Raw genomic sequence first — 60,948 nt, forward strand, 5'->3', positions numbered from 1 at the left:
AGTTTGTTTAATGTTCCAGTCTTTGATTTGCTGGGACAGTGCCTACTCACTTTCAGTGGCACATTGCCCATAAACTCAGGAGGCAGTGCGGTTGAACCTTTAGTAGACGATGATTCAGTAGGAACACCTGAGTAATCGTTAACAGTAGAATTCATTTTTGGTTGGTGGGATTGTGGCAAATAACCTCATTGCCACGGTGTTTCTGGTGAGATGTAATTTTTGTGCCACCATATTCAGTATATATATTTGGTGGAGTCCTATGTATCTCTATGTCAGTGGTGTCAAACTCAATCCTTCCCAAGGGCCACGCTTAAGTTCTGTTGATCGTCTGAGGAGCAAGTCTACCTAACCTTATTGAAATCAGCACATGTACACCCACGAACCAAAGTTTCGGTACCCCCTCGATGGAAGGAAGTGGAAGTCAGGGTTAGAGAGAGGGCAGGTGAACGGACAACCGTGATTGGTACTTTGGAACTGAGCTACGAGGCGAATAGTGAGAAACCTAGTGAGACTGGATTCGAAACATTTCCATGCTATTCACCTGCAAAACATTATGCGTTCGTAACATACATACTGTAACATATAACATAGACTACTGTGTTATCATGGTGTCCTGTGATACTGACCCATCTGTTTCGGATCCTCATCACACAAACAAAGCACCGAGCCAGTTGTATATAAGTTGCAACTTGTCATTATAACTGCAGTCATAATTTCTGTGAATGTTATCCCTGGATTGTCTAAGGCTATAATATAGAATGATTGTGAATTTAATGTTGATTCTCACAGTAGTTGTGCGGATGGTTATATATGTGGCAATTATTTTATGTGGACGACTAAACCACATTGTGATGGACAGCGGAGAGCATTCGCCAATAATTTACTATAACTAGATGAAATTAGATGCAAACAACACAAAATATTATGAGACAACGAAGACACAGCTGTGGTATCCTGCTCCGCCTTGTTATCAAGGCCTTAACTGGGGCTTCACCTCATACGTGCATTATTTTCCTTCCGTCTCTGCCTCTTTTATTACTCTTACTTCCCGGTATCCTCATAGTGCGAGTCGTCATAATCCTTGGAGGGTTTCTTGTCGTCCGGTCCTATAACCCGTACTGTATTACATTATTCCTCGCATCATCACTCCCAGACAAACAACGTTAGCCCAAGACTGCTGAATCTGTTAATACCATTATTGCCACTGCCACTACTACTGTAATCCCCCTTTTCCTATTGTGTCTAATTACCCTCACAGTACTACTACTGCTGCTCCTATTACTACTCCACTATAAATCTGTATAATAATAAATATGATTGTCCTTATGTCTGTCTATCTGTTAATCATAATTATTGTCCCTGTCCCACCGTCGACAACTCGTCAATGACCCGGCACCGCTACTCCAGTTCCCACCCACCATGGATTCTACTCCTCCCCCACTCCGACACCACATTACCCTTCACCTCATCCTTGGGCCAGAAGGCCTGTTGTTCACCCTTTACCGGTGAATATACGTGGCATGCATTAATAATAAAAAAGAAGGCATTTGAGAGCTAAACGGTAATCGCCCTTTAAAATATTCTGTTTGCCAAGTCCAACATTTAGGCCATATTGTGATACCATGAAGGTTTTATGTTGATAGCTCAAGCCATTCATGAGATTTAATGGTGCTAAAGGCAGGCAATAAAAACTAGTTGACCTTTACCAGTTAGTTTGGTGACCTTGACTTTGACCCCGAGTTGCCATTTTCGAACTCCTCCAAGATTTTGGCCATATCTTGATTCGCTGAAGGCTTCATGTTGATAGCTCAAGCCGTTCATGAGATATAATAGGAACACACACACACACACACACACACACACACACACACACACACAGATGCAGTTAAAAACATGATCGCTCCGCCTTCTAAAGGTAGGCGATAATAATATAATAATAACAACATCGTAGATGTGTACTGTAGTGTTCCTAACATTACACTTAATAACTGCAGACCCAAACGTGCTTATATTACGGAGCACTGATATATTAACCACAAACCGACCACAGACCGTTCTTATCATTACCACTGCATCTTCCCTATAGCACTTCACCATGGTAATACAACCCACTGTAGTCCTCTGTGAGATCGCTACACGTGTTTGGGAAAAATAACAGTGCACAACATGCCTACAAACCACTAAAATAAGCATATGATGTTTCACTGACATCCATCAAATAGCCTAGGAGAAGTTAGTGGACAAACAAACAAACGACTGGACACAGACAGACAGAAACGGAATGTCTCGCATCGGTATGTAACGACCTGACAAAACTCTTGTGATCCTGCATTGCAGGTGTCATCTCAGTAATAATAATAATAATAATAATAATAATAATAATTAATCACATGTTATTAGGCACGATACTGAGAAGGACACAGACTGGAATAGCATGTGTCGACGCAATGCAGAATCTGTTTGCCATGACAGAAAGTTAGGTTGCGGTCAAACATCAATTTAGTATTACTATAACCCTACCATTACAGGATATTATGGCACTGGTTGGTTTTATATATCACAGCTGTTTTCACTTGTTTTGTCAGGGAGATTATGGTGTTTGTCCTCCTCTGTATCATGGATATTAACATGTGATTACTACTACTACTACTACTACTACTACTACTACTACTGCTGCTACTACTACTACTACGATTATTATTATTATTATTATTATTATTATTATTACTATAACTATGATAACACCTACAAAGCAGGATCGTAATAGTTTTGGCAGGTTGTCATATACCGATGCGAGACATTCGGCCTCAGTCTATGTCCAGCCGTGTGTTTGTTTGTCCGCTAACTTCTAGGCAATTTACTGGATGTCAGTGAAACGTCACAGGTGTATTTTAATGGGTTGTAGGCATGTTGTGCACTGTTATTTTTCCCAAACATGTGTAGTGATCCCACAAAGGACTTCAGTGGGTTGTATTACTATGGTGAAGTGCTACAGGTAAGGTCCAGTGGCAATGATAGGAACGGTCTGTGGTCGGTTCTGTGGTTAATATATCAGAGCTCCGTAATATAGGCACGTTTGGGTCTGCGACTTTTATAATTATGTAATGTTCGGAATACTGCAGATGTATGTTGTTGCTGTCAATTTTATAATTATTCTTATTAATGCATGCCACGTATATTCACCGGTAAAAGGTGAACAACAGGCCTGGTGGCCCAAGAAGGAGGTGAGGGGTAAAATGGTTCGGAGTAGCTCATGGCGGGTGGGAGAGAGGGGGGTGGGGTGCAACTGGGGTAGCGGTGCGGGGTAAGTGACGAGTTGTCGACGGTGGGACAGGGACAATATGATTAACAGATACACAGACATAAGGACAATCATATGTATTATTATACAGATTTATAGTTGAGTAGTAATAGGAGTAGCAGTAGTAGTACTGTGAGGGGAATTGCAGTAGACACAATGGGGAAAGGGGGAATAGTAGCGGCAGTGGCAATAATGGTATTAACAGATTCAGCAGTCTTGTGCTAACGTTGTTTGTCTGGGAGTGATGATGCGAGGAATAATGTAATACAGTGCGAGTTATAGGACCGGACGACAAGAAACCCTCCAAGGATTATGACGACTCGCACTATGAGGATACCGGGAAGTAAGAGTAATAAAAGAGGCAGAGACGGAAGGAAAATAATGCACGTATGAGGTAAGCCCCAGTTAAGGCCTTGATAACAAGGCGGAGCAGGATACCACAGCTGTGTCTTCGTTGTCTCATAATATTTTGTGTTGTTTGCATCTAATTTCATCTAGTTATAGTAAATTATTGGCGAATGCTCTCCGCTGTCCATCACAATGTGGTTTAGTCGTCCACATGAAATAATTGCCACATATATAACCATCCGCACAACTACTGTGAGAATCAACATTAAATTCACAATCATTCTATATTATAGCCTTAGACAATCCAGGGATAACATTCACAGAAATTATGACTGCAGTTATAATGACAACTGGCTCGGTGCTTTGTTTGTGTGATGAGGATCCGAAACAGATGGGTCAGTATCACAGGACACCATGATAACACAGTAGTCTATGTTATATGTTACAGTATGTATGTTACAAACGCATAATGTTTTGCAGGTGAATAGCATGGAAATGTTTCGAATCCAGTGTCATTAGGTTTCTTACTATTCGCCTCGTAGCTCAGTTCCAAAGTACCAATCACGGTTGTCCGTTCACCTGCCCTCTCTCTAACCCTGACTTCCACTTCCTTCCATCGAGGGGTACCGAAACTTTGGTTCGCGGGTGTACATAAATAAACCACACAGTGAAGTGAGATATTATATATTATTTAAAAACAAACATGGTTTACACCTCAAGGTTTAATTTATAACATATTTTCTGTTTCCCTTCCAATCCACATTTTTTTTGATCAAGTAAAATTAATAGTTCCTAGTTAGATAATAACAGTTAAGCAAGCATCAACTCACCCAAAATTGTGGCACGTGTGTTCCTGGGAACCTAGACCAGTGTGTTTACATTTTGCACACCGTCCAAATTTATGAAAATAGTAAATACTGTTTCCAGATTTCCATCAGATTAATGAACAATATTTGCACACCGTACTATAAATTATTGCCTTAGCCCGTACCCGCTGGATGATGTGATATGCCGTTACAATACAGGTGGACAGATGCTGCCTCTTGTTGGCATATGCCGCAAATTCATTCCCACCATAGTTTGAACTGACTCATGTTTGATCTTGCAACCAAAGGGTTGGGAGAGACTCCCCCGTCCACGCACAAGCATTGTTCAGTCTGTCTCGTGACTTGGCCGGGCGAGGAGCAATGTCTTCTGATTCCTCCATGTCCAATTCCATTCCCACCTCAGGTGGGCCCCTTGCCTCATCCACCCATGCAAAACTCCTGTCGAAGGATACAACGAAAGGGTGTGCTTTGGACATGACTGCGTCCAGTTTAAGTGATAGCAAAACTTCCTTGGAAAAAAGGAGGAAGTTACCATGTTGAGGGTGAAGTTTCAAGTGCCACCTCCCCTGCCCGCTTTGAAAAGTCTGAAACGACTCTCACAGTGTTTCAGAAGGCTGAGAGTGCCTATGATAGCGATGCATTCACCTCCGACAATGTGACTTATAAGTCAGGAGCAGTTGAAAGTGGGGGATAATGATGAACATGGATGTCAGATTCAACATAAATGCTGCTGCCGTGGCTCATCATCACGTGACCATGAAGTGTGTCATTCTTTCTCTGTCCCAGCCCTCATCACCAAAGCCAAGCATTTCAAGGGCCATATCCCCAGAGCCTGGCCCCTCACATGTGGGGATTCGGCCATCCTTGGCCCCGAGTGTTCAGCCTGACCAGCCAGCATCGCGTCAGGAAGTCCCCGATTCAAATGAGTCATCATTCTTGCCCTCCCCCACCTCCACCTCCACCTCTCCTTCCCCTCCCCCCCTTTCCCGTTGCCATGACCATGGCCGTCCCTCTGCCTGTAGGCGTGGGAATGAATGTGGTGCTGCAAGACGGCCTGGTAGCACCATCACGGCCAAGCAGGCCCGGCATAGGCTGGCTGGACACTTTCGTGTGGAAGGAAGGGGAAGGTTTCCAGCCAGCCTTCTCGCCTTTGACGCAACAGGGGCAGGTGCACAGTGGGAGTACCTGCAGGCAGGAACATCCTGTCATTTTTCCAAGCCATTTTTACCACTTCCATAATGCAGTACCTGGTGCATGAGATCAACATCCACCAGACTATCTTAGTATGCTGGCTGGAGGTGTCTCAGTGAGAGTGCAAAAATGAAAAAGTTGCAGCCAGGGGAGGTGGGGAAATGTATGTGTGACTCGCTTTGACTATGGCAATGGCCCACATAAAAAAGCATGTGATCCACGATTTTTGGTCAGTGGACGTAATCAGTCACACACCTGTCTTTGAGAATAATATGGCCCATGACAGCTACATACCCATACTGAAGTTCCTCCACATCGGCCGTAATTATGGCCCTGCACTCAATGACAAGCTGTGGAAGATTAGGCCCGTCTCAACCAAGCTGAAGGGGTCATCCATTAGGCTTTTCTGGCCGTTTCAGAAAGTGACTATCGACGAGTCGCTTGCTCTGTTCAGGAAACATCTAGCGTTTATATAGTACTGTATATGCCTTCTAAGCGTCACCATTTTACTCTAAAGTTCTTTGTCCTGTGTGATTGCCAGCCTGGATATGCACTAGATATAATAGTATACTTGGTTATAGATGTGGATATACCCAGTGATGATCCCCATGTTATTTATTTATTTATTTATTTATTTTTTTCTGTAGTGGTGAAATGCTGATGGACAGAAACTTCAGCAAAAACCACATCCTGTATATGGATAATTATTACACCTCCCCGGCATTGACGACCTACTTACTTGAACATGGTACTTGAGCCTGTGGGACTGTCTGTGCCACTAGGAAAAATTTTCCAGCCTTCCCTGTGAAGACAGAAAGATGCATAGTTAACCCGGAAATGTGGTAACATGTTGGCCATTCACTGGCATGAAAAGCGAAAGGTGAACATGCTTTCCTCGGTTCACCAGAGGATTATGCAGGACACAGACAAGACCGACTTAAGGACTGGGCAACCCATGCTTAAGCCAGATTCCGTCAGTGACTACATCAACATGTGGGTCATTGATAAGTCCAACATGCAGATCGCTGAGACTGTCTCCATAATCATGCACGTGGTACAAGAAGGCATTCCTGCACTTTCTTGATATCACCATTGTGAACAGATTCATACTTTTCTGGAAGGCTGTGGGTAAGGGCTTCTCTCTATACGAGTTTAAGAGAGAATTTGCATGAGAGCTCTTTGCAAAATATGCGAATGTTCAGAACACAGTCCAGGGAGGACTGTGAATCAGACACCAATGGCAGACTGCTTGGTCGGCACACAGTACCTGGCACGTCACTGTCCTGTGCACAGGGAGCAATCACTTGTTGGATGTGTGGTCTACAGGTGATGCCACGTCTGTGCCACAACAAAACATCGGGCAAAGACAAGCAAGGTAATGCACTGTGAATACCAGGAGTGCAAGGTGCCACTTTGTCCAGATAGTGTTTCTTTGAGTATCACCTGGAGCACAAATTCTTAGCACAGGTGTGTGGGAGATGGTAAATAGCAGAGAATGAAGTGCAATTGATGTGTTTCTTTGAGAGTAGTTTCTAAGTGACAATGTAAGTGCAAACCTGAAATGTGAAGTTGTTGTAAGTATCTTGAGTCAGCATAACAATAATAAAAGAAAACCAGATTTGCACCTGAAGAAAATAACCTTTTTGGGTGGCATTGCTGTATTTTTCATTACCACAGATTTATTATGCAAAACTTGTAAAATGAACTGTAAATGTGATATTAAGTGCAAGTAGAATAAGTGATATAGAATGTATGTATTAAGGTATGTATTTTCACCATGCCCCACAACAGTGCCAAACTGCATAAACTTTAGTACAAGCATCTACCTTCAGGTATAGCATAAGTACTACTACTTTGCTCTCAAAGTGAATACAAACTGCAACGTTGTTGGACAGTCAGAGGAAAATTAGTACATATTTATTATTTTACCTGCTTATTGCATCTGTGTGAGTTCCTTCACACACCAGCTTTGCAAATTGTCACTCTGTTATGGCCGGAAAACAAAAGACGAGCCACTTGTATAGGGCGATGATTCAAACCAATAGCTTTGAAGATGGCAAGTGGAGTATATGTGTAACAAAATGGCAAAATCTTGAGGGAAGGAAGGCCAGTGTTACAAGCACACACCCTGCTGGGCCAGTGTTACAAACGCTGGCCATTCTGAGCATCAGCGAGCTTAAGTCATGGCCGTGCGCTGACCCACGGTGACAGCCTGCCTCAGATGCCAAAAATTACTCATCTTCGTCACGTTCTACTCATACTCATCTTCTTCACGTTCTCACTCATTGACGGGACCACCAGCCGACCTGGGGATGGTTTCATTCGCAAGAAGATTTGGTGAATTGTATGGTCTTTATTTTTTTCCCCTAATTGCTGTACTTTCCCTGATATGAAGGTTTGAAAACAGGCTCTTTAGGGAAAATTGCCTTTAGTGAGATGACGCTCATGCTATAAATCACCCATCATCTAGGGGTGGTGCATGCAAATTTAAATGTGCCATATAGAATTGGAAACCTGTCGAATGAAAATAATACTGGTATAATATACAAGGTGTTTGAAAACGACACCATAGAGCAATAAGAGTTAAGACAAAAATGCTATGTAATATATGTCCTATGTTGCTTCATTAGTAAAATACATGCCTGAATAGTTATGTAGCAGAAACAGGGGTGTCAGGAGAGCATAAAATAACAATCATAACATGTGATGAGTTACATAATGAGAATATATTGTATCACCAAATGAAATGCGTGATTTACAGCAGTGGTGAAATGCGTGATTTACAGCATAGTGCCCCCAGAAACTCACCGACACCCCCACTCGGACCCCACGGAGTAGCCGCAGCCGAACCACGGGATGCCGTGCGACAACGGCATAAGTCAGCCCGGGCCGTGCGCCCCTATAGCACCCAGCCACCGCACCGTCGCCCTAGCAGGAAGATGACACTACCTTCGGGGAGTGGGACCACCAGATCAGATCGGGGTGGAGCTGCCTATCCAACTCCAAACAGCGCCCCTCAGGAGTTGGCCTGTAGCCACTCCCTCCTTCAACATGAGTGTGCCTGTAGGCTCTCCAAAGGTGTCTTCCTCTTCGGGACAGCCGGTAGGCGCCTGCCCCTCGTAAGGGAATCGGTGTCTCACTGACCTGAGGGTAATCAGGAGACGGCTGGTAGCCACTCCTGCCTTCGTCAGAAGGAGTCAGGGATGGCCTGTAGTCGCCCTACACCCTCCTGAAGGAGTCGGCCTGTAGCCGCCCTACACCCCTTCCTGAAGGAGTCGGCCTGTAGCCGCTCCTCCCCCTGGCAGAAGGAGACGGCCTGTAGTCGCTCCCACCTTTGTCAGACAGCTGGTAGCCGCTCTGAAGGTGTTACCCCCGAGTTGGCCTGTAGCTGCTCCTCCCTCCGTCAGAAGAAGACGGCCTGTGGCCACTCCCGCCTTCGTCAGACAGCCGGTAGCCACTCCGAAGGTGTTGCCCCTGAGTCGGCGTGTAGCCGCTCCTCCCTCCGGCAGAAGGAGATGGCCTGTGGCTGCTCCCATCTTCGTCAGACGGATGGTAGCCATTCTGAAGGTGTTGCCCCCGAGTCGGCCTGTAGCCCCTCCTCCCTCTGGCAGAAGGAGATGGCCTGTAGTCACTCCCGCCTTCGTCAGATGGCTAATAGCCGCTCCGAAGGTGCTGCTCCCGAGTCGGCCTGCAGCCACTCCCCCTCCCTCCTGCAGGAGACAGCCTGTAGCCGCTCTCACCTTCATCGGATGGCCGATAGCCGCTCCGTATGTGTCCAGAGGTGCGCTGATTCCCCCACTCAGGCCACGGCCAGTGCCGGGCCTTGGTGCCTCATAGTTGCGCCCTTGGGCAGCCACGGCCGTTAGCCAGACCCCACGGCCAGAGAGAGGTGTCAGAAGTGTCATCGCCCCAGCGTGAGATGAGAGCCCTGACCTCCAGCACTGAAGGACCCCAGAGAGGCCCTACAGCTTCCCCTGGCCTCTGCTTCTTACGCCTGGCCCTGGAGAAGACCCATCTAACGGGACCCTAGCTCAGGTCGGTGCCGCAGCCCCTCCCTGATGGTGCCCCTTGACTCGGGGGCCGCAGCCCTCGGTTACTCCAGGCCCTCCCCAGGACGCCCGGGCGTTATCTCTCCACGCCCCCTAGACAGCGAAAGACCTCCACCTTTGGCCGAGACTTGAGCCAGAGATTCCTGGACCTGTTTGGCCCCTGAGGGCCACACTCCTGTACCTAGCCTGGAGATTACGGGCCCCTTCACCAACTGCAGCCCTGGAGGAGAGAGGACGCCCCTGCGAGTCGTCCCGTGCCCTCTCGGCACACCCTCCCTTGGCGGTGCCCCAATTCCTGCAGAATTGTCTCCGGCATGTCCCCCTGCTGCTCCCACTATATGAGTAAATTATGTTAAGTGTGGTGTTGCCCCAGAATTAGTTAAGTGACTTATGCTAAGTGTGATGTTGCCCCAGAATTAGTGTAACAGTGATACAGTGACTTGATGTATGCTGAATATCGGGGTGAGTGAAATCACGGGCGGATGAATAAGGACGAGTGCAGAAACTAAGTTCTGGTGAATCAGACTCACGAGTGACGCCCTGGTAGAAAATCAGTAAGACTACTACCCCGAGAGATTCTCTATAGTAAAATATACAAATGTCCTTTGTTACCAGGAAACAGTAGAGAAAAAGTGTTATTAATATTCTCCCGCTTGTATTACCATAAACACAGTGAATTTCCAGTGTTCGCCACCCTCCCGTTAAGAATCTCCTCCCAGCAGTTAGTGTGTACGTGAGAACCTGGATGAGGAATAGAATCAATTGTCAAAATCCTTTTGCTATCAGAAAATATTAAGTTCAAATTAATAATACTTATTCCCTCCCAATATTACTATAATTCTGTTCCGACCCTCCGCGTCTCCCGTCGTCCCCCCCCCCCGTGTGAGACTCACTCCTGCACTCCCACATGCGTCGCAGTCCTGTATTCCATGTATATCTGTGCACTAAAATTACAGTGCTGGCATCAGTATTTGTTAAGCCAGTATCCTGCGAGATACTAATATACTGGTTAAGGTTTTTATTTTCTGTCACATATTGTGTTGTGATATCTGCTGTTTTTGTCCTGTGTCTGACTGGTAATATACATGGAAAGGTTATTGCCTGGAGTTTTTGTGTCCTACCTCTCTTTATTGCACTAAGCCCCGGTCTCGAAAGAGGACCCTGCTACACGTTAGGTGTTCTAGGACCGAGGAGTCCGGCCTTTTTCACCTGGCATTACACTTGTGGCCAGCGGTGGTTCTTGACCCAGGCGTAGAAGAGAGGTAGTGAGGAAATATTTGGCAAAATGGCAACTAAACCACACTTACAGTTACCCAAGTTTGACCCTGACCAGTACGATATACACACGTATCTGTCAATAATCAAACTCTTACTGGATATTGGCTTTGATAATGACCAGCAGAAAATTACAGTCACACTTCCACTATTGGGCAAACCGGCAATGAACATAGCACCAAAAATCGTCCCGGAGCTCACCTGGCAGAACTTTACAAAGTTTGTTGTTCAAGCCATCACCCTGTCATTAGGGAGAGTGGTGGCTCTATCCCAATTGGATAGTTTTTCATTTGACGAGGATTTAGATAATACCCTGATGCAGGCAAGATGCCTAGTTACTGCTGCCTACCCGGAGGCCGATGAGGAAACCCGGGATCTGCATACATTTATCACTCTGCTCAGAGTACTTCCGAGTGTTGTTAACCCGCCACGTTCCGGAGACGTGAATTCACGTCCTCACATGATGTGCACTCATATCCCGGAGACATAAATTAACGCGGGAACATTGCAAGGTCCCTAATTTGCACAATTTTCAATTTTCGCGAGTGATTTCGGGAGTGATTTTTGGCACATATACACAGGACACCTTCCTCTATTCCTTAACAAGATGCCAAGCAGGGACAATGCCTTACACCGCATAACCTCTCCCTCCCCTCCTGCACGCCATTGTCTCGGCAATTCACCTGTTACCAGTGACCTGGCCAATAAAGACATTCAGGGCCAGAGTGATTCCCCAGTCGATGACAATGTGGAGGACAAAGTTTACTGAAAATTAGATGAAGAAACAGTCAGAAATGATGATCAGGTAATGTGGGAAATAAAGGTCATGAATGGTGATGAGCTAGTGAGTGAAACAATGCTTATAATGCCTATATTGCTGTTTGAAAACCAATATACTCTTGTACTACATATAAATTCATACCAAGTAAATAAATAAATACTGTTCATGAGTGGATAAAATAGTTACCCTCCCATAGAACTCGTTTTCTTTGGTGCCAGCCTGTTAGAAAACCCAGTCAGGTAAGGAGGAACTCATACCTGGATCGAGTATTTTAAACCTCAGGTGAGCGATTTCTCTATGAATTTTCGATGTTTCTCACCAAAAGCGGATGTTTGAGCCAAAAAAAAAAAAAGGTCCAAAAATGTCAGGACTGGGGCGTACCACTGCCCAGAAAACGTCGGGATGGGGAGGGTTAAACAACACTTTACTATCCATGACCCAACTGGAGACATTGATAGAGATGTCCAGCTCATACGGCGCCTCCTGACCACCTGCCCTACTCCCCAGCAAATTAATGTGGTAAAGAAATTTCCCACTCAACCCCCGGCTCCCCCGACCATGCCATGTCCACCCTTGCCTCACACCAGCCCTACCCCGGCGCCCAGCCTGCCTAGGGCATACCCCTCCCGCCGACGTCCTGCCCCTCGGGAAAATCCGAATCTGATCCTAGTGAATCTGTGGGAATTCACAGCCTGCAGCTCCCGCTGTCCCCTGTATGACATACGGGACCAGCTTAAAGCTGCCCACTGCAGAACCATGGCCCCGGGTTCATGTAAGGTGTCCTCTTTAGAAGGTGAGGCCTCAGAAGATGAACTGGCACTCATGGACGAGCCCCATCCAGGAGAACAGGAGCAGGAACAGGAGAATGAAAGCCCCAGACAACTGGATTTTTAGGCCTGTCCCCGCACCAACCCACGGTGGCGGGGGCCATTACCCCTAAGTATCGCCCCCCAGTGTACCACAAGATGAAATTGAACGGCGTGAAGGCCAGACTGCTAGTCAATACGGGAGCAGCCAGGTCCTGCCTTTACAGCCACTATTTCTTCCGCCACAAATCGACCTTTGGCTCACTCCGCCCCACTGCCACTCACCTTGTGGACGTGGGGGATGGCCCCCTACACATCCGTGGGGAGACTCGGGCCCTATGGGTCGACACCCACCAGCCGGTGTCCACCCGACATCAATTCATTGTTTTCGACTCCTCCTGCTGGAGCTACGACTGGTATTTAGGACTGGACCTACCCCAAAAACTCGGAGCTACAATTGACTGCCGCTACCAGCAGCTCCAGTTCCGTCCCCCACCCCATCCCACTCAGGCCGTTTGCACCTGTATGTCACGGCCTCGGCTGGAAGATTCGCCCCCTACCCCCTCCTGTGCTCCCCTCCTCCTCCCCTCCCTCCACCCTCCTCTCCTCCCCCCATGCCTCCCCTCACCACCCCCCTCCCTCCTTCCCTGCCACTGTCTCTGCCGCTGTTACCATTCCCTCCCACCATGAGGCCTGGTTGCCCCTTACTGGCCCTCCAGTCCCTCTGTCTTGTTCTTCCCCCCTCCTCCCACTGGGAGACCTTTCTGCCTTCCTTTTATCTCCCACTTTTCTCCCTCCACACCACACCGCCATCCACATCACTAACCTTCCCCCTTCCCCCCTTACCCTCCCAAAAGGGCTCGTCATCGGAGAGATGGAGGAAGCCGAGCCCCGTGCCCCATCCTCCTCCCACTTCCCGGCCGCCTACCCCCAATTCTCAACCATCTCTCCGCCCAGCAGTCAGACACCTTACGTCGCCTCCTCCTGGATTTCCAGGACCTGTTTGTGACAGGACCAGCAGACATAGGGCACACCACATACCTGTCACACGAAATCCACATGACAGGCTCACCCATTAGACAGCCTTCCCGATGAAAGAATCCCCGACAAAGGGAGGAAGAGGACCACCAGGTATGTGAAATGATGGAGGCTGGCATCATTTCCCCCTCCAGCAGCCTTTGGTCCTCCCCTGTCGTTCTAGTAGAGAAGAAAGACGGCATGATGCGATTTTGCATCAATTACCACCACCTGAACGACATCATCATCAAAGATGCCATTCCCCTCCCACGAATTGACGATTCCTTAGATTCTCTTTACGGGGCGTCTTGGTTTTCCACCCTTGACGTCCAGTCTGGATACTGGCAGGTCCCTGTACATCCAGAACACTGAGGCAAGACGGCATTTTCCACGAGCAACGGCAAACATTATGAATTCAATGTCCTGCCATTCGGCCTCTGCAACACCTCTGCCACCTTCTCCAGGCTAATGGAATCTGTCCTGAGTGGCCTCACCTGGGAGATATGTCTGGCCTATTTGGACGACGTCATCATCTTTAGCTAGACCTGGGCCAACCACCTGCAGCGCCTCCACCGAGTCTTCACTAGGATTCGCCAGACCAGGCCTCAAGCTCCATCCCTCTGAGTGTGTCCTGGCCACCAGGACTGTCTCGTTCCTGGGACATGTTATCTCCCAGGCAGAAATCTCCCCGGACCTCGACAAGCTCCGCGCAATAGCGGACATACCGCCACCCCAGGATGTCCGCGGCGTCCATGCCTTCCTAGGACTGACGTCCTACTATCGTCGCTTCATGAAGGGTTTTGCATGAATTGCAAAGCCTCTTCACGATCTGACCAGGAAGGGGGAGCCGTTCATCTGGACTGAAGAAAGGCGAGCTGCCTTCCAACAGCTAAAAGACAAGCTCGTCTCTGCCCCCATCGTGGCCTTTCCCGGTTATGCCCTCCCCTTTTGCCTCTACAGTGATGTTTCCCTCACCGCCATAGGCACCATACTAGCCCAGGTACAAGCCGGTCGGGAACACATCATCGCCTGTGCCAGTTGCACCTTGAATCCAGCTGAGAAAAATTATGCTACGACCAAGCGATAATGCCTCGGCATAATTTGGGCCCTCCAACATTTTAGAGCTTACCTTTCCGGGACCCAGGTCACGATCATCACAGACCACCAGTCGCTCCAGTGGCTATGCCAGTCTGACTCCCATAATGCCCAACTTATCAGGTGGCGCAATACCCTGGAGGAATTTCAGTATGAAATCTCTTATAGGCCCGGGAAACTCCACACCAATGCAGATGCCCTCTCCCACCTCACCATCCACACGGTACAGCCAGACCCGGACCTCCTACAACTATGGCACCACAAGGAGAGGCCCCCCTGGATTCCCGCCCACCTGCTCACCAAACTATGCCGACAGGGTGACCACCTCCTAACCCCGTCTGGGCATATCCTCCTGACCCCTGATGCGGCGCGTGACACCCTGTGCCACCTTCATGCCCATAATGGCATCCACCTGGGACCAAGAAATTATTACAAGTGTTTAATGACACCTACTGGGCACCAAATCCTTCCACCCTCGCCAAGGAAATCATTCGAAGTTGCTGTGCCTGTGCACTGGGAAAAGATACCACCCGGACCGCCATACCCTCGGGCCACATCACCGCCCACAAGCCCTGGCAACTCCTGGCGATAGATGTAGTAGGCCACCTCCCTCCCAGATTTGGATATAAATATGTGATCACCTTTGTGGACACATATTCAAAATTTGTAGTAGCCTGCCCAGCTAAAGGGCATCATGCCGTCGCTGTCGCCGATGCCCTTCTCCGACACGTATTCGTTTATTTTGGCATCCCTCAGGCCATCCATTCTGATAATGCCTTGGATTATCTGGGAAAATCTGGGAGGAACTCGCCAGAACATTTGGGTATAAAATCTCCCACTTCTCTCCCTACTGGCCACAAGGGAGCACAGTATGTGAACGTACCCATCGTACTCTCATGAATCAATTATGCACGCGCATCGAGGCTACGAAAGACGACGACTGGCCGGCTCATGTGAAGATCGTTCAGTGGGGTATGAATTCCTGCCCCGAGAAAACGGGGTTTCCCCACATGAAAGAATATTCAGTGAGGCCCCCCTTCTATTACCTCTACGCCAACATCTGCAACCACCTGCCTCCGCTCCCACTACAGACCTGTTGCACCTTCTGAAGGGCCGACTGCACCACCTACAAAAAAGTTTAGACCTCGGCCCCGACACAGCCTCCAACCCGTTCAGCCCGGGGGACACCGTCGTCATCGCCCAACTTCCCACCCCCCACAAACTCGCCCCCCGCTTCACGGGGCCTCACACAATCACCTGCGTCCCCAACCCTTACCAGGTTGTTGTGGATTATCACAGCGCCCGCGCACCCTCCGAAACCGCCATGTGTGCCCTTTCCGCACGCCTGCCTCTGCCACCCCGAACCCACACCCCCAACCTCCCCCTGTTCCCGCGCCATCCTCCACTTCCACGTACGAGTGCTACATTTCCTCCTCGCCCTCTCCCTCCACCCCCCCTACCGCCTCAGCCTCCCCAGCTGCCACACCTCACCAGACATCACACCCACCAAACCAACCTCCCTTGCTCTTCCTCACCCCTTCCCTCCGCCACCCCACCCTCACCGCCCAGCCCCACGTGTCCCGCTCATGCCGTCACACCCTCACCACAACCCACTACCACTGCCCTCTGCCCACCGCCCTTGCGTACGCCCACTCCGATGGCCTCACTCCCTACCGCACCCCCACTTGCACAGCAGCCCCTACTACCCAACCCCGCCCACCCCGCACATCCACTTTCCCACCCACTCCCACCCTCAGAACCACCACCACCCACTCAGGCCGCCTCCCATGCCCACTTGCCCAATACACCCATTCTCCTACACCACCCGCCTCCCCTCAACTTCACACTGTCATGATACACCAAGCACAAATCCCCCCCACCTACACTCCCCAGAGACTCTACGCCGCATTACCATGGCGCAAAACCCAACCCCTACCTCAGTGTCCAGCATACAGCACCACACCACACCAGCAGCAACACCGAGCAAGATGGAAGTGCGTCGGGCAGTATGGACGCCTACCCTCAGCAGGAACCGCCAGCTCCATGGACCACACCACCTGCTGAGCCTCCTCTGCTCCGCCCCCACCACCTCCACGCTCTCCCTCACCTGTGACACGGAGCAGGAAGGAAACCACTCCACTGCTGCCTGGTAGGCCCTTCTACAGTACCTCCAACCTGTCTACACCACCCGCGACACTCACGTATACCACCTCCAGCCACGGGGACGTGACTTTTTCCAGGGGGAGAGTAGTGAAATGCGTGATTTACAGCATAGTGGTGAAATGCGTGATTTACAGCATAGTGCCCCCAGAAACTCACCGACACCCCCATCCGGACCCCACGGAGTAGCCGCAGCCGAACCACGGGATGCCGTGTGACAACGGCATAAGTCAGCCAGGGCCGTGCGCCCCTATAGCACCCAGCCGCCACACCGTCGCCCTAGCAGGAAGATGACACTACCTTCGGGGAGTGAGACCGCCAGATCAGATCGGGATGGAGCTGCCTATCCAGCTCCAAACAGTGCCCCTCAGGAGTTGGCCTGTAGCCACTCCCGCCTTCAACAGGAGTGTGCCTGTAGCCTCTCCGAAGCTGTCTTCCTCTTTGGGATGGCCGGTAGCCGCCTGCCCCTCGTAAGGGAATCGGTGTCTTACCGACCTGAGGGTAATCAGGAGACAGCCGGTAGCCGCTCTCGCCTTCGTCAGAAGGTGTTCTTCCAGGGACAGCCTGTAGCCACCCTACACCCCCTCCTGCAGGAGTCGGCTTGTAGCCGCTCCTCCCCTGGCAGAAGGAGACGGCCTATAGTCGCTCCCACCTTCATCAGATGGCCAGTAGCCACTCTGAAGGTGTTGCCCCTGAGTTGGCCTGTAGCCGCTCCTCCCTCCAGCAGAAGGAGATGGCCTGTGGCCACTCCCACCTTCATCAGATAGCCGGTAGCCACTCCGTAGGTGTTGCCCCTGAGTTGGCCTGTAGCCACTCCTCCCTCCGGCAGAAGGAGACGGCCTGTAGTCACTCCCGCCTTTGTCAGATGGCCGATAGCCGCCTGAAGATGCGGCCCCCAAGTCGGCCTGCAGCTGCTCCCTCCTTCCTTCAGGAGACGGCCTGTAGCTGCCCCCACCTTCATCAGACGGCCGATAGCCGCTCCGTAGGTGTCCAGAGGTGCACTGATTCCTCCACTCAAGCCACAGCCAGTAGCCAGACCTTGGCGCCTCATAGTTGCGCCCTTGGGCAGCCACGGCCGATAGCCGGGCCCCACGGCCAGAAAGAGGTGTCAGAAGTGTCATCGCCCCAGCGTGAGACGAGAGGCCGGACCTCCAGCACCGAAGGACCCAAGAGAGGCCCTTCAGCTTCCCCTGGCCACTGCTCCCTATGCCTTACCCTGGAGAAGACCCATCTGACGGACCTTAGCTCAGGTCGGTGCAGCAGCCCCTCCCTGTTAGCGCCCCTTGACTCAGGGGGCCGCAGCCCTCAGTTACTCAAGGCCCTCCCCAGGATGCCCGGGCATGATCTCTCCACGCCCCCGAGACAGCGAATGACCTCCACCTTCGGCCGAGACTTGAGCCAGAGATTCCTGGACCTGTTTGGCCCCAGTCCAGAGGGCCACATTCCTGTACCTAGCCCGGAGATTACGGGCCCCTTCGCCACCTGCAGCCCTGGACGAGAGAGGACGCCCCTGCGAGTCGTCCCGTGCCCTCTCGGCATGCCCTCCCTTGGGAGTGCCCCTATTCCGGCAGAATTGTCGCCGGCGTGTCTCCCCGCCGCCCCCACTATATGAGTAAATTATGTTAAGTGTGGTGTTGCCCCAGAATTAGTTAAGTGACTTATGCTAAGTGTGATGTTCCCCCAGAATTAGTGTAACAGTGATACAGTGACTTGATGTATGTTGAATATCGGGGCGAGTGAAATCACGGGCAGATGAATAAGGACGAGTGCAGAAACTAAGGTCTGGTGAATCAGAGTCATGAGTGACGCCCTTGTAGAAAATAAGTAAGACTACTACCCCGAGAGATTCTCTATAGTAAAATATGCAAATGTCCTTTGTTACCAGGAAACAGTAGAGAAAAAGTGTTAACAATATTCTCCCGCTTGTATTATCATAAACACAGTGAATTCCCAGTATTCTCCACCCTCCCTTTAAGAATCTCCTCCCAGCAGTTAGTGTGTACGTGAGAACCTGGATGAGGAATAGAATCAATTGTCAAAATCCCTTTGCTATCAGAAAATACTAAGTTCGAATTAATAATACTTACTCCCTCCCAATATTACTATAACTCTGTTCTGACCCTCTGCACGTCCCCCCTCGTCCCCCCCCCCCCCGTGTGAGAATCACTCCCGTGCTCCCACGCGCGCCGCAGTCCTGTGTTCCCTGTATATATGTGCACTAAAATTACAGTGTTGGCATCAGTATTTGTTAAGCCAGTATCCTGCGAGATACTAATATCCTGGTTAAGGTTTTTATTTTCTGTTACGTATTGTGTTGTGATATCTGCTATTTTTGTCCTGTGTCTGACTGTGGTAATATACGTGTAAAGGTCATTGCCTGGAATTTTTGTGTCCTACCTCTCTTTGTTGCACTAAGCCCCGGTCTCGAAAGACGACTCCGCTACACAATAGATGTTCTAGGATCGAGGAGTCGGGCCTTTTTCACCTAGCATTACACCAAACATACTTCTTGAACCTTCATTACACAATATGAAACTCCATCAAAAAGAGAAAACATCTTAGAGTTACTGAAAATAGCAACACTATGGATAAACGTAGCAATCTCGTAGCAAGACATGTGCTACAAAATTGGCAACGCTTTTTACACAGCAGGAAAGGAAACTAAAGTCGGTGTCTAACGACCAGACATCACTCCATCACACCCTCATGGTGTTTTTCTTTCCTCTTTATTGTGTGTGAACCTTTGTTCTCTACATCATCAATTGACACCTCTTAATGATATGGGAGTGCCATTAGATCAATTTTCTAGATAAAATGCTACTGTTTCTTTATGTCAACGCACGTAAGCCATCGGTGTTGTAAGCATTTCTTTGAGACGTGAAGCAGAATGTGAGGTCTTTTACTTTGCTTTGCAAGGTGAAGGACGTGATGAAATTTTTTATAAATTTAATGTGTATCATACTTACCCGAGCTCTGTCTCATGTACCATGCTGGTCTCTCTCTGTCTCTCTGCTAAATCATATAATTAAATATAGCCTAAATCCATTTACATAATACCCTTTGAGTCCTATGAGCCTTATAAAACACAGTATAAATCTTAAATGAATATTTCTGGATGCTTTCTCCTTTCAATACGAGAAACGTCCTTTTCATTATATTTTGACCACTATTAGACGATTTACTCAATTTAGGAAAGACCCCTAGTAATTATAAGGCTGCAGAATATCTCAGTTAACCCTTTTAACTGACAGATCATTCCAGAGCTGAATAAAACCGTCTGAGTGTAGCCAGAATAAATACAACATGCATCACCGCACTGAGAGTCTAATTATATCAAGTTTTAACCCACCCCATCCCATCGACGTATGGGTACGTTGCAACGATTTGCATTTGCCAGTCCTGGCGACGTACCGGCACGTCGTGCAATTGCAAGGTCCCTAATTTGCACAATTTTCAATTTTCGCGCATGATTTTTCATATGTATAAATGGGACACCTTCCTCTATTCCTCTACAAGATGCCAAGCAGGGACAATGCCTTACACCGCATAACCTCCCCCCCTCACATCATTGTCTCAGCAATTCACCTGTTACCAGTGACCTGGCTAGTAAAGATATTCAGGGCCAGAGTGATTCCCCAATCGATAACAATGTGGAGGACAATGTTTACATAGCATTAGAAGAAGAAACAGCCAGAAATAATGATCAGGTAATGTGGCACAAAAAGGTCAGGTATGGTGATTAGTTAGTGAGTGAAACAATGCTTATAATGACTTTATTACTGCTTGAAAACCAATATACTCTCATACTACATATACATTCGTACCAAGTAAATAAATAAACACCGTTTATGAGTGGATAAAATAGTTACCCTCCCATAGAACTCGTTTTCTTTGGTGCTAGCATGTTAGAAAACCCAGTCAGGTAAGGAGGAACTCCTACCTGGAATGAGTATTTTAAACCTCAGGTGAGCGATTTCTCTATGAATTTTCGATGTTTCTCACCAAAAGCGAAGGTTTTAGCCAAAAAAATTTTTTTCGAAAATACCTCGGGACTGGGGGATGTCGGAGGTGTGGAAAACCTCGGGACATGACGGGTTAATGTTTTCTCTACACTGGCAGCTTGGCACCATGCAGAGGTACACATACCAGGAGATGACCGATAAGCACATGGCATACGGTGCTGCATACGGCAACAGCAGAGAAGCTAGGCGCCTCTACGAACAAATGTACCCTCATCGACATCACCCTTACTTCATATTTTATGCCATAGATAGGAGACTGAGAAAATCTGGTGACCTACGTGTATGATTGACTGATACATTACAGGGCCAGTCTGTTCGAACAGTGGATTTTGATGACCAAGTGCTGGAAGCTGTTGGAGAGAACCCTAGGACAACCACACGGAACATCGCTAGGACTTTAGGAGCAAACCATTCCACAGTGTGGCACGTTCTACATGAGCAACTCTTACATCCATTCCACATACAAAGGGTTCAGGCTCTAACCCCAGAAGACTGTCCAGTTCGTCAGCAGTTTTGTGAGTGGTTCTTAGGCAACGTAAGGCAGGATGATGATTTCCCACAGAAGGTTATGATACTGTACACTGGTGAGTCAAGCTTCACTAGGACGACTAGGACTGGGATATTCAACGCTCATAATATGCATGTCTGGAATGAAGTAAATCCACACATTACTGAGTCAAGGGGGCATGAGTGGAGTTTTTTTCTCAATGTGTGTTGTGGAATAATGGATTATGTAATAGGCCCCTGTGTTCTCTATGGTCATTTAACAGGTCAGGTATATCTATCTTTTTTGGAGAATGACCTGCCATTGCTTCTTGAGGACGTACCTTTGTCGGCAAGAAGAGGAATGTGGTACATGCACGATGGAGCACCTGCCCACACAAGCAACATCGTCTGCAATTTTTAAAACACAATTCACCATGATAGGTGGACTGGACGTCGCAGCCCAGTTTCGTGGCCGGCGCGGTCACCAGACCCAAACCCAATTGAATATTTTCTGTGGGATCATTTGAAACAGCTCGTGTATGAAACGCCAGTTGACAGACTCGACGACTTGCTCTACCGCATCCAAGGTGCCTGTGGGACTCTGTGGTCAGACTATTGTAATCTGCATTAAAGTTGGGGGAAGACATTTCGAACATTTATTGTAAATTACCCTGTATGTATCATGATTCTGTGCACCTTAGAAAATAATTACACATACTGTATAAGGGTGGAGAAAAATATAGGTTTTCTTAACCTAATATCATGTATGACTTTCAGCCAATTGTAGTTTCAGAGATGATATCCATTATAAAATTGATATCTCATAATAGTACCGGAATGATTATGCTGGTGATAATGATAATAAAAGGCTACGCTATTACTGCAACTAATAAAAAAACAACAACAGAAACAATAACAACAATAATAATATTAATAGCAATATTCACGCGCGCGCGTGCATACGTACGTGTATGTGTGTGTGTGTGTGTGTGTGTGTGTGTGTGTGTGTGTGTGTGTCGGGGGGGGAGAGGGGGGGTGAAGAAGGAGAGACGTGTATCTGTGTTCGGACAAGTGCCGCCTATATCCGTCCATGGTCTGGGCTTGGAATCATTTACATTTTAATACTGCCTTTATCTCCTTAGTGGTATGTTTATTTAGATGTTTTCACTTATAGTTCCCTACATATTGCGCCCTGAGGATTTGATGGTGTCGTTTTCAAACACGCTGTATAATATGGCAAAGGCACACCCTATTCAAATGTTCAGAGAAGTTTTGTATGTCTTCTAACCTTTCCAGTGGGACTGGCTTCTGCTTCAAGTTATTGGTATTTAAATAACATTTTTGTGACATATTTGTTCACCAATAAATTATTCAGATTATATATTTGTCAATCAAATTATTATAAATATTTCCTAACAGTGCTGTGATATTTGTTCACTTGATCATATGGCAGATTTGGGGGAATTTCCTTTTGTTATTTCTCATTTTTTCTTAAATCATCACAGGCCATTCTTTCTCTCTCTGAGGGCCAGATGTGGCTCGCGGGCCACCAGTTTGACGTCTCTGCTCTATAGAGTCCCATGGTTCATGCCATCTAAGATGGTACCTCATATATCTGCAAGGCCTCCCCTTTTCAATTCAGTTTTGTTCCTATACATGACAGCAGGACGATTGGAACATTAGCCAAGGCATGAAATTAAGCAAAGCTGCAAACCTTGGGTCCTTTCGATAATCGAACCAGCGCTCTGGAGGGGGAAGGAGTGTGACTCACCTGCCCTCTGTCGGCAGATTTTTGGCATTTACCCTCTCTCTGTTTTTTTTTTTTTTTTTTTTTTACCAATTTTGTAATAGTGTTCACGACGTGGCCTAACAGCACCCAGTACAAGGCATGGATGCTCAGCTTAATCACCTCACAGTGCACTACCAGACACTTGTTGCCACCAGTACACAATTTTGTTTGTAATTTATATTAAACAAAAAAAAAAAAATGTTGCTGATGATTACTCTACTGACAAATTTTTGTTTAAACAGATTCTAACACCGGTAATTTTTGGTCCTAACATTAAAAAAAAAAAAAAAATCATAAATAGTGGAGACTTCTGTGAACTACGCCATCTTCGCTTAGCAGGCGAGGCACTTGCGTGGTTACCATAGCAACCCCTGCACACATCCCTACTCACCGGGAGGATGTGGCTGTCCACTATACCCAGTAAACTGGATGTCATAATGTACAAGCTTTTCATTTCATTATTGAATACAAAGACGTTTGCTCTTCATGACTGCTGAGCAGTAGTTTGCTATGAATATGTCCTAAAATAACTGTTGGAGCAGTAAGTATAACATGCGTACAAAGATTATTTGTAAACTGCAGACATCTATGCACCGTAGGCAACTGAGTGCGTGGTTGGTTAATCCACACAGACACATTACCACTGTAATACAAACCCATCCATTGAAACAAATTTCTTCACAGAAAGATTTGAACTTCACACTAGCTAATTTACACAAAAAGATGGGATGAACATAGTGGAACCTTCTCCTTTCGGCTTTCCTCTTAGGGGTCGCCACAGCGGATCACCCGTCTCCATCTTACTCTGTCTTCTGCATCTTCTCTTACACCAACCACCCGCATGTCCTCCTTCACTACATCCATAAACCTTCTCTTTGACCTTCCTCTCTTTCTCCTGCTTGGTAACTCCATTTCCAGCATCCTCCTCCCGACATACTCCTCATCTCTTCTCTGCACATGTCCAAACCATCTCAGTCTCGCCTCTCTAGCTTTGTCCCTAAACTGACTTACGTGAGCTGTCCCTCCAGTATGTTCATTTCTAATTTTGTCCAACCTCGTCACTCCTAGTGAAAAACGCAACATCTTCAATTCTGCTACCTCCAACTGTGCCTCCTGTCTTTTTGTCAGTGGTACTGTCTCCATTCCATACAACATGGCTGGCCTTACTACAGTCTTATAAACTTTCCCTTTCATTTCTGCAGAGACCCTTCTGTCACAGATCACTCCTGTCACCTTTCTCCACCCACTCCATCCTGCCTGCACTCTTTTTTACCTCTCTACCACACTCTCCGTTACTTTGTGCCGTTGACCTCAAGTATTTGAATTCATCTACCTTTGCCACCTCTACACCTTGCAGCCTCACGGTTCCCCTGTCATCTGTCTCATTTACACACATGTACTGAGTCTTGCTTCTGCTCACTTTCATTCCCCTTCTCTCCAGTGCATATCTCCATCTCTCAAGCTCTGCCTCAGCTTCCTTCCGGCTCTCACTACATAGTGGAACATAAAGTGCATATTTAGCCAATTTTAAAAGCCTGCATGAACTTTATTCCATACATACCATAATTTATAATGTAGTTTCTTGCCTTGCCCTTACCTGTACATTACACAGTACAACACTACAAGATTTATTTGGTTATTTTAGTATCCTTTCATCTTTTACATTATGAAGGTATGTGGATATACCAGTAAATATAAGTACCCACCTACATAAATACGCACACACACAAACGCGTGTGTGTGTGTGTGTGTGTGTGTGTGTGTGTGTAAATGGCTTGATATTTGAATTTTTAACTTGCATCTGCAAATATAATTATTAAATTAAATTATTAAATATTTGTCATGTATTATAAGTCATATGTAGTCAGATCGCGTAAGTGAAATTCGATATATATATATATATATATATATATATATATATATATATATATATATATATATATATAAATAGAGAGAGAGAGAGAGAGAGAGATTGATACATACATAGAGATTGATAGATATATGTTTCGTACGCCACTAGCTGCTGCGGGTGTTCATAAAAGACCTCCGCTCTTGATATTTCTGAATCGCTCTGAAGATGTAATACACGAAAGTATTCACTGTCGCTTCTTTCATTTCGCCTGTGGTTATTTTCCATTCATGTCTTCACGAGGAAGTGAAGTTTCTACATATATATATATATATATATATATATATATATATATATATATATATATATATATATATATATATATATATATATATATCCCATTGGATCCCAGAGTTACTGGGCGAGGCACTGTACTGGGAGGGTACTAAGCGTAACGCCCTCCGCCTATCGGCTCATATTCGTGAAGCTCTCAGGTCCCTACCCGGGGGTTCCCTGCTTTTATTAAGATTTGAAAGTTCCCAGTTCTGTCCAATACTGGGGACACTGGGCTCCAATGGGATATATATATATATATATATATATATATATATATATATATATAATATGTCCGACTCTGGGCATACTCTTCACAGCCTGCTTCCAAGGCTAAGTGGTCCTCCTACATATCAAACATTTCTGCATATCACAACCTCGGTGCTAACACCCACCGTCCATACTGAATACATTCTAGGGCTGTCTCATACAGGACTGAAGTATTGGTATTAGCGGGGGTATTTTTATATATCGGCGGGTCTTCTGGGAGATCAGTAATGTCTGATTTTTATGAAATTCAAATCCTTAAACAGTTCTTGTACCTGGGTCCGTAGGACTGCAGGATATAAATGTATGCGGGCCATATATATATATATATATATATATATATATATATATATATATATATATATATATATATATATATATATATATATATATATATATATATAATCTTCCTGTCAGTACAGTATAGTAAACACCGGCTATATCTCTATGGCACAGAACAATATATGCAGTAAATTATTTACTGAAGGAGTCAATTAATAAGAAAGTATTGCCATTTAACTGAATGTATTTGGTCATTAGTACCTGATCATCCCACAAATGAGTCACAACACGGCTGTTTTACGACTTGACATATTGTGTACATTAATTACATGGTGAATGGAAAGCTGATGATAGGGAGAGCTGAAACTCCCATTTCATCAGCCCTTAGGACTAGCATCTGACCATAGCCATTGGCTAAACTTTTTCAGTGTTTCAGTAGCAAAGAGAGTAGGCAAGCATACTTTCCTATACTGTATACTCCAACTGTCAACAACAAACTACATGCACACTACACACTACACTTCCTTTTGTAAATTAAAAATAAAATGGCATATCAACAACCAGCCTTGGAGTTCCCACAGGGGAGGATGGGCCATAAAAGCCCAACACCCGCCCCTCACCCAGTGACAGTCAAGACAGATTCTTCAGATCACTGTCTGACTCCCTTCCTAATCATTTCTACAACATTCGCGGCCTTTTCACTAACCTTCTCTCTGTTGAACATCATTTCTCTACCTCTAAACCTCACTTTCTCATACTTATTAAGACTTTCTAGAATCTCCATTCTAGGTGATTTCAGTGTTCCCCACTATGTTTGGCTCCCTTTCACTGATCCACCTGGTAAACATGACCTAGAGTAGCTTGTACAGCACCCTACCTGTATATCTGACCGCCTTGGAGAGAGTTCCAACATAGTTGTGATTTTCCATAAAATTATTCCTTCTTCTGGTTCTGTTGATGTTTTCTTTCTGTTGGCTCCTCCAATCACAACCTTATTACCTTAATCTGTCCTACTCCTCCAATGAGGCATCTCGACCCTCCCAAGGAGTGGTGGATTTGGCACTTTGGAGCTGCTGATCAAGAGGCTCTCAGGCATTACTTCTTTGATTTTCCCTGGAATGATCATTGTTTCCACGGCCTAGAGCCATCTGAGTGTGTCTTGTGCATTACGGAGGTTATTCTCCTGGGCATTGAAGCATACAGTCCTTTCTATTATCCTGTGACTAATGCAAAAAAACTTTGGTTTAATCACACTTGTTATATGCTGTTTGCAAGAAGAAAAGGGCCTACAAAAGGCAACGGACCCATCCCACCCCAATCTCATCTTTTTTATGTTTCTGCCCAGAGTCATGCTTTGTGTCCTTTGCTCTCCTAAAAAAAATATATATATATATTTGTACTAAATGCTCCGATCTCTCCAACTCAGTTTCTTCCCGCTCCTCCTGGCACCTTGCCAAAAATTATTCTAACAACTTTACTTCACCACCCTTCCCTACTCTTTTCTTCTGTGTTGACTCTCTAGCTATTTCTTCTACTGATGATGAAAAACTCTTAGCTCAGACTTTCTCATAAATTCCACATTAGACGATTCATCACTTCCCCCCTTTGACTTCTTCATGGCTGATATCAAAATTTCTTCAATTGATGTGCATTATGCCATCACTGGCCTCAGTACTAACAAGGTATATGGGCCTGATTGGATCCCTACTTTTGTCTTAAAAGAATGTGCTTCTGTGCTTACAGTCTGCCTAGGTAGACTCTTTCGCCTATGTCCGTCTACTCGTACCTTTCCTTCTTGCTGGAAGTTTGCTCTCATTCAGTCAGTCCTAAAGAAGGATGGCCATTTCCACCCCTCTAACTCTCGGTCAACTGCTTCAATATTTTATAAATCTAATGTTTTTTAATCAGTTCAAAAAAGATCCAGGCACCTTTCTTATCACAACCTTCATTCTGATTGTCAGTATGGGTTCCGCCAGGGACAGGCGATCCCACCTACCGTTCAGATTCCTGGTCATCCTCCTTTTGGGACTTTGGCGAAAGCTTCGGCATTGCACTTGACATCTGCAAGGCTTTCAATTGGGTCTGGTATAAATATTTAATTTGTAAACTGCCCTCTTATGTTTTCAATCCTTCTATCTGTGCCTTCATCTCTAGTTTCCTTTCTGATCGTTCTATAGCTGCTGTTAAAGACGACCACCTTCCTTCTAGTGACAACGATGGTGGTGTTCCCCAGGGCTCTGTCCTATCACCGACATTCTTCCTTCTATTCATCAGTTACCTTCTAAGCTATACATCTAACTCTGTTCATTCATCTGCTTATAGACTCCACCCTTCACCTTTGCACCCGGTTCCCACAGCGCCCATATCAACATTTATTTCATCAAACTTGATGGCTGACATGGCACATATCTCTGACTGAGGCAAAAGTGATCTTCTTGCACTGAGTACATCAAAACCCCCCAAACAAACCTAACCTGACTAATCGAACCTAACAAACCTAATCTAACATAACTAACCCGACCTAAACAAACCTAACCTAACATAACCTGACTAACGTAACCTAACCTAACAAAATCTTACCAAACCTTACCAAACCACACTAACCTCACCTAACCCAACCACACTAACTTAACCTACCCTGACTAACCTAAGTCAACCTAACTCTTCCACAGATTGAAAAGTCGCTGCTTAATCGTCCATCATGAAGGCACTGCTGACTCCGGTGATGATGATGATGATGATGATGATGATGATGATGATGACGGCAGCCTCTGAACCAACGAACGAGACGGCAATCATGGGCTGTCACATTGATAGTCCATTCAAGTTTAATCTCAGGGACCTGTTTGATTGGGAGTTAGGTGAGTAGGATTTGTCTGTTTGTTTGTTTTAATGCTGTGATGAGATTAAACAGCGTAAATGCAGCAGGTATTGATGTGGCATGTGCTCATATTCTCGTCGGGTAATGAACTTCCCTAATACCTTTTCCGTCGTGATATATTTTTGGATGTGGCTGGTTAATATCCTTTCATACGTTACTTATACAGATTATGGCGATACTGAAACAGTTTTATGTAAGACAGAGAAGGACAGTAAGGTGTAATACACAAAATAAATCACTTAGAAAAAGGTGTTACTAAGCTTCCTCAACATACGGGAACACGGGTGTAAGTGTATGGGGGAGAGTGGCATAAACACTTCGCAGGGATTATACTAGAAATTAGAACTAAATAAATATAGCACTGGAGTGTAAGAATGCCTTAGTTATGCCCCTGTGCAAAAGTAAAGGTGAAAGAAGTGTGTATAAATAAAAATATAGTATAATTACCCTGGTGAGTATATTTAGGAATCTTATTTGGAAGAATAATTAGGGGAAAGGTGGGGAATATATCAGAATGTCTGGTTAGTGACGAACAGTGTGTTTTCAAGATACGTAAACTCCACGATGAAGGAAGCTCTGTAATACCTCTTCCTTTGTGATTTTTTTCCTTACTTAGCCTTACTGCTGCCTTTTATGTTGTACTTTCTTTTAAACACCATCATGGATGGCAAAAATAACACACAAAGGATTATTACTGTGTCGTATGGAAAAATAAACTAAAAGGTGCTAGGGGGCTTCCTTAACTGACAGTAATACTGGCTCAAGTGTGGTAGGGGATGTGTGGATCAAAATTAATATTTACACTGAGAAAGTGGAGAATCCAAGTGTGAAGGAATGTACGGTATTTTTGGCATTTATGGATCTGGATAAGGTCTATGACAGGGTGAATAGGGAAGGATTATGGAACGCTTTGCGAATGTATGGTGTGGACGGAGAGCTGCTGAATGGTGCTTTTTTTTTTTTTAAATAATGTTAGTCTTACGTAGATTTCTAAGGGAGTGCTTAAATATCAACAACGAGAGAGAGAGAGAGAGAGAGAGAGAGAGAGAGAGAGAGAGAGAGACGGTTACGCAGGGTTATGCTGGTGTGTAGCAATATTTACTGCCACATCATTCATGTGTCACAATCTCACAATAATTTCCTTCCTCTCCCCAGCACTAACTCAGTGCGATAAACCAAGGACGATGGAGTTTTGCCAGTCTCGGCTGGACAATTGCAGCCAGGTAACACATTTCACGTTTTTTTTTTTTGTCCTTACCTTAATAATTAAGCCTGTTAAACGCCTGACAACCTGGAATTATGTATAAACTTTCCCAGGTTGTTGTGTCACTTGTACATTTACCTTCATTCAAACAGCACACATTCTCTCTCTCTCTCTCTCTCTCTCTCTCTCTCTCTCTCTCTCGAAATTTGCTCTCATCCAGCCTGTATCTAAGAAGGTAACCGCCACTGTATGTTATTTATTTTTTTTTTGGCTGTTTTTCAATGTTTGTTTTTGTATTTAATGTTTAATGACTTGATTAATTTTTAGTTTTTACTTTAGTTTTATCATTGTATCTATTTCCTGTTTATTTTGCGTCGTAATCAATGAAATCCAGCGGTATTTAACAGTGCCTGTTGCATCGCCAGGAAAATTTCTTTCATACTTCTATCAATCAAACATGTTGGTGTCACCAAAACAGTGTCATCTCTTGTGTTTCAAAAGCCTTTGAATCTATATTAAGTATAATAGTTCTGATGCATCTGTCCATTCATAAACATTTCTCTGACCGTCAGAGATGCTCCACTGGCGATTTGTAATTAATTAATTATTTTATGGTTATTTGCTTATCTCTGATTCTTTTTCATATTCTTTTTGGTATTTCTGCAAAGTCTTTATTAATAAAACATCTACAAGTATATATATATCTATATATATATCTATATCTATATCTATCTATCTATCTATCTATATCTATCTATCTATCTATCTATCTATCTATCTATATATATATATATATATATATATATATATATATATATATATATATATATATATATGCATATTGTCGTAGGTGGTGGCGACCATCATCCACTCACTTGATGTATTGCTGCGTACTTACTTAGCTTTTATCATTCTTTTTCTGTGCCTGCCCTCCTCTCTTCCTATTTCTCCCATCTTTCCTGTCACTTCTTATTGCTTTTCTTTCCTTTACAGGTGGCTTTACATTGAGTGACAAGCCAATGGTTTCCTGTAAGCCAAGAAACCATTTACAACGCTGGGTGGTAACCATATAACCAAACCATACGTGCTCCCTACGTGTCAACAAGTGGGTTGGTGGAAGGTTGGTGCCCCTTCCTGTAAAACAACTAACTCAGTGTCAAATGGCCACCCTTTACGGGATTATGGTGTCTGGCAATAGATAGAGAATATATATATATATATATATATATATATATATATATATATATATATATATATATATATATATATATGATCATCAGCCGTTGAGGTCCACTGCAGGACCGGCGTATCCCTACCGAAGCAGGGACGATACAGCCAATGTATCTTTACCTAGTGGATTAGGCTTTCTGGTAGAGACTGTATGTAGGGTGAGAAGTGCTTGTGAGTGTGATTGTAGTGTTGTAGTGGCTTTGGATGTGTGTGTAGTCTGTGAACCAAGTGTAATCGGCCCGCCTTAAGCCGATTGGGTACAAGCATACTAGTATGCGACACTGATTCAACCACAGCACCCCTTGTGTCCGCCAAAGAAGCAGGTGGCTTGGTGAATGCTTCCCAAAGTTCTTACAACTTTGGCGGGAGGCGAACCCCCGCTCACCAGCGTACGAAACGCACACTCTACCACTGTACCACAGAGGCTCATATATATATATATATATATATATATATATATATATATATATATATATATATATATATATATATATATATAATGATGGCCAGCAAAACCAACATGATGATATACGTGATTTATTGGTGACGTTTTGGTTTCATACACAAACAATTTTCAGACCTAAAAAAAGAATAAATAAAACCAGTATATATTTTTCTTACCCTAAACTAACAAATATAAAATAACATGGAACAGAGTAGGTTACATGAAATACAATATATACAATTTACCAGTTAAAAACAGAACAACTTTGTAGAGAAGTCGTGTGAGCTAAGGGATGGTCTTAGCTCTGCTGTGAGTAGAGACTCCGCTATTATTCTCGTCAAGTCATCCCGTGCAGTGAACAGATTTTTTTTTTTTTGGGGGGGGGTTTAATGGCCATCACCCACTATTTTGGGTATTAGGCCAAACAATATAATATACACAACAAAATTTTAAAACAAAGTCCAAAATCATTGAAAACAGTCATTCTAGGACACAAAGGCGAGCGAGGCAGGAAGAAGGGCAGAGGACGTAGGTTAAACCGAGCTGGTGGCCGAGGCGGAGTCGGACGTAGAGATAGACTGCACACCCTGAAGGATATGATTGAGGATTTTCACCTCGTCAGGGTCCTTGATGGTCTGGAGGGACCCCCGGTGCAGCTCGGTGAATGAGAGCATGTCCCGCCGGAAATCCCCCTTGGAAAAGTCTTTCTCATCTGGAGTCACAGTGGCAGCGTCCTCGTACTCATGAAGGTGGCGAGACACGGAGTCCATTTCCGACTCATCAAGGTCGGCAAAGGCTGCCCAGGTGAGGTGATGAACTGGACCAGAAGGCTCCCGATCCGCTGGAGCCAGCCCCGTAGGTGGAGCAGACTCCACCTCGTCGGGCACCACGGTAGGAGCAGGGGAGACAAGGGCATCAGGAACAGCAGCCTTAGGTGGGGAAGGCGGCGCCGCATCCCCAACCTCCATAGGTACCACGGGTAGTGGCGGCGGAACAGACCGGCGGGAGACTGAACGTCCTGCCAGCTGGAGCCTTGTAGGTGGGGTTGAGGGCTGCAGCTGCAGCACCCTCGGGACCAAGCTGGTGGAGGTCACAGGATGCCCCGAAGGACGACGAGGGGCCCTCCTCCAAGGCCTCTTCCGCACCACAGGCTGGGAGGAGAAAGACTCTGGGATGGGTATGGCAGGAAGCCCATTTGCCTGGAAGATGGCGGGCAGGCGCTGGGCGAGAACTGCCATATCACCCCCCAAGAAAGCCTTAGCAACCTCCACGCACATGGTGACTAGGGTGGAAGCAGAAGAGGCAGAGGCAGAAGCAGAAGCAGAAGAGGGAGACCGTGGCTGACGACGGCGCCGACGACGGGGGAGGGCATGGTGTGAGCCCCGCACCGCCTGGCCAGCAGGGCTGGTGACGGAGGCAGCCACAGGACCCTTATCTGCCGCCACCATGACGAACTCCACAACCTCACCAGCCTCAACCGAAGGCACAGGGTGGGAAGGGTTGCGGGCTACTATGGACAAGTGATGTATAAAAATGTCGGCACCCGTGTCCCGGCGAGTCAAGAAGCCAAACCCCTTCCGTACGTGGAACCAATGCACCTGGCCCACAATTTTAGCAGCCATGTTTCCCTTCAGCTGCTGCCTTCACACCGCGGTTCGTGTCTTACCAAAATCGCAGACCCTTCACCTCTCATTGCTGAAGCCTGACTCCCTCGAATAGAATTCGAAAGTTTCGACTATTTATAGGGTGAGTTTCCGATTCTGAATGGTTTCGAACCGCTAAGTATGATGGTTTCGAGATGGGGAGTCCTGTCCTATGAGACCTTCCCTGATGCTCGGCAATCCTGGTAGCTAGATGGATCTTGGTTTGACCAATATAGGCTGCATTGCAGTAACCACACTGAAACTGATACACCACCGAGGGCTGCAGGACATCTGGGACACGGTCTTTAAATATGAAGCACTGAGACAGGTTTTGGGGAGATTTAAACACCACCCTCAACGATATCTGCAGATAAAAGTCGTGAATTTGTTTGCTTATCTTGTTACGTAAAAAAATATGATTTAGGACCTAAATACGATACTGAAAAATGAACTTTAGCTTTCCCAACAGTGTGAATTACTTTTAAAGTAGTAGTTCTTAATTTAATTAGCTGTATTCCGATATACTTATCTACAAACTTAGTCGGGAATCCATTTTGGTACAGGGTTTTCCTCAGAAACTGTAGCTCATTATGTAGAGAAAAATATGAGGAGGATAAATTATAGGCCCTAGTCACTAGAGTTAAAATTAAATTACATTTATATTGGAGGGGAACGTTTGAGTTAGATTTAGTGGTTAATCCTGTATGTGTTGGTTTCCTGTATATTAACTTTGTCAAAGCTCCTTGTGTCATCTCTATACAAATATCTAAAAAGGGAATCTTATTATTTTGCTCGGTTTCACAGGTAAAATGTATATTTTCATGTTTAGAATTTAAATAATCCAAAAACAAGGGCACATGAGATGGGGACCTAAAAATGGCAAACGTATCATCTACGTAGCGTATGAAATAAAGTGGCTTAAAGTGGGTAGGACAATCCTTGCTAATGCTTTTTTGGCTTACAACGAATCCACATGGTTACAGGATTGTCCTACCCACTGGTTCAACCACAGCACCCCTTACGTCCGCCAAAGCAGTACATAGCCGGGTCAACACTCCCGAAGATTATTACCCAGGTGGGGCACGAACCCTCGTTCTCTCATGAACGAAAGCGCATACTCTACCACTGTACCACAGAGAATATATATATATATATATATATATATATATATATATATATATATATATATATATATATATATATATATATATATATATAATTTTTTAACACCAAGGAAGACATCAATCAATCAATCAATAATTTCCTGTGGCATCCCACGGGATGTATAGGGCCTCGATGAACTCTCTCCACCAATATTTGTCTCTTGCCATCTCCTTCAGGTCCCACCAACACTCCTCTCCTGCTTCTCTCTTCATTGTCCTCAACCAGGTTTCCCTCGGCATACCTCTACCTCTTCTTCCTCTAGCAGTCCACTCTGGCACATCCTGTATTAAACTGCCTTTTTTTCTGTATATGTGCCCCACCCACTTCCAGCGAGGCAGTCTCACATATTCATTAACTGGTTCCACTCTCGTAATATCCCTTACTCTTTCATTTGTAACTCTGTCTTGCTACTTTACCCCAAGAATCCTTCTCAGTATTTTATTCTCAAATCCTAATACTTTCTGATCTGTTGCAATTGTACTGTACCATGACTCATGCCCATAAATTAAAATTGGTCTAACCATGGACTTGTAAATTTTCACTTTAGTATGTACCGAAAGCATAGTATTATTCCAAACAGATTTCAACATTCCAACAGCTCGCCAAGCCTGTCTAATCCTCTCCTCAATTTCATTGTTTAACGATCTATTAGATGATACAATCGTTCCCAGATATTTAGAGTTTTCTACATTCTTCATCACATTATTTCCAATTACACAATCGATTTGGTTCTCCACGTTTATATTAATAATTTCAATCTTTCCACAATTTATTACAAATCCCACTTTTTCTCCTTCCTCCACCAGACAATCAAGCACCCTCAGCATCTCGTAAATACTTCCACAAATCAGTACAATATCATCAGCATAGTCCAAATCCATCAGCTTCTTATTTTCTTTCCAGTTAATTCCTGCACCTGTTCTCCTTACAACCTTTCTCATAACATAATCCATAACCAAAACAAACAGCAATGGCGAAGGAACTCCTCCTTGAATCACTCCTGACCTAATTTCAATTGGATCACTCAAAGAACCACCCACCATTAACTTATAGAAAGTACCTTCATGCAGGCTTTTAATAATATTTACAAACTTTTCTGGTATACCATAGAATCTCATAATTTTCAACATAGCTCCAAGTGAAACACTATCAAACGCCTTTTCAAAATCCACAAAACACATACTAGTGGCATTTTCATCTCATTAGCTTGTTGCATTAGATGCCTTACAATAAAAATCTGATCATTACAGCCTCGACCCTTTCTAAATCCCGCTTGTTCTTCTCTTAAAATTTTATCAATTACTGGCTTTATTCTGTTCAACAAGATTTTGGAAAAGACTTTTGTAATTACAGGTGTCAAAGTTATCCCCCTCCAATTGCCACACACACTTAAATCTCCCTTTTTTGATATTTTTATAATCACTCCATTTTTCCACTCTTCTGGAATTCCACCATTATCCCAAGCCACATTAAAAAGTTTCAAAAGCGCATTCATCAACTCGTCATTTTCCACCTTAAGCATTTCAGGGAATATTCCATCCTCTCCTGGGGCCTTAAAATTCTTTAACTCCTTTATAGATTTTGCTACCTCTTCCAAAGTTATATCCCCTGTTTCTATCTGCAAATCTCTCTCGGCTGGCAAAATGTCCTCTTCAGCTGGGAAACATGAAAAAAAAAAAAAAAAAATTGCAACCCAAAGAACACCCTAGGTATACACTACAGTATGTACGGTACCTCTCCTAATTTTGGCAGTGTTTTCCGGTCATTCTGCCACATCTAGACATCAAAACACACATAGGATTATTTTCTTTTTAAGTTTTATGCAGTGTCCTTTTCTGTCGATAAGGGCTAAGGCATTGCCTTTGTGTAGAGGACTTAGGTTTTGGAGCGTGTAGCATTATGACCAGATGCCTTTCCTGATGTCTACCAATGTAGCATTATGACCAGATGCCTTTCCTGATGTCTACCAATGTAGCATTATGACCAGATGCCTTTCCTGATGTCTACCAATGTAGCATTATGACCAGATGCCTTTCCTGATGTCTACCGATGACCCTATTGCAGCCTTGCTTCTCATGTCAAATAGGCTGTGTTATGGTGACTTCAATGTCCACAGAGAAAGTGATCAGCCTAAAGGCTGCCAAAGCTGCTTGATGTCAAAAGGCCAGAAATGAGTCCTAACTCGGGAACCAGTAGCCCAATTGGACTGGAAATTGTTTTATTCTTCAAGGTAGTGCTTTATAGCAGTACCTTGCTCTAACAAAAATTGCACTACAATGCTCCAGTTTTGCTGTGTTACAGTAAGAAATGGACAAACCAACCATATATATATATATATATATATATATATATATATATATATATATATATATATATATATATATATATATCGCCATTGTACTGAAGTGGTTCACATGTAGGTAATGCTGAATGTATATAATTTTATCTTCACTACAATTATAAGACGCTACACAATGAAATTCGAGTGAATAACATGAAAAAAAAAAAATCAAAGCCATGACAACTGTTCATAAATGTTGTAACTGTGTTATTGTAAAATGTAATATTAAGTATGGATGAATATCGCTGCACCCTCTCAGCGGACATACTGTGGAAGTTGTAGTAGTAGTAGTAATAGTAGTAGTAGTAGTTGTAGTAGTAGTAGTAGCAGTTGTTGTATTTGTTGTTGTTGTTGTAGTTGCCTCCCCAAACAGTAAGACATTATTTCTAGTATCTTTAGATTTGCTTTCCAAGTAAAAGTACTATAAAAAGTAGCCATAATTATTGTAATTAATACCATACTGCAGTATAAAAACATTATGAACACCATGGCCATGCCATAGTATTGTTGTCAATGCTCCAGCGGACATCATAAATGTATCAGGTGTTCATGAGCAACAAACAGGTCGTCGTGTACATACTATAGGCTGGGACAACTCTGTATGAATGTGTTAGGGAATCACAGCCCACCAGAAGCAGAACTTGGCTTTCAACATGGCAGGCGACCGAATGATGACATAGAAATTAACGAGGCAGTAACAGACAATGTACATGATCACACGGACATGCGTGGTGGTAAGACCCCATGGTGAAACGAGGGATAGGGATATATGTCTTGATGCCAAAGATATGGAAGTGTGAGGTGAATTAAATCACCATGAGTAGGTGAACTGTAGTGATGTTGGGGATGAGGAACATCAGGAAGTTTATGACAGAAATGAAACTTAGGATGAAGACCACCACAGAGGAGTGCATGAAAGAGGGAATTAGCTAGGTATTATACGTCCCCAGAGCGGTAGTGACACAAACAACGAGGAAGCAGAACAGCCTCACAGGTCTATGTGAGAAGGTCATCTCACATACTGGATGGGCAAATCCAGAGAAAATGCAGTAACCTGGGTGGGCATAACATGTAACGAAATTGTTGGATGGTCATCAAGTAACCGTTTTGAACCTCCCTAATGCAATGCTACAATTAACATGATCAAGGAAATTACTCACCTAATAGCAAATTACAACAATAACTCACCCATTGCCTCATTCTCTCTTAAGGTCCTTGCATTGATACCACATTTCTTCCTTTACAAAACCCGCCCAAGAGCAAACATTGCAGAAAATAGTAAGGCCATCCAAAGGCGGGCTGAAACATAGAAGAGATATGAAACTGACAACCTACTTGACGAAGCAAAGGCCTGGCAGATGAGAATAAGCAACCCTGGCGGAAGAAACCAGAACACCAATGATGTGGCTAGGGTTCATTGCAACAAGATGAGATAAGGAAAGGTCTCGATGGTGACAAGATTCCTGTCAGCTGAATAGCCAAACGGAGTACTTGGCCTGACAGAAGAAACATTGCAACAACTAAAGGCAAAACACCCAACTGAACGACAAGCAAGTGCTCAGTCAAAGCTTGACGGGAACTACACTCCACCTAATCCTGTCATATATGACAGGAAAACTGGAAGGCAGTGTACACATAGGGAGAGGCAGGCCTGGATGCAAAATCTTGACGAGTAATCATCAGTAACATCAGGTTTGGGGAAGCAGCAAGAGACCTGTGTAACACCATTGCCTCACTGGCGAGGAAGCTGGCTTCAAGTCAGTGCAACAGCATTGAAGCACTGACGGCTTGCAGACTAGTCCCTCTTGATAAGAATCCAGGATGTACGCCCATCGGGGTGGGCGAAGTCTTATGACGGATTATAGGAAAATGCATCAAAAAGATGATGTTAAGCAGGCAGTTGGCAACCTCCAAGTGTGTGCAGGCCAGCAGGCAGGACATGAGGCAGCAGCTCACTCTATGAGGAAAATATATGAGGAAGAAGACTGTCAGCCTCAAATGCATTTAATTCCATCAACCGAGAGGGAATGCTGCACAACATCAAGGTTAAATGCCAAGCATTTGCACAACATGTGGAAAACACCAACAAAAAAACGCCAGAACTCTACGGTGTGAGTAAGACAGCTGCTTATGATGTCAGCGAAATCCAGTCCACAGAACGAACTACACATGGGAACCCTGTTGCCATGGCTATGTACGTCCTGGCTATGACACCGCTGCAACAACAGATCAAGTACGAGTCCACCAGTGTAAAACAATAGCCCATGCAGATGATCTTACAGGTACTGGCATGGTGGAAGAATGTGAGGAAATGGTGGGGCTCTGTAACATCTCATGGCCCTGAAATAGGTTACTACCATAATGCAAGTAAGACCATCTTGATTATGAAATCAGCTCACTATCAAGATGCACAGAAGTCCTTTAGAGGCACAAATATGATAGTAACTAAGGAAGGTCAGAGGCATCTAGGTGTTGTGATTGAAGCTAAAGAGTTCAAAGACCAATACGTAAGCAATAAGGCAAAGACATGGGTAAAAGAAATTCACGTATTATCCAGCCATGCAGAAACAGAACCTCATGCAGCATAGAGCGTATTTACATATGGAGTAAAACACAAGTTGACCTTCGTGATGCGGACCATGCCAGACATTGAGTTGCTGTGGCAACCATTGGAAGACGCTATCAGGGATTCATTCTTGCCATCACTGACCAATGGCCACATCCCCACACCAGAAGAGAGGGAATTTCAAGCACTATCACCCAGGATGGGAGGCCTCAGCATTATAAATCCAGCAGCCATGGCATACTATGAACACTGGGATATTTGATCCTATGGCAGCTTGTCATCGTGAACTGTCTCTCGAGGCTGCACAAAAGGAATGAACAAGAAAAAAAAAAAAACGGAAACTATCAAGAAAGGATCCAACATGTGGACCACGGTTGATTCACTCCCCTTGTGTTCGCAGCATCAGGTGGGATGGGTTCCAAAGAGGTGATATTCTACTTGAGACTGCAGAGGTTCTTTCTCAGAAGAAGGATCAACCACAGAATTCTGTAATGGCCTGGATGAGATGTCGACTCTCATTTTCCATTGTGAGGTCTGCAATCCTATGCCTCAGGAGCACAAAATCATCAGCCCTCAGCGCTGTTTCTCTGGCGGGTATGGATTACGAAGCTACTGTGGTCGAGAGTTGCATAGACCAGTGACTCCAATAGATTTAATTTCTTTATTAGCACTGTAATGTTAATGAATATAAATAAAGTAATAAAGGTAGCAGTAGACGGTTGGTAACCACAGTCAATGGCGTGTTTTGGACCAAAGGATTGTAATATGAAGGTTTGAGTTAACCATCACAACTGCAAATGGTGAACTGTATTTTGCAGGTTGGTGTTGATCTTCAAATATATTTAATTCCCAGATGGATGGAGGTGATTATAAGTTGCAAACCCAGACTCATCTGAACGTGAATGTAGGAACAGCAGACTGAAGTTACCCTTCTGCAGATCACAATCCTCCTGTTGGGGGATAGCTTGTAAGTCAAGAGAGGTTTGTCTAACCAGGCAGTGGGTCCACCTGGTCATACCGGTGCCACCATGTGAAGGGGTCCCTTCGTAACACCGGACATAACGTAAAGTGAAAAAAAAAAAAAAAAAACAGTAACAGTGCTGTAAATATCGTACCTAATAAGTCAGGTTACATTTACCTTGCTTCAGTCAGGTCAGGCTCGTTAGGTGGAATCTTAGTGGGTTATATCTTTATGTGCTTTATGCTTTGGTGATTAGCGGATTTATTCCAATTCCATGAATCTGAGTCGCTTAACCATTTATGCTTTGGTGATTCGGTGATTTATTCTTCCTCCATGAATCTCCTTTCACACGTCCCTATACAATATAATTTCGAGGTCAGTTTTCCTATACTGGGTGGTGTTCTTTCTTACTTTATCCCGCCCGTTTCGACTGGAGAGTTTGGTGAGTAGAGGAGAGCCTTCTTCTTTGTTACCTCCATTTTATTTTAGTAGTTTAGTCACACTCTTGTAGGAGCTGCCTAGCTTGAGCCAACTGGCCTGCTGCAATTATCTTTTCTTCTTATGATCTTATCTTCTTATGTCTGAAACGAGAGGAGATATTCCACCCAGACGGTGAACCAACCTGCAAGATCTATTGTAAGTGTTAACTACTGGGTCTTATTTATTTATGTTTGTATTTTTTTCACCATCCGACCTTTAATAGAATCGTAATAAGATAATTTCTCTTATCTGATTTGGAAAGGCAGATGGGAAAGAAAACAATATTTGGTCAGTTCTATGGGTGGTATTCTCGTGCGGTTAGGAATTTTTTTTTTCGTTCATGCAACGAAGAAGGAACCAAAGGCCAGGAGTCCGCAAATCGTTCCTTCCAGGTAAAAACAAATACATAACTGAGCCAATCTCAGGATCCGTTCATTTTGAGATGCCTGGACACTATACGTTTGAAAGAGGGATGATCAAAGGAAGTAGGAAATACAAACAGAGGGAGACAGTTCCAGAGTTGACCTGTTGCATAAATCAAGGACTGGGAGTAATGGTTAACTCTTGCATTAAAAGGTTGGACAGACAAGAGATGACGTTTTTGCTAGACAGGTGCTACGCACCCATCGTAGAGGTGGAGGAATGCAAGCAGACAGTTCAAAGAAGCAGTGACCATTGAAGTAGCGACAGAAAAGAGATAAAGAGGAAACAGTGTGGCGAAGAGACACAGGTTGAATGGAGCCAGTTAGAGGAGGAGAGTTAATGAGACGAAAAGCCTTTGACTCCACCCTATTGAGAAGAGCTGTATGTGGGGAGCCTCCCCACACATGAGAGTTGTACTCTACACAGGGGCGAATAAAACCAGTGTATAAAGTCAACAACTGTGCAGGGGTAAAGAAGGTACGGACTCAGCTTAGCACACCTAATCTCATGGAAGCAGATTTTACAAGAGATGTAATATGATCTTTCCAAGATAAATCCCGTAAGAATGAAACCCCAAGTATGTTTAAGGATGATGCAGGATTGAGCTGGATATTATTACTTCGCTTCTTTTGTACCTTCCTTATTTATCGCCATTTTGGTCTCTGGGGAGGTGGCTGTGTTAGGGTGCATCCAGACTGAGAACTGGCAGATGGTTGCGAGCGAGAGCAGGTTGAGGCGGGAGATTTTAAACCACAGTAACTCATACACATGGCCGCACTGCCAACGTTTGTGAGCAAGCACTAGTGTGAGTCCGCATGGGTTCACGCAGGGAGAGTTAAGATTTCTCGCTTGAACTCATTCGGTCAGGATGGATAGAGAGCAGCTTAATTTTGAGGTTTCACTAACACCATCTGTTTAGGAAACATGCCATATGATGCACAGTGACAGAGCATTTATTGCACAGCAGTGGAAGAGGACAGGACAAAAAAAAAAAAAAAAAAAGTATGTCAAGTCGATTTATTCTGATATAAATACACATGTCCGTCTGGTGGTGGTCTTTTTTGTGGATGAATTCTATGACACAGCAAATTAAAATTTACACTATGGTTACTGTGAGGGATGATGAATGTCTTAGGCTGGGAACTGCACCAATAAAACAATAGGACTACCCCAAAGCTCTACATACGGGTAATTAAACAAAAGTTATGTGACTTTGCCAAGGTACTGAACCTTCATCTGAAGCAGTATTTCTCAAACTTTTGCACTTCATTTCCCACTTGTGGGGATCCTAACATCCTTGTGGCCCAACTACAGTTTTCTCTCAAGTCCCTCACAAATAATTATAAAAAAAAAAAAAAATGTTTTTGTGCTCTCCATTTACTTTAATGCTTAGAACAATCAGTCATAATGCATAATTTGTTACATACCAACAGAGTGGATGACACTGTTTGCTTTCAGTCAGTTGACTGATTCGAGCTTGAGTCACTGATAACGTAACCTCATATATGGGTCCATATCCAGCCGGTTTTGGCTTTTACTTTTTACTCACTGAGAAGGCGGCCTCCATGCTGTCAATTCCTGTCTTCAGAATTTAGTTATAACTCGGGAACTGGTGGCCCGATTGAACTGGATTTTGTTTTATTCTTCAAGTTAGAGGATTTTAGCGCTACCTTGTTCTAACAAAAATTTGCGTTTTTGCTGTTACTGTAACAAACAAACAAACCAATAAACATACAGAAATCGGATCATTATGGTTTAGATAATACTATACCATTATACTATACAATTTCACGAGTATAAGGAGGGAGGAAGGAGAGACTGATACTACAACGAACACATCACTCTTCTCTCTTGTGTCATGCAGGTATTTTCAAAGCCGCACCAAGGACGAATCCATTCCCTTGCACTAAAAGCAAATATTAAGTTTGAACCCAAAGGCCAGAAATGAGTCATAACTCGGGAACCATTGGCTCGATTGACCTGGATATTGTTTTATTCTTCAAGTTAGATCATTTCAACGGTGCCTTGCCTAACATTATAAAATTTGTGCTACATGCGTCGTTTTTGCTGTTATGGTAACAAACCAACGAACATACAGAAGTCGGATCATTATAACACAGATGTGTAGAAGGGTGGACAAACCAGATTCACATTTATATGTTATGGAAAATGGCAAGAGGACTCTAAGTGCGATTTCACTATCTTTTGGGTATACTGATACATGGAGCACCAGAACACAGTCAGAGACATTCCATCATCAATGTCTCTGGCAGCAGTATCATTCTTGAGGTCAAGGAATTCGTGCTGAGCAACATTAGGAATGGCAGAAATATCAAGACTTTCTGAGAAAGGATTCCTCACCAATTTAATTCTGGGAAGTATGTTTTGAGCTCACTTTCCAAGGATATCAAGTGCTGAATTACTGTATTTCACTTTTGAGTGATGGGTCAAGCAGGTGATCCTCTTCAGTCTCGTCAAGAACAGTTGAAAGATGCTCAAACATGGTAACATTTTCTTCACTCACTTTCCTTTGCCACTTCTGGAAGAAATGCAAGCATACAGTCCATGAGGTGAAATATATTTCATTCCTTGCCTTGTAACTAAAGATTCAGCCCGTTTAGCTGCTCAAAAATGGCGGCCTGGTATACAAGACGTGACTCCCACAATACCTGGTTGAAGAGCTTAATGGATCATCCTTCCTTTTCGCTTCCAGGAAAAGTTTAAGTTCTCACCGAAGCTCAGATACTCTGTTCCCAACACTGTCACTGGAGAACCATTGCACTATGGAGTAAAAAAGGAGGGCTTTATGCTCTGAATTCACAGAGTTTCTGGAAAAGGCTAGGGTTCAAATCTGTTTTCACGAAGTTGACACATTTTACCTTTGCGTCCACGACCTTACATAGGTCATCGGGGAGGGTTTTTGAGTCCAGTGCAAAACGATGGACCATACAGTGAACCACTTTCACATTCGTAGCTACTTCCTTGACATGCTTCTGGAGCCCCGACCTTGATCCAGGCATCGCCGGAGCCCCATCAGTACAGACTCCACAACAATTTCCCCTGGCTATTCTGTTAGCTGTAGAGAATGAAGTCAATTTTTCCATCTCATCTAAAACTTCTATGGTAGTTTCAAGCTGTGTACAGAACAGATATTCATCTCTGATGTCATCCATGAATACCAAACTAGTAAACACGAAAAGTTGTGCACAAGAACTCACATCCAACCGTACTGTGAACATACCAGTTGGGGAGAGCTTAATATCATGTATCAATTGTTCCATGATATCAGCTGAAATTTCAATAATTCTCCGTTTCACTGTGTCGTTTGACAAGGAAATCTGCTGAATCATCATTTGCACATGACTCCAAGAATCCGTCTGAGCATCATTACAACACACGGCTTAATCGTGTGGGCCTTTTTCTCTCTTGCTATTTCAAGAGAAACCTCCGGTGATACTTCTGCTGCATATAAGTTTCTCCGTATACTGAGGGTGGATTGTTGTCAGATGATGCTTTAGCTTACTAGGCCTCATAGAATCATTCCCGACCACTTTGAAACGCAGCCATCAGCGAGGATTGATGTAAATCCGTAGTTAACGTGTTCATCACTGTACACCAGAATACACTAATCCCACTTCCCTCCTAGTAGCCGGAGTCACAGCCAGTCGGACAGTGAGAGAGCGGGCAATCGAACACCCCACACGCACCTCCCGGGCCCCAACCCCAGTGTAAACGTTGTTGGACAGATGTGGAACGGCCAAAGCTGATGATGTTACAATGTGTCATGATTGTTTTTATAGACAATCAAAACCAGTAGAGGTAAGTATATAAAGGCATTTAACGTATGTGTGGTTATCCACAGCATATGAGAAAGAAATGAAAATGAAAGACCTACAGTGTATTATGTGTTATTACCTATTTACTTACGTCCTATATCATAATGTTACAAATAAGTAGAGTATAGTGGACAACATCTGTTACAAAGGAGTACAAAGGAAAGCAAACAGCAACAGACCTTGGTCCTTTCAATGATGTTTGTTACAGAGTAAATTATGGTTACGAGATCTAACTCTACAGTACATGCTGAAGGATAAGGATAGTAAAGCAAGAAGGCTCCCCCCACCTCCAAACCCTCCAGTTAAAACTGGTAAGAAAAAGTGAGAAAAACCAACATGCAGTATGGATAACCTGACATTGAAATTTCATAGGAAAGACTGAAAAGGAAAAGTTACATTCTAGAATACATTATCTATATGCTACCAGTATGAATAACCTGAAAGAGAAAGTAGCAAAGTAAAATATATAATCGAATAATAAATAATGCATGACACCATGTACGGGTACGTTAACAGGGAGTCTGCGGACACAGTATGAAAATTGCTCAGTGCACAGTGTGGATGTTCAGGGGTGGTGTGGCAGCCTTGCCTGGCGCTATTAAGGTAGGCAACAATCAATCAGACCCCAGCTCCGTTCATTCCACTAAGACTAGGAGCGTTCCCATGCGGGACAAGCACACAAGTCACTTCCTGAAGCAGTGACCCCTGGTACATTAAAAAAATCCCGACTGTGGTCACATGACTAACAGGGACCCTCAGTGATCCACAGCCCATCACCGGTCGAAAGTATGAGTAGTGACTGTTAACTCAGGGCTATCTGTGCATATCCTAGTCTGTGCATATACTATATTTGCATTCAATATATTTATCCAGGCTCTAAAAAAAAAAAAAAAAAAAAAAATATACACAAGTGTTTTACTCAAGAGCAAACATATTAAGCTGGGGGTTAGACGACAATTACTTATCCAGGCGACCTTTAAAGGTCATTACTGTATTAGTATTTACTACACTGGAGGGCAATTTATTCCATACATTTACAGCTCTGTTAAAGAAGAAATGCTTAGCTTCATGCGACTGGAATCGTTTGCCAATTATTTTATGCCCATTGCCTCTAGTATAATTCGAGTGATCAACTGTGAAGTATTTATCAACAGCCACGTTATCATGTCCTTTGACTATTTTGAGTACTTGAATTTGATCTCCTTGTAACCTCCGTTTAGTTAGGGTAAACAGATTCAGGGCTTTTAAACATTCCTCGTATGGTTTATTTCTCAGTCTAGGTATCATCTTTGTCATCTTTCGCTGCACTCTTTCAAGCTTTTCCATATCCTTTTTATAATACGGTGACCAAAACTGAACGCAATATTCCAAGTGCGGGCGTACTAAGGAATTATACAAAGTGAGGACAGTATTATCAGATTTATATTCAAATGCTCTACCTATGAATCCAATCAATTTATTGGCTTTTTTCGGAGCTTCTGTGCATTGTTTGCTTGGTTTCAAATCGTTTATTATAACTCCTAAGTCTTTTTCATGGTTTACCCTATCAAGTTGGACATTATTCATGCTATAACTAGCTCTTACATTTTTACTGCCAAAGTTTAGCACTTTGGATTTATTAATATTGAAATCCATTTGCCAAACTTGGGCCCAGTTGAACAGTCGATCAAGATCTCTCTGAATTGCCTACCTTTGCAGTGCTGTATCTGCTCTGTTACCTATTTTAGTATCGTCATCAAATTTTGAAGTTTTACAACATAATCTTTCATCAGTATCATTGATATATATTAATAAAAGAATAGGACCTAACACTGAACTCTGTGGCACTCCACTTGTAACGTTTATCCAGTCTGACTCTTTTCCGTTTATTTCATCTCTTTGCTTTCTTCCGGTGAGCCAATCTTCTACCCACCCGAGAACACTGCCCCTAAAACCATGTGCCTTTAGTTTCAGAAGGAATCTTTTGTGTGGAACTTTGTCAAAATCCTTTTGAAAATCAAGGTACACAACATCGACAGATTTAGTGTCGTCGTACATTCTCAGTATATCATTGATAAAGTCCAGCAGATTCGTGAGGCAAGAGAAATTATTACGAAAACCATGTTGAAAATCTTTGATGAGATTGTTTGATTCTAAGTGTTTCACAGACTTATCTCTGATAATAGTTTCAAGCAATTTGCAAATCACCGATGTTAAACTAATTGGGCAGTAGTTTTCTGGCTGTGCTCTGTTGCCTTTTTTGAATATTGGGGTTATGTCAGCAAGTTTCCATTCATGTGGCACCTTACTGCTTTTAAGTGATAAGTTAAAAAGTTCAGATAAAGGCTTTACAACTTCATTCTGTAGTTCCTTCAAAACACCTGGAGAAATTTTATCCGGTCCCGGTGTTTTATTCTCTTGTAATTTGCTAATTGCAAGTAGTACGTCACGATCACTAACTGTAATGTCAGTGATTATGTTGTCCTCTTCTATAGGGATGGGGGAAACAGCAGGGATCGTATGTTTTCTGTTGTAAATACTGACACAAAGAAAGTATTGAGAATTTTTGCCATCACAGTTTCATCATCAGTGTGCTCTCTGTTATCTGTGATTAAGGGACCGATTGTCGGAGTTATTACCTTTTTGCTTCTTATGTAACTGAAAAATTCTTTGGGATATGATTTACTGATACTTGCAATATGGCCTCAAGGTTTTTCTTACTGCATTTAATTATTTTTTTTTCCTTTCCGTCGAAGGGCATCGTATTTATTTTTACCATTTTGACTCTTTGTGGTATTATATTTTTATATGCAAGATTTTTTTGCTTCCAGACAATGTTTACTGTCGGAGTTCCACCATTTGGGTTTAGAATTTTTGGCAGGCCTTCTGTTGCGCATTGGAATACATAACCTGACAGCACTGTTGAGGGTTTCTGTAAAATAATTCCACGCGTCATTGATATTTAAAGTTTCAGCAATAGGACGTCAGTTACCTGCACCAACAATTGAGTATAATTTCTTAAAATTTGCCATCTTAAAGTCAGGCACTTTCTTGCAACTGGCCCTGACTTTGTCTTCACTGATTTTAATGCTAAATGTATCTGTGCGATGAACAGTTGTACTAAATTCTTCTCCTACAGTAACATTATTCACGACATTTTCTGATGTGGCTAAGACAAGATCTACTGTAGGATGTTAGATCCACGTGTCGGATAATTTACAAATTGATACAGAGAACTTTCCTGCAAGTTTGTATATAGGTCTAACCCGGTGTGTGAGGATAGCGCTTTTCCCCATTTTGGAACTGATAAATTAAAATCACCAAATATTACAGTGCTTTGCATACAAGATATTTCGGCAATTTTATTGTAGATTTCATTATCGATGTTGAGTGGCTGACCGGGTGGTCGATATATTAACCCAAGTGTGATTTTATGACAAGATTCATTCCTAAACTGACTATAAATAGTGTCTACGTTTTCAATACATGGCTTGGTAATTACGACTTGAAGAAATCATGATTTAATATACAGTATAACAACACACCGCCCCCTGCTCGATTATTCCTTTCACTATTGAAAATGTGATAGCCTGGTAAATAAAACTCTGCTAGAAGATCTCTTTGCTCAGTATTTAGCCACGATTCTGTTATACCAATTACGTCATAATCTTCAGTAAAGACAAGGGCCTCTAAATCAGAAAATGTATTACGCAGACAATGTGCATTTACAAGAAGAGCTTTAATGTGTTTTCCTTTCTGATGTGTGAAGCTTCCAATACTTATTGATTCATCGGATCGCATGACATCTACGTTTGCCTCCCTTGATGCTTGTTTTTCTCCAGAAAATACTTAGTTCATCACTAAGCAAACGACCGTGGTGGGCAGAACCAATGGCATTCAAGTGTACTCTATCATTCGCAAATTGTGTTCACTGCTCGTAAAACTGGTTCCATGTGTCTATGAACTCAACTCCTTCTTGCAGGCAAAGTGACTTGACCCTATTATTTATACTAAATGCTTTACTGAAGAAGGCATTCCTTGTACCAATCCTTGGGAGTATTCCTGAAATTAAGATGATGTTAGTTTTCTCCTTGCAGGGTCAAATCATCCTCCTGTACTTCGCTATTAGCTCCTCTAATCGGGTCCGTACGACATCATTACTACCTGTATGAATGATAACTAGGCTGTCATTTTCCGCATTCTCAAAGACATCATCCACAGCCTCCGTTACATCGTCTACTCCTGCACCTGGGATACAAAAACGCTTTCGTTTAGAGGGTTCCCTGCAACAAAATTCAACCAACTGACCACAGATGATGGAGTCCCCCACAACCCGCGCGTCATGGGGCTCTTCCTCTACTTCTGAGAGAATCTGAAACTTGTTGTATGTTGTTACTGGAATGATGCTCCTTTTCCTTGCAAGCCTTGCACCATTCTGCACTGGAACTCATTGTGTACGGTGGGGGGAGAAGTAACTACAGCAGGAGGAGGAGGATCAAACTGGACTGCGGTTGGCCTAGCAGTGACATTATCCTCTGCACTGTGTCCGATATTACTCGCAATGAATTCCTCCAGCACATCAACTTTTTAGGTCAGGCTGTTAATTTTGTTTGTAGCCTCGGTCAGCTTGTCTTCCAGGCTCTGACATAGTTTGCACATCCTGCAAACAAAGGTGCAGTCCGTATAAAAGGATCCTGTGAAACTACCGGAGCAGGTTATGCACATAATGTTCCGTGACATTCTGAAATCCAAGGTTACTGCGAGGATTTATCAGAGAAAAAGAATCTACTGTTTCATACCTGGAAGAGATATTGGAACAAGAATAAGTTACATATACAAAACCTGCTAGACCAGTGACAATTTATGCAATGGTTACAGGTTTTACTGGTGAGGGTCTTGTTGCTGTTTAGAACTGTGCAGGAAAGATATGATGTCTTTTCTAATCCATTCCCACTCCCACCTCCACCACCCTTCTCTCTTAGTTCCTCTCTCTGCAAACGTCTGTCATACCCTCTCCCACCCTTTGTTAACTTGCACCAGCCCACCATGGCCCGCAAAAAAATCCTGCCGTGGCCCTCTTGGGGGCCACAGTTACCACTTTGAGAATGAATGATCTGAGCAGAAGTACTCTGCAAATGGCTCTCTCATTATTTTTTTTTTGTCACTTTATTGCGTAACACTTTTTCTGTTGAGTTAGAAAACCACATTACCAGGATTTTCTTTCACATCACCTTCGAGACTAGTTGTTGCACCCTACTCCTTCTTGAATGATCATGTTGTACAGTAGGATGAATACAGATTTAGTAATCTGATTTGCCTTATTGAAAAACTGTCTAGGTTACATTCATTATACTTAAATTTTGTTGTAATACCAACACCAAAATTATACTCATCTGGCTGTATTGATAAGTGATAATTAAACACATTTTGCTGGTGTAAACCATATTTAGGGAAAGATGTCTTTTTCAGGAAACAGTTTGTGCTCCAGCATACTGTTTTCAAGCAGCAATGATTCTTAGGAATGCCATTTGCTTTTTTTTTTTTTATGCAAGGGATCGTGAAAAGATTAGTACAAGAGAGTAAGAAGAGAGTGGATGAGGAAGTTGGAAGGAATTTGAATGTAAAGCAGAGGGAATGTGAAAAAATGCTCTGGAAGGAGGTAGAGTTATACAGGGTAATAAAAAAGTTTGTAGGGCAATGGAAGATAAAAATGGCTGATCGATAGTGGAGAAGGAAGAAAAAGTGAGCAGATGGAGACAGCACTTTAAGGAAATGTTAAACATAGAGAATGAAAGTAATGTGAGTATAAGCAGCTAGGAAATGGCTGGGAGAAAGAAGGAGGTAAGAAGAGAAGAAGAGATCACTAGGATGGAAGTAGTGGAGGCAATTGAGAAAGACAAAAAGATGGGAAAAGTCCAAGGAATTGACGGAGTGTGTGATGCAGTGCTAAGCATGGAGGAGAGACGTACACAAGAATGGATATGGAAGATGTGCACACTGGCTTAGGAAGAAAGTAGAGTCCCAGAGGATTGGATGTCAGGTATAATTATTCTCCTGTACAAAAGAAAATGGGAAAAACAAGTGTGTGGTAATCACAGGGGCATATGTCTTCTTAGTGTATCAGGAAATGTATATGGTAGGACACTTACTGACAGAGTTAGGGAAATAACAGAGGAATTAGTTGGAGAAGAACAGGGAAGTTTTAAGAAGGGAAGACGTTGTGTAGATCAGATATTCAGCCTTAAGTCTTTGGTGGAAAAGTTTCTAGAGAAGGGAAAGAAGTTGTATGCAGCCTTCATGGATGTGGAGAAAGCATATGACAGGGTGGATTGACAAAGAATGTGGAAAATGTTAGGAATATATGGAGTAAATGGGGTGTTAATGAATGCCGTGAAGTGTATGTACGAGGGTGCTAAGGCTGCAGTGCGTGTAGATAGTGAACTGAGTGATTTTTTCTGTCTGAATGTTCGATTGAAACAGGGGTGTGTCAGGTCTCCATGGTAGTTCAATCTGTGTACGGATGGAGTCATAAAAGAGATACAACTTAGGGCAATGGATTTTGGAGTGGCCCTAATGAGAGATAGATAAGCATTTGGAAACTTCCTTTTCTGTTGTTTTCAGATGATACTGTGTTGTTAAGTGAAGGAGAAGGGGAAATGCAAGGCTTAGTGAATATGTTTGGGAGAGTGTGTAAGAAACGGATTTCAAAGGTGAATGTGAAGAAGAGTAAAGTTATGGTCTTCGAGAGAAATGAAGTCAGTGAATGTACATTGAGGTTGGATGATGAGGAAATGGAAAATGTAAGTGCATTTAAGTACTTGGTTAGTGTAATGAATAGGGATGGAAGTTGAGAGGATGAAGTCCATGAAAGGGTACAACAACGAAGAATAGTTGCTGGTTCTTTAAAAGCAGTGATAAGGAATAGGAAAGTGAGCATGGAAGTAAAGAAGTCATGGTCAGATAATATTGTGATATCAGCTCTAACGTATGGATGTGAACCTTCGACCATGCTGGAAGGACACAAGTCACGAGTGAGAGCAGTGGAAATGAGCTATTTGAGGGTGCAATTGGAATTACGTGGATAGACAGACTGACAAATGAGGAAGTGAAGGAGCATTGTGGTGTGGATCTGATGTGACAGACAGCATTAGGAGGAATACAGTGAGGTGCTTTGGCCATGTGGAGATGATGGAGAGCGAGAGACTAACAAGGAAAGTGTATGTGAGTGAGTTAGGGGGTGGAGTAGGAGGGGGAGGCTGAGGATGAGATAGAGGGATGGAGTGGAGAAATATATGAGAGAGGGGGATGTGAGCTGGGAGGAGGGCAGTGAAATGGCGGGTGACAGGTCGACATGAAAGCGATTTGTTTGTGGTCTCCCCTCACATGCTTGAGGCGTCTGGAATTAGTTAAAGTTGATATATAGTGCCGACTGCAGTTACCAAGGGTGGTGTGATGACGTTGCCATGGCAACACCCAAAGACTCGCCTAGAGTGCGTGACTTCAAAAGCACCAGCCGTCCCCACTCTTGCCAGCCCCCGACTGCCCGCTTGCAACCAGGACGCACCCTTATGTCCAAATACTTAAGATTTCTTATAATTACTTCCACAGATCCTGAGTACGCTCCACGGTGACTTGGACGATCAGGCCGTCAAGGCTATGCCTGGTTATATTCACGAATGTTCTGAGCTCTTCAATTCCCATATTCATATAGACAGCTTCCCAACAACAGTGGTTGGTAAGTTCTCTCTCTCTCTCTCTCTCTCTCTCTCTCTCTCTCTCTCTTTCAGCAGGAATAAACACACAAAATCCATCATCGAGGAGATAGGATTGATTAATACCAATGATTGTTACCCTCTTCACAAATTCTCATGCAAGGTTGTCCAAATATTGCCCACCAATTACTCGGTTCCTCCGGGGACGGCTCAGTCAGCATTACTATGCTGTGTTCATCAAATTTAATTTTCTACTTCCCACTACGCCTTTCGTTATTTCTATTACCTTTCATTTTATGTTCATGACGTCCATCGTTGTCACTAATTTTCACAGAGGAACCAAAGTCTCGGTTCCCCACACCAGCAGACTGAGCCACAACATATGAAGATTATGATACATATGTGATCAGTTTATATACCCACGACAAGAGGGATAATATATTTCTTTATTATTATTATTATTATTATTATTATTATTATTATTATTATTACCGATCACCTAGTGCCATGGGTGAGATCTTCGTATCTCCTTTTTATTATTGATCTCCACTTTTCTCCATTCGTGGAGATCTTTTGTTTCTGTCATTATTATTATTATTATTATTATTATTATTATTATTATTATTATGATTATTATTATTATTATTATTCCGTCACTTTTCATTCCCGATTATCACCAAACATTTAGAGGATGTACAGCGACGCACCAAAGTGTCTGTACCCTCCTCGTTGGAAGGAAGTGGAAGTCAGGGTTAGAGAGAGGGCAGGCGAACGGACACCCGTGAGTGGTAGTTTGGAACTGAGCTAAGAGGATGATGATGAGAAACTTAATGAACTTAAATTCGAAACCTTTCCATGCTATTCACCTGCAAAACACTATGCGTTCGTAACATATACAGCATATATTATAACACAGACTTCGTTATCATGGAGTCCTGTGATACGTCGTCCAGACAGGACCCATCTGTTTCGGATCCTCATCATACAAATGAAGTACCGAGCCAGTTTCACTGCAGTCTGCATCACGGAGGCTAACACTGGACAAGGTGAGGTTCATTTTGTTTTTTGTTGGAACTTCATTTAAAAAATAGAGCCAAATACTGATATAGTCAGTCCGGCTGATAATTATGTAATGTGTTGCCATAAACTGTCGTGATGCATTGTTGTTATTAATGTCTAATTATCATAGTCATAATGTTAACATGACATTAATATAACGTCTTCCTTTTCCCAGTTGTTAATGTCATGTTAACATTATGGCTATAATAATTAGGCATTAAGAACAACAATGTGTTATGACAGTTTATGGCAACACATTACAAAATTTTCAACCGGACTGACTATACCAGTACTGAGCTCTGTTTTATAAATAAATTTGGATCAGTCAGCATACCAACAAAAAACAAACTAAACCTCACTTTGTCCAGTGTTAGCCTCCGTGATGCAGACTGCAGTGAAATTGGCTCGGTGCTTCATTTGTATGATGAGGATCCGAAACAGATGGCTTGTGTCTGGACCTCGTTTAACAAGACTCCGTGATATCATAGTCTATTGTATAATATATGCTGTACATGTTACGAAACCATAGTGTTTTGCAGGTGAATAGCATGGAAATGTTTCGAATCCAAGATCATTAAGTTTCTCACCATCCTCCTCATAGCTCAGTACCAAACTACCACTCACGGGTGTCCGTTCGCTTGCCCTGTCTCTAACCCTGACTTCCACTTCCTTCCAACCAGGGGGAGCACAGAAACTTTGGTGCGTGGGTGTAAAACGCCATGACCTTATTGCACTGACCCAGTTTGAAAGACCTTCACCTTCTTTTCAAGGTCGCAGGTCTAAAAATTTTCACAAATCATGAATTCCCAATCCCAATTTATTCGAAAGTAAACATATATACATGGAAGAAAATCCCATTTTATATATATATATATATATATATATATATATATATATATATATATATATATATATATATATATACCTAGGCTGCTTCCCCCAAGGAAAGGGAGGTAGCCGAGACAGGACGACACACTCCCCATTTACTCATCCATTCAAACACATTCATTCGCATCTTAGCCCCAAAGGGGAGAACGGACAGATCCTCACCGCACCACACCGCACAAGGGTCAACTGTGCAATGCAATCAGTGACATCCACAGCAAGGCCCGACAGCAGAACTGGTTTACCCCTGCCACATCATAACAGACCCATCCCCTTACCGGCACCTGACCCGGTGTATATATATATATATATATATATATATATATATATATATATATATATATATATATATATATATATATATTACACTCCCTCTTCTGTCTTTCTCTCCTTCATTCTTTCCTCTTCCTTCTGCCTGTGGGTGACTCCACACTGAGTGACAAGCCAAATGGTTTCCTGTATACCAGGAAACCATTTACTACGGTGGGTGGTAACCATATAAACAAATTTTGGCACCTGGTGGTTTAGTGGGTAATTATTGCTCTCCAATCGGATTGAGCCGGTGAAGGTTTGTATCCAAGGGATGGTTGGGGTTGATTGCTCATGTAATGCCACTCAGGGATGAGTGAGGCTGGTCACCCTCATTTTAAATGTCGAGACCAACTGCCTAGCCCCGTGCTCCTACGCTCCTCATTGGGCAATGTAGGATTGGTTGATGGATGGATGGATGGATATATATATATATATGGCAAAAATTTGAAGCCCATTCATATGTGACATACTTCGGCGACCCCACTTTTCAACACTTTTCAGCTGCTCTTTCATACAGGGGAAAAAAAAAAAAAATAAATAAATAAACTAGAGGCCCCCTCCGCCTGGGGGATTCATACAAGCCGCGAACCAATACACATCTAGCGAGGCTCGGAATATAACCTTGACCTTGACGTATTTTCAGCAAATTCGAACTCGTAGGAGATTTTCATCCCTACTACACACCGTAAAACATTGTGATGATATCTTGATCGGTTGCGGAGTTATAGTGGTAACAGACACAGAGCTTGACTTACTTTCACCAATTTCGAACTCGTGATTGTTTTTTTTGTTTTGTTTTTTCCCTACTACGTTTCCTGTAAATTTTTTTTGATGATATCTTGAGCAATTGCAAAAATATCTTCCTAACACACACACACACACACACACACACACACACACACACACATCGAAAACAACGCCAGCTTCGCTATCGCGGCTGGTAATGAGGCACTTCTTGGCCTTAGAAGTGTTGTCTAGTCCTGGCTCAGTCTGTATACATTTTTGGTGGTAATTTGACCAACGGTTTTTAAGATTTTACAGAAAGAATGGAAGTTGTGTCTTTCAGCAAAGTCCTCATAGCTGGAGATCAGGAACTCTAACAATTATAGTCTTCTAGTTATTATTAATCTCCAGCTATTACCATACTGTAGGTGGATATCTTTTTATCCATCATTATTTTCGTTAATATTGATCTCCACCTATTATCATAGGTGAATATCATTGTTTTCATCATTCCTTTTATTATTATTATTATTATTATTATTATTATTATTATTATTGCTGTTGTTGTTAATGTTATTATATTTATAATTATTATAATTATAAATATTATTATTATTGTTATTATTATTATTATTATTATTATTATTATTATTATTATTATTATCATTCTTTTTCATCTTTTCTTCTTCTTCTTATTCCGTCAATTTTCGTCTGCGATTTTCATCCTACTTAGGGATGTACAGCACCATGCCCCTGTTACACTGACTCACTTTCAGTGACCTTGTCCTACTTTTCAAGGTATATAACAGTTTCAAAGATAAAAAAAATTATCAATTTTCATCATCAGCTTACTTCAAAACTATTATGATTATACGAACATGGAAGGAAATTCCGTGATATACAAGTAATTATTTTCTAAACATTTGTTTGGAAAATTCTGAAGGTCATTCATGCGTGATGTTACGATATTTGGGACCCCCCGACTTTCAACAATTTCCAATTGTTCTTCCATAAACAGTAAAACAAAATATAAACTAGAGGGGAACTCAGTGGAGTGCATCGCTCCGACAAGGGCAATGTAATTTCTAAACTACTCTTCATAATGGTTAAGCTTTCCTATCATTGTTTAGGACGTTGCAAAAAGTGTTTTCCGGATCCAGAATCTGTAATACTATCCAGATCGGTCTCAAAAGTTAATCGATTGTTCCCTGGGACATGGACTATCTACCCACAAAATTTGGTCCAAACTTCACTTTTAGTTTTTGAGTAATCCTGCTAACAGACAAACTAACTAACTAAGAAACAAACAGGGGTGAAAACATACTCTGTCGGAAAGACTGAGGCACTTCTTGGCCCTTGAGGTTTTCTCAGGTCCTAGGCCAGGTGTGTATTCTTTATGATGGCAGTTTGACCAACGGTTTCTGAGTTATCCCAAATAACAGTATTCTCATATGTGAAGGTCAGTAACAGTTCCTGACAGTTACAATGTTCTAGTTATTATTATTACTATTATTATTATTATTATTATTATTATTATTTATTAGTCCATCACTTCGATTTCCATCATGCTTATTAAAGATGTGCAACACCATAACCCTATTACACTAACCCATTTCCAGTGATCTTGACCTACTTTTCAAGATCATAGGTCCAAAAATGCCCATAAATCATTAATTTTCCACCTCAATTTACTCCGAAACTATTCGAGGTACATGGACGCTGAAGGAAATCCATTGAAAAGTTTATTTTCCAAACATCTGTACGAGTACGAGAAAAAAAAATCCGAGAGTCATTCGTGCATGACGTAACAACATTTTGAACACCACAGTGTCCGATACGTTTCATTTTTTTTTTTTTTTTAATGCAGGAAAAACCAAAACATAAATGACACACTTCTTTGCCCTTAAAGTTTTGTCTGATCCTTGACTAGATTTGTATATATCTGGCGGCAGTTTGACCAATGGTTTTTCAGCTATTACAAAAAACATAAAATCAGCTATTTCCTCATTGGTGGGTATCAGTAACTGTCTCCTACAGTTAATCAGTCTTCTAACTGATCTCAACCTATTACCATAGGTGGGAATCTCTGTATCTATCTTCATTTCTATTATTATTCCGTCACTTTTTGTCTCCAATGTTCATAATACTTATTGAGGATGTACAGCATTATGGTCCTATTACCCTGACCCAATTTTAGTGACCTTGACCTATTTTTCAAAGTCACAGGTAAAAAAAAAAGTGAAAAAAATCATGAAGTTTGAACCGCAGTTCACCACAAATCCAAAAGAAATACATGAACATGGATGGAAACCTTGTGATAAAATTGTTTCCTATTATTAGTGTGAAAAAATGAAGGTCATTCATGCGTGACATTACGGTATTTGTGACCAGAACTATTTACCAGGACAGTCTACCAGGACTGTCTATATACCAGGTCTATACACTAATGGTGGCAGTCTGACCAAGGGTTTTGAGTTGTTACAAAAAACATCATTATCTTAAGTGAAGGAAAGTAACTGTCTCTGACAGTTACAGTTTTAACGTTAGTAGTAGTAGTAGTAGTAGTAGTAGTAGTAGTAATCTCTGCCTACAAGACTATTGTTTTCACTGGTATTATTATTCTCGCCTCAGGGTCTCACAACGATTCAAGGAGAATCGGAAACTGTGCAAGGAATCTGAAAGGTCCAGGTTACGTGTCCTGACATGGGCCATTGTGATAGAAAAAATCCAACTCTCCCCAATGAGGTTAAGGTTATTGTAAGAAATTATAGCAGAGACATGCATTCTTCGACACCTTTGTCAGATCCCTTGTTGAAGTTACACAAGAAGTTGCCTTAGGGTCTTCAGATCTTGTTTATAATAAACATGCCTTACAACAAGGGAAAGCTTCCTTATTATGGCAACACAGTAGAAATGCATAAGTATCAACATTCTGGCCTCAGACTCTCCCGATGATTCCAGAACCGGAGACTGCGCAAGAAATTTGAAGGGCCCCGGCTATGTGTCCTGGCATGGACCATTGTTGATAGAGAAAAAAATTTCAAATCTCCCCAGTGGGGTCAAGGCTACTAAGAAACATTAGGTGGAGACTAGCGACTGTCAGTAGGACAGTTACAGAGTTCTAGCTATTGTTATCATCTCTCCCGGACGGAGTCGGACGAGGTATTGTTTTTGATCAAGTTTGTTTCTTTGTTTACCTCGTCCAGACTGAGTCCACGAAAAATTGTTTTTGGTCGAGTTTCTTCATATGTTAGCAATATTATGGAAAAACAGCTGAATGAAATTACATGAAACTTTCAGGATAAGTGGGCACTGGTCCCAAAAGAAAGTAATTAAATTTTCGAGGTAATTGAGTTACCATTAAAGGTCAAAATCAAGGTCACGGATTTTCAGAGGGGTATAACTTGAAAACAGTTGAAGACAGAGATACTTACCATTATGAACATACAGGAACTCGTAATATGAACTTTCATTTGGCACCAAGACCTCTGACCTTGAATGATCTTGAAAGGACATACTCAAGGTCATGGATGTTCAGGCGGCTATAACTCGAAACCGGTTGAAGATTACTGTTACCTAGATATGGGAAGTCTCAAATGGGCTTTCATGTGGTAGCATAACCTTTGACCTTGAGTGACCTTGATAAGTCAAATGCGAGATCACGGATTTTCAGAGGGCATAACTTGAAAACATTTGCGTTGTTGTTGTTGTTAATACTGAAACCTCCACCACCCTTCGCACCACCATGTACAGTACACTCCAACTCAACCACCACCAAAACCCTCGCATGACCCCAACCAAACACTCTGAGAATCACCACCGTTCAGTTCGGAAAAATCTCCACCTAATCTCTCTCAGCTCCTCAACAGACCCTTCACCTTCTCACCCTCCACCTTACCCCACTATCACCCCTCCGTTCACCATCCCAAATCTCCCCCTACATCACTATGACCATCACCATCTCCCAGTACATCACTATCACCACCACCATCTCCTTTATCACTGTCACCACCACAATCTCCCCCTCCATCACTGTCACCACCACCATCTCCCCCTCCATCACCATCACCACCACCATCTCCCCCTCCATCACCATCACCACCACCATCTCCTCCTCCATCACTCTCACCACCACCATCTCCCCCTCCATCACTGTCACCATTACCTCCCTCACACGACCTTTCCAAAAAACTCTAAGACCCACCACCCACCACTTCGCCACTAACTTCCACCACCACTAACTTCCACCACCACTAACTTCCACCGCCACTAACTTCCAACGCCACTAACTTCCATCATCACTAACTTTCACCACCACTAACTTCCATCATCACTAACTTTAACCACCACAATGAACACCACTATATTCGACTATTACTAACTTCCACCATTAATTTCCATCACCATACACGATCTACTAACACCACCACCACCTGTCATCACCTTACTACTTCCACCAATACAATAAACATCAACATCACTACCACCAACTCCACAATCACCACTATCCTCCAACCTCCACTATCCTCCACAACCTCTCAAGTCTCTTCCAAGTCCAACCAGATAATGTTCCGTTATGTTCCTTAACCAGAACTCCAGAAACGGTGCTTCACTCTGGAGATGTTCAGCAACATGGGCGCTACCATGGCGAACTTCTTTCCTCTGTACCGATGTGTTGCCTACAAACTGGACTGGGTAAGACCTCGTGCTTCTGTTGGTATCTGCTGGATTACCCCCGGTTACTCACTCATATACAGCCTAAAATTTTTACTCTTATTTTTTATCTTATTATTAACTCAATGACGATTTTTTTTTACTTCATGACTGCTTTTTAACCCAGATTTTTTTTTCCCATGACTGTTTATTTATCCCATGCCTACTTTTTTTTTTTTTACCCCATAATCCTATAACTGTATGTTTACTCAATTACTTTATTTTATTCCATGACTATTTTTTACTCCGTGACTTTTTTACTTTATGACTTTTTCACTACATGACCATTTCTTTCCCCATGGCTATGTTTGTTACCTATGAGTGTTTCATTATTCATTCCAAGACTTTTATTTTTTTCAATTCAGGAAAGAGTTCTGTCACCATTAAACTGGACAGCGTGATATAAATTAGGTGTACCTGTATAACTGTGTATATATCTTTGTGCAACACAGTAATCTATTCTTTAACTCCGTCGCTTTAATTCTCTTTCCTAAACTGAATAAAATTTTCTTT

General features: G+C 43.2%; 1 long non-coding RNA gene across 1 annotated transcript; it reads left to right on the forward strand.

Annotated features, from left to right (window-relative positions):
- The first annotated feature begins 28,711 nt into the window (after positions 1-28,711).
- On the forward strand, positions 28,712-60,371 carry LOC145395431 (uncharacterized). Its single transcript, XR_013896614.1, has 3 exons — positions 28,712-28,739; positions 29,915-29,982; positions 60,314-60,371. It is a non-coding gene; the product is annotated as an uncharacterized LOC145395431 (long non-coding RNA).
- The last annotated feature ends 577 nt before the right edge of the window (positions 60,372-60,948 follow it).

The sequence above is a fragment of the Coenobita brevimanus genome, chromosome 31, assembly GCF_032717465.1.
Source record: "Coenobita brevimanus isolate Jiangsu-jjx chromosome 31, ASM3271746v2, whole genome shotgun sequence".
Classification (NCBI taxonomy): domain Eukaryota; kingdom Metazoa; phylum Arthropoda; class Malacostraca; order Decapoda; family Coenobitidae; genus Coenobita; species Coenobita brevimanus.